The sequence below is a fragment of the Salvia splendens genome, chromosome 13 (assembly GCF_004379255.2).
Source record: "Salvia splendens isolate huo1 chromosome 13, SspV2, whole genome shotgun sequence".
Taxonomy (NCBI): domain Eukaryota; kingdom Viridiplantae; phylum Streptophyta; class Magnoliopsida; order Lamiales; family Lamiaceae; genus Salvia; species Salvia splendens.
In genome coordinates, this window is record NC_056044.1 from 18,838,786 (window position 1) to 18,908,347 (window position 69,562).

A 69,562-nucleotide genomic window follows, 5' to 3' on the forward strand; every position below is an offset into this window, starting at 1 on the left:
AATGGATCTCATTTTATAGAAATAAAAGTTATTGCATTCCACATGGATATTCTTTATCAATAAACAATAAGATTTCAATTTCCTAATACATCATCTACTACACTAATCTAAAACAAAATTTCAATTTTTTAAAATTTCATTGTTTTTATATTGAAAATAAAGAACTAAACATATTTTATTAATATAAGAATATTGAAATTTTAGTCCTTTTTATTTTTATAAAAACTGCTCATATGTCTATTTTATACTGTTGTAGTAATAAAAATTGTGAGCAATTACCATCTTTAAAAAAATTATTTAAAAAGTATTAATAATTAACTGAAATAATAATATTCGTTGAATAAAATGAATACTAATAAAATTGTTTATAAAGGCCATATGCACGATGACACAAGTTTTGTGTAAATTAATAGCACTAATATTTTGATGATTCATTTTAATAAAATTGATACAAGTTTTGCATAAATTAATAATACTAAATTACTAATATTTTGATGATTCGTTATAATAAAATTGATACTTATACAAGCTTAATTTATAAAATGCACATATTGTAATGAGTAGAAAATAACTTTAAATGTTAAATACTAGGCACATCCTATCTTATACGACTTGGCGATAATTTTATTATTATTATTTATTTTATTTCTATTATATTTTAATTTTAAAAATTAATGAAATTTGGGAAAGTTGAATTTTTTTTATTATTTTTGTATTAGTTTAGTAGAAGATATATTATGAAAGTTGGAATTGAAGTCCTTATTTTTTATTGTAAAGAAAATCCACATGGAATGCAATAACTTTTATTTTTATTTCTATAAAATGAGATCCATTTGTTCAAATTTTTAAGAAATGTCTAAGATATTTGATCCAATTCAAGTGAAAGGAAAAAATATAAGTAAAAATCAGAAAGAACCATTCACCTCTTTCCTCTCTCTTCGATTTCAATCTCCAATTTATCGCAACAATCTTCCCTGATCCTTGATTGCAATTCACTCAAAATGGTGAGCTATTCTTACTCAACGAGTTTCAATGCAACATTTATCTCTCGATTTAGATCTCGCGGCGTGACTTTCGAATTACTGTGATTCAATTTTGGTAGGAAAATGGAGGTTCCAGTTTGGAGGCGAAAATAGAGGCGTTGCTGAATGTGGAGAAACAGATAAGACAACTCGGTGACGTGGCGGGAACAAGTAAGGCTGTCACCGATATTGTTCAACTATGCCTCGATGCCGGCGCGTGGGCGACGCTAAACGAGCAGATTCTGCTTATCTCTAAGCGCCGGGGACAGTTGAAGCAGGTCAATTTTTAAATTTCTCGTGTTTTTGTTTATTGTTATTGCGTTCGTATTGATTTTTATGATGTACTAGTTAAGTTGAATGATTTGAAATAGCTGATTTTTAAGTGCTGATTTTAACTTTTAACAGTATAAACTGATAGAAATGCATGGGTTACATCCTAAAACCAATTGGTTATAGGAGGAGGGCTTAACTTGTTCAATACACCTCGAAAAGAAATTGAGTTCACTGCCTTTGTCAGGATGTCCGCCAATTGATCTTCGGACTTGACTTGAGGGGGAGTGTTGGAAGGAGAAGATCTTGGAGAATCAAGAGGCTGATTTTCCTACAATCACAATTAATAGGAAGATTAGTATTTTATATTTTCCATGTATATGAAATTAGGAAGATCTTACCTTATGTGTATTCTTGTTGGTAGCCTATAAGAAGACATGTATAGCTGCTCCAATGATGAACAGAATCGAATGAAATTATTCTCCAAAACCCATCTTTTAACCTATTTTATCATGGCTTCAGAGCAGGAGTCGAACTAGGGCTTAGATTTTACAAAACTCATCACTGCCCACCCCATACCAATCTCGGTTTCCAGCCACTGATTTGTGTGACTCATCTCCGGTGGTTACTCCAACCGCCATCCTTGCCTCCCCTAGATTTCCCTAAATTACAGAATATACCCCGTTTTTTGCATAATAGTTCCCAAACTTATGATGTGTTACACCCTGGACCCCAGACTGTTGAATTTCGTGAAAACCCCCCAGATTGTTTAGAAAATAGACAATTTAGCCCTATCCCACTTAGAAATCAATTTGAGCCCTTGAACCATATTTTCGCTGCATTTACAGTAAAACGGGATAACTGGGATGAAAAAAAGGGGTGGATATTTGATTGTGGGGCAACCGACACCATGACTCCAAATAAAAATGATTTCATTTATTTTAGTGATATCACTAAGACCTACATCCAAACTGCCAGTGGAGAATTAATTACTGTGGCTGGGGCGGGTACTATTGAGATATCCCCGACGTTAAGATTATCAAACTGCCTCTATGTTCCTACTTTGTCTCAGAGATTGATGTCCATAAGCCATGTAACAAAAGAATTGAACTGTACGTTGCTGATGCATCCGGATTTCTGTATTTTGCAGGATATTCGGACGAGGAAGATACTTGGGCGTGGCACTGAGAGCCAAAGACTCTACTACGTGGATGAGATAGCTCAACAAGGCAGTGCGATGCTGGCTCACGGGTCCACGAAAAGGGAGATTTGGCTTTGGCACCAACGACTGGGACACCCATCTCCTGGTTATTTTAGTTTGATTTTTCCTAAACTTTCTATTCCGAAAGATTTTAGTTGTGAGACTTGTGTTTTGGCCAAGAGCCATAGACAATCATTTAAACCTTCAATTACTCGTATGCATTCTTTTTTTCCCTTGTTCATGCTGATGTGTGGGGTCCTGCACCTGTTATTGGGGGGAATGGTTTGAGATACTTTGTGATTTTCATAGATGATTGCACTAGGATGACATGGATATATCTTCTAAAACACAAATCTGAGGTGGTTGATAAATTTATCCTTTTCTTTAATCTTATCCAAACCCAGTTCCAAACCACGATAAAAACCCTTCGATCTGACAATGGGAGGGAATTTGTGAACCAAAGAATGACAAATTTTTTCACCGAAAAAGGCCTGATCCACCAAATTTCTTGCCCTTACACACCAGAACAAAATGGGATAGCCGAAAGAAAAAATAGAACCATCCTCGAGATAACCCGAGCCTTGATGTTTGAGTCTAAGGTTCCCACACACTTCTGGCCCGAAGCAGTTGCTACCTCTATCTACCTTATAAACCGACTTCCCACTAAAATCTTAAACAAGAAAACACCCCTCGACACCCTTTCCAAAATAACCAAAATACCCAAACACCGTAACCTCCAACCAAGAGTTTTTGGATGCACTGTTTATGTCCATATCCCGAAACATGAGAGAACAAAATTATCACCTTGTGCTACCAAATGTGTGTTCGTGGGCTACGGGATTCACCAAAAGGGATATCGATGTTATGATCCAACCACAAAACGGGTAACCACCACCATGAATTGCAATTTCCTAGAAACAGAGTTCTTTTACCACACCCAACTTAGTAGCCAGGGGGAGAGTGAGTCGAATAACTCAATAGACTACCTAAGTTGGTTTGTGCCCGAGTCAAATCACTCCAATAGCAACCTAACAGAGTCAGTTAGCACCACCACCGAGCAGATCTCGACCACTCCAGAGTACTCTCAACCGCAACCAAGTGTCTCGCCTCAACCGATATCCGAAACACCCGAGGTAACTCCTAATCCACCTCACGAAGATAGTACTACTGCTGACCCTATTGATACAGAAACTGTCGATGAAAGCACGACCCTTGATGAGAGTACAGGACGATACATCCTTCCACCACGAAGTAATCGTGGAATTCCTCCAAAAAGATTCTCCCCAGAAAAGATAGGCAGGAAAAATCAGTATGCGGTGGCTAACTTTGTGAAAGAAAATTTGGCCAAAATGGCTAGGGCGTTTGAGGCTGCTCTTTACGAGGAAGAAGAAATCCCTTATACCACAGAAGAGGCATGTAAAATTAAACATTGGAGGGACGCTATGTTTGTAGAGATGGATGCATTACTAAAGAACAAAACTTGGGAAGTCAGCCCACTGCCTGAAGGAGCTACTACAGTGGGATGCAGATGGGTGTTTACAATAAAAAGGAGGCCTGACGGATCCATTGACCGATATAAGGCAAGGCTAGTTGCAAAGGGATACACCCAGACTTATGGTGTCGATTATGCAGAGACCTTCTCGCCAGTAGCGAAGATCAATACAGTGAGGGTACTATTTTCGATAGCCGCCAACCGGGACTGGCCGCTGCACCAGTTCGATGTGACAAATGCTTTTCTGCATGGAGAATTGACCAAGCCGGTCTATATGGTCCCTCCACCTGGATTTACTGGTGACTTCAAAACTAGGGACGTGTGCAAACTCAAGAAAACGTTATATGGCCTCAAGCAATCTCCCAGAGCTTGGTTTGGGAGGTTCACTGAAGTGATGAAGAAGTATGAGTATTGCCAGAGCAACTCGGATCACACCTTGTTCCTCAAGAAGAAGAATGGTAAGATCACATGTCTCATTATTTACGTTGATGATATGATTATCACTAGTGATGATGAGGAAGAAATAGAGCAGCTAAGGAAGAACTTGTCCAAGGAATTCGAGATGAAAGACCTTGGTCACTTGAAGTATTTTCTGGGAATAGAAGTGCTTAGATCAAAACAAGGGATCTTCATCAACCAGAGGAAATACGTACTCGACATCCTGGCAGAAACTGGAATGCTAGATTGCAGACCAGTAGACATTCCAATGGTTCAGAATCATGGACTACAGATTCGAGAAGGAGCCAAACTCGCTGATCGAGGGAAGTATCAACGGTTGGTTGGGAAACTCATTTACCTATCCCACACCAGACCAGATCTTGCATATGCCGTTGGAGTAGTAAGTCAATTTATGCATGCTCCACAGGAAGAACATTGGGAGGCAGTAATGAGAATAATACGGTACTTGAAGAGTACCCCGGGTCATGGAGTATTGTTCAAGAAACATGGGCATTTGGAAATACACGGCTATACTGATGCAGATTGGGCAGGAAATCCGAATGACAGGAAGTCGACAGCAGGATACTTCACCTTTGTAGGGGGAAACTTGGTGACATGGAGAAGCAAGAAACAAAAGGTAGTGGCATTGTCGAGTGCAGAGGCTGAATTTCGGGGAATTAAGAGTGGATTAACAGAAGTGCTATGGCTCAGGAGATTGATGACCGAACTCGAACTCAAATCCACACAACCATGTCGATTGTTGTGCGACAACAAGGCTGCCATTAGCATCTCAGAGAACCCAGTCCAACATGATCGGACGAAGCACGTGGAGGTGGATCGACACTTCATAAAAGATACCATTGATGCAAAGATAGTGGAATTACCCTATGTCAAGTCCGAAGATCAATTGGCGGACATCCTGACAAAGGCAGTGAACTCAATTTCTTTTCGAGGTGTATTGAAGAAGTTAAGCATTGGGGATCCCATCACTTGAGGGGGAGTGTTGGAAGGAGAAGATCTTGGAGAATCAAGAGGCTGATTTTCCTACAATCACAATTAATAGGAAGATTAGTATTTTATATTTTCCATATATATGAAATTAGGAAGATCTTACCTTATGTGTATTCTTGTTGGTAGCCTATAAGAAGGCATGTATAGCTGCTCCAATGATGAACAGAATCGAATGAAATTATTCTCCAAAACCCATCTTTTAACCTATTTTATCATGGCTTCAGAGCAGGAGTCGAACTAGGGCTCAGATTTTACAAAACTCATCACTGCCCACCCCATACCAATCTCGGCCAATTCACAAAATCAGAGAGCAAACAAACTCAAATCAATATCCCAACAATGTCAGACGAAAAGAAACCAACCGAATCAGACTCAGAATCATCAAGCAGCAAGATACGAGCGAGTAAAAACGTAACTGTTGCGTTTAAACTCAATGGAGGAAATTACCCTCTATGGTCGCGGCTAATGAAAGTTGCGATTGGGAGCAGGGGAGGCTACTCCCATATTACCGGAAAACCAACTTCGCCACTGCCAGGGAGCAATGAGTACGATGATTGGGAGGAAACGGATTTAATCGTTTTCTCCTGGATTGTTGATAATATCGAGAACGATATCTGTTGGGATTTACGCACACAAAGCTTTCACACACTCAAGAAGATCACACACACACTCACTGTTGTATGAGATCACACACTGCAGAAACACACACACTCAAAGTAAGATCACACACACACTCACTGTTGTATGAGATCACACACTGCAGAAACACACACACTCACACTTTGAGTATTGAAGATGATAATCTTGGAGAGAAACTGGAAAACTCTTTATTGATAAAACTACTCTAAACTACATACACGGTTATGAGCTATTTAAAGCTCTACAAACAAGTAGCAACTGCTACTAACTAACTACAACAAGGATCAAGAAAACAAGAAGAATAACCGCTACACCTCGGCTAACTAACTGCTTCTTCCTTCTCGGCTCAGACCGAACTGGTTGCTTCTTCCTTCTCGGCTCAATACCGAACTCCCTTCTCGGCTCAAGACCGAACTCTCTTCTCGGCTCATTCCAGCTCAAAGCCGAGCTTCCTTACCGAGCTTCCTTACCGAGCTTCCTTACCGAGCTCCCTTCTAGCCGAGCTTACCGAACTCCTTTCTAGCCGAGCTTACCGACTTCTGCCTTCTTCTTCCAACTGAAATGAGCACTCCATTATTACAATTCTCCACCTGAGGGCTCATCTCAGTTCTTGCACAAACATTGATCAACTTCTTGCAATGATCAAACTTGTCTCTATCCTTATCAGTGGTCTCAATCTTTCTTTTAAACAACCACTTACAGCTTACCAGCCTCCTTTCCTTACCATCTGTACTCAGCTTGGATTTCTCCACCAAAATCCATGTTTTGTTCTTGAGTAAAGACTCTATTTCCTCATTCATGGCTTCAATCCATCTTTCTCTATCTTTACTCTGCATAGCTTCTTTATATGTGAGTGGATCTGCGCCATCAATACTTTCAGCTGCACACAGAGCATAATACACAACATCAGAGAACTTTGTTGGTGGCCTTGTTTCTCTTCTAACTCTGTCCCTTGCAAGCTGATAGTCTCTGATAGAGTCTGATATAGACTCACCAGCCTGGTTGCCCTGAGTTGGAGCCTCTTCTTTATCTGAATCAGACTCACTCCCTGAGTCAATAACTCCACCTGCTCCTAGGCCAACCCCCACAGGCTCCACCTTGAAGAAATCACCCTCATCTTCACTGGAGTCCAGCTTATCTTTCAGGTATGGCATCTGATCCTCCAAGAACACCACATCCCTACTCACCAAGACCTTCTGCTTACCGGGCTCAATACACCAGAGCCTATACCCCTTAACACCCCTCTGATACCCCAACATAATACATTTCAGAGCCCTAGCTTCAAGCTTGCTTTGCCTAGCATGAGCATATGCCACACACCCAAACACCTTGTACTTTGAGTAGTCACTATGAGCTCCATTCCACATGTAATCAGGAGTTTCAGATTTCAGGGCAGTAGATGGGCATTTATTGATGAGATAGGCTGCTGTATACACAGCCTCACCCCAGAACCTGCTGCTCAAACCAGAACCAAGAAGTAGGCACCTCACCCTCTCTAGGATTGTCCTATTCATCCTCTCCACAACACCATTTTGCTGAGGATTACCAGGAACAGTCCTATGCCTCTTCATACCCTTCTCTTTACAAAACAGATCAAACTCCGCAGACAAGAACTCTAGGCCATTGTCTGTTCTTAAGCATTTAACACTTCTACCCTTCTCTAGCTCAACCTCCTTACACCATATCTTGAACTTTGTGAGTGTTTCAGATTTTTCTTTAAGAATATATACCCACAACTTCCTTGTATAGTCATCAATGATAGCTAGATAATACTTTCCTCCACCAATTGAACACACCGGTGAAGGCCCCCAAAGATCACTATGTATGTAGTCTAAAGGGGCTGTAGAAGAGTGAATACCTGTAGGATAGGGTGCCTTCTTAGCCTTTCCAAGTATACACTGCTCACAGGGGTTCATCTTGTTGAAATCTCCAGAGATCAGACCCTTCTTGATGAGTTCTTTCAAGCTTCCTTCAGCTGGGTGGCCCAATCTCTTGTGCCATAGCATTATGGAATCATCTGACACTGCATTGCTTTCTCCATCAACAGCCTTAGCCTTCAGATAATAGAGAATATGCTCTCTGTCAGCCTCCATCATCACTGCATCTCCAGATTTAACAAACAATTTTCCTTGACTCATCAATATGGTAAACCCTTTCTGCTCCAGCATTCCCAATGAGATGAGATTCCTCTTCACTTCTGGAATATACCTCACCCCAGTTAGGATCTTTATAGAGCCATCTTGTAGGCTTAGCTTTACCTTCCCTATTCCTCTGATCTGACAAATGTGATTATTACCCAGCACCACAGTGCCGGCTGCTTCTTGAAGGTCATGAAACCAGCTCCTATTTGGGCACATATGGAAGCTGCACCCTGAGTCCATAATCCACCTATGACTGACCCCACTGTCACTAATATTCATGAGTTGAGCCGGGGGATCAGCACTCTCCACACAATCAGATTGGTTGTGTCCCTCAGAGGCTATCTTTCTCTTCCATGCATGACAATCTTTCTTCAAATGTCCAGGTTTCTTGCACCAATAGCAAGCTCTGGTTTCCTTCTGAGCATCAGAACTTGAGGGTTTAGAGCCCTCAAACTTCTTCTTGAAGTTCTGCTTCTTGAACTTCTTCACATTCAAGGCCTCTGCAGCTTGAACATTGGAGCTTGCAGAGCCTCTGTTGGCTGTCTTCTGGAGTTCTTTGGCCATCAAGGCTGAATAGAGTTCTGCATAGGTGATAGGTTTATCTCTTCCATAGATAATCGCATCACTTAGCTGGTCATACGAGCTAGGCAAGGCATTCAATGTGAGAATGGCCTTATCCTCATCTGAAATCTTGACATCAACAGATCCCAGGTCATCAATGATCTTGTTGAACTCCTCTAGCTGCTCAATGATGGACCTATCTCCAGAAAAACTATAGGCATACAGCCTCTTCTTGAGATACAGCCGGTTAGCCAAGGATTTGGCCAAGTAAACTTCATCTAACTTGTCCAAGATCTCCACCGCAGTCTTGGCTTCTTGAACTTCCCTCAAGACCTTATCTCCAAGGCACAGAATCACTGCAGAATGTGCCTTGAGCTGCATCTCCTCCATCTTTGCCTGAGCTTTATCATCAAGCACTGGAGCCTTTCCTTTCTCCTCTGGTTTTGCAAGAACTGCGGCCAAGCCTTGTTGAATCAAAACCGCCTTCATCTTCATCTTCCACAGGCTATAATCATTCTTGCCTGTGAACTTTTCTGCATCAAGCCTTGCTGCCATCTCTGAAACCGTTTGATCCTCTGCAAATCAGCTTCAATATCCCTTTCCCACAGACGGCGCCACTTGTTGGGATTTACGCACACAAAGCTTTCACACACTCAAGAAGATCACACACACACTCACTGTTGTATGAGATCACACACTGCAGAAACACACACACTCACACTTTGAGTATTGAAGATGATAATCTTGGAGAGAAACTGGAAAACTCTTTATTGATAAAACTACTCTAAACTACATACACGGTTATGAGCTATTTAAAGCTCTACAAACAAGTAGCAACTGCTACTAACTAACTACAACAAGGATCAAGAAAACAAGAAGAATAACCGCTACACCTCGGCTAACTAACTACTTCTTCCTTCTCGGCTCAGACCGAACTGGTTGCTTCTTCCTTCTCGGCTCAATACCGAACTCCCTTCTCGGCTCAAGACCGAACTCTCTTCTCGGCTCATTCCAGCTCAAAGCCGAGCTTCCTTACCGAGCTTCCTTACCGAGCTTCCTTACCGAGCTCCCTTCTAGCCGAGCTTACCGAACTCCTTTCTAGCCGAGCTTACCGACTTCTGCCTTCTTCTTCCAACTGAAATGAGCACTCCATTATTACAATATCATTGCCGATTTCGCTCATCACCAATCGGCCAAGGCAATTTGGGACAGTCTTGCTACCACATACGAGAGTGAAGCCGATCTATACCTCGTATACGACCTGGAAGATAAAGCAAATACGATCAAACAAGGAACCATGGTATCAGAGCGGGTCGCCGACTGTGGGTCATATTTAACTGACCCAGCAGTATATCTGGGCTGAAACCGAAAAAAAAAATGACTGACCCAGCAGTATAACTGGGTTGAAAATTTGGGCCAAGTGGTCCCAACCGATCGAAAAAAATTGGACCGATTGTCCAATCGATTAGAAAAAAAAGTCCAACCCCTCCAAGGTGAACCTTGAAGGGTTTGAGGGAGGGTGTTGGCAATTGAAACTAAAAATATAATATATAACTGTCCCACATCGGTGTCAAGATAAAACTGAAACTAGTATATAAGTCTCATGGGCCCCTCCTCCTATCACCAATTGGTTTTAGGATGGAACCCACGGATTTCTATCATAAACAATAAATTGAGTGTTTGATGTTGTTAGGTTCAAGATAACAAACGAGTGTTTGGCTGTTTGCTGAATGATCTATTTTTGGTTTAGTGATCACATGTGTAGAGTTTGTAATTATTGCTTAAATGCATAACTAGCCATTTTAAACCAAGCAAAAAAGCTTAAAAATTCGAATAGAATTTTTGCAAAACATCACTCTTGTATGTGAATGACAATTTAGCCTCTGTTCTAATGTGTGCATTAAACAGTTTAGAAACCAGTACGAAATCTGCTGCTAAGTACTAAAATGGTTGGGCATTACGATAATAGAGTGTAAGTCGTATTCAGTTATAGAAAACTAACAGCTGGAAAAACACTTATATATACATTTCTTTACAAGTAGACCCTTAAAACTTGAAAACACTCATAACTTTTATAAACTAATTTAACTTAGTTTTCTGCTTTTTGAACTTTCTGGAGACACTCATCTAGTAGGAAAAGCCAGTTCAAAGGATAAAGCAGGTTTACGTTTTGTACTGCCTCTTTGCTGACTGGAATATTAAACAAATCTCAGCCTCTTGTTGCTCTCATCTGTTGCCAATTACAGCGCAGTGCCATTTTTCATTTTAAAATATGGATATACACATAGATTGAATAAAGAAGCGCACACGTAGATTTTATTGCACAAAGTTCTTCCAACCACCACAATCTCGAACACATCCAAAATGCTGAGTCATATCAAAGTTATCAAAAAGATATAGATTCTTGTATTTACAGTTGTGTTTTGACTCTTGAGTTTTGGAGAATAATTATTTGTTCTCTATTTTGATGCAGGCGCTGTACAAACAATGGTCCAACAAGCTATGCAATATATAGATAAGACACCGGATCTTGATTCTAAAATAGAGCTTATAAAGACACTTAATGACGTATCTGCTGGGAAGGTGATTTTTGAATTGTTCTAAATCTTCCTTGTCTCTCTAGTTCTAAGCTTTAGTTCTAAGTTGAAAGTTCTTATCTCACTATTCAGATATATCTTGAGATCGAGAGGGCTAGGTTGATCAAGAAGCTTGCAAAGATCAAGGAAGAACAAGGGAAGATAGCTGAAGCTGCAGATTTGATGCATGAAATTGTAGTAGGTGGATAATTTACATTATATCTCAAACAACACCTTAGCTGATTTCACCCGACATACTTGATTTTTGTCATTTCATATTGTTTTTGTCAATTTGAACTACAGGTGGAGACATTTGGCGCAATGGCAAAAACTGAAAAAATAGCTTTCATACTCTAGCAAGTAAGTGGTTTCTCTTATTTCTGTCTCTAGTTGAAACTTTTCTGGAATGGATGCATGTCTTGATTATATGTCTGATTTTTCCAATGATGCAGGTCCGTTTGTGCTTAGATTGCCAGGATCATGTACGTGCACAAATACTTGCGAGGAAGATAAGTCCTAGAGTTTTTGACGCTGATCCTTCAAAAGAAAAGAAGCTCAAAGAAGGCGATAGTATCGTTGAAGAGGCTCCTGCTGATATTCCATCATTGCTGGAGTTAAAGCGGATATATTACCAATTAATGATCCGGTATTGTTTTTTCCCTGGTCATTTTCCCTATATTTCAGAACTTTTGTGTAAGGGTCCTCCAATACAGAGTGTATAATTTTGAATGATTATCATTGTCATGAACAGCGTGTAACAATCATTGATCTCCTCATACATATGTTGATGAATACACTAGCATATGTACCTATTAATGTGAGTATACACTATTTTGGATGTATGCAATTCTAAGCTGTTGCATCTCTGGTGTTGCAATGTCAGTGTATGGTTTATAGTTATTGAATTAGATTATGCATCTGGCCATCCGCCAGTGATGCTGATCCTGCTTCCTATCCTTGTTTGTGTTGACCTGTGATGTCAAATACTCTTGGCTACAGATATCGAAAGTCTTGGTATGTGCTCTTAAATCTTACTTTTAAGTACGATTGTGTAGGTATTACTCTCACAACAGTGATTACCTTGAAATATGCTGGTGTTATAAATCAATATATGAGATTCCATCCGTGAAAGGGGACCCAGCCCAGTGGATACTGGTAAAACCTCTACTTTTTGGTTGTTCATTGCCAAGCACTCACATGTTATCCCATGTTATCACTTATCAGTTATCATAACATATGTACGGTTGATATTTGCTTCTGATTGATGTTTTCCTATGTGTGGTGTTAAATGATTTGGGTCTATTGCTTTTCATGAAGGTGCTGAGAAAAATATGCTGGTATCTGGTGCTCTCACCTCATGACCCCATGCAGTCTAGCCTCCTCAATTCAACCCTGGAGGATAAGAACCTTTCTGAAATTCCACATTTCAGGTTAGGATAACAGTGTATTGTTATTCCTTTCAGTTTCATTTTAATTTTACCACATGGAGTATGGACCAGTTTATTGTTTACTCACCCTGTTACTAGGTTGCTATTGAAACAATTAGTTACCATGGAGGTCATTATGTGGACAGCTCTATGGACCATGTTCAAAGATGAGTTTGAGAATGAGAAAAATATGCTTGGCGGTTCACTGGGTGAAAAGGCTGCTGAAGATCTTCGACTTAGAGTGATTGAACATGTAATACTCTTGAGAACCAATATATGGTGTTTGTGGAGTTCTTTTTCAGTTTTTCTGCTACCGACTCTTACGATAGTATTATTAGGCTGCCTGTACAGCTTCCGTATAATAATTTTTGTTGTTTTCTTGAAGAATATCCACGTTGTTTCAAGATATTACTCCCTGGTAACTTTGAAAAGACTTGCAGATTTATTGTGCCTCACTCTCCAGGTCTGTCTCATTCTCTATAACAAAATTTTACTTCCTAACCTGCAAATTTTATTATGTAACTTTAGTTTTACTTTGGTTTCTCTTAAATATTGAATATGTTTATCAATAATTTCCTTTGATAATAAAACTGATATACTGAGTCAGAGTAGACTTTTGAGCACATTATCTAAATAATTTATTTATTGTATCAGATTCTCTCTTTGTGAAAATCTTCATCTTTAGGGTCTAGATTAGTTATACGCCTGCATATGCTAATTTTGCCTCTTGTTATATTTTGGAGTCTAATTTTTCCATGGAAAGAAATGAATGTCACTTTTGATGTTTTAATCTTCAATTCTTGAGGTATCCTTTTATTTTTTTTAATTAAAGATGATCAATAATCGTCCACATTTACCTCCATGCCATGGAAGTATCTTGGACAGATATAATATACGTCTGCTACCTTAATTTTTATCTAATTATCGTTTCTACTTCTTACCAACAGTATGATATTGTTCTGGCATAATGGTTGCATTTTGTATGTGGTCACAATATGATCTTTCATAATGCAGGAAGCCGAGAAACATCTCTCTGACATGGTTGTCACCAAAGCGCTAGTAGCAAAGATCGACAGACCTATGGGCGTGGTATGTTTCCAGACAGCTAAGGACCGCAATGAGATCATGAATTCATGGGCAACAAACTTGGAGAAGCTGCTCGAGCTCGTAGAGAAGAGTTGTCATCAAATTCACAAGGAGACGATGGTTCACAAAGCTGCACTTAGAGCTTGAAAATTTGCTTCTGAAGTGGAGAGGTTCATTGTTATTGGCTGCTGCTTTTTGGCATTCCAGAAGCAGTTTATAGTGGAATTCTTTTCGTTCCCTTTATATAACGTCTGTGATCATAACCGTGGAGGACCTGCATCGCCCTGCTTTCTCCATCATTTGGTTTTGATATGGCAAGTCCTTCTCGACACATTGATATTGGGAGAGAGTTGCTCATTCGTCTAGTCGACTAAGATTTACAGTTAACACTCTCATTATAGTTGTAACTGTTATTTGCTCAAATAGTTCACATTTTTGTAAGCCAACTGTTCAAGGTCCTGACTCGTAATTTAATTGAAAAATTTGTTCGTGAATTGTGTGAAGAAACTTGATTTGGTTGTTCTTCGCTAGTGAAGGATTGTGGAAAACAATGTGACGTGAATTTTGTGTGATTTTTTCCCCTTGGTTTTATACACTCTTTTAAGTGTTTTATAGGCTCATTACATATGCTCTATAGGCAGTGGCGGAGCCACATTGGAACAAGGGGTACCACTGTACCCCCAAATGTCATGCTAATTATGTATTTATATGTGCTAATAATTAAACAGTGGTGGTGGTGCAGCGGTAAGTTGCTGTAATACTTAGGGGTGGGAAATTATACCGAAATACCGTAATATCGTACTGAAAAAATACCGTAAATACCGATTTTTCGGTATACCGCAGTTTCCGGTACGGTATGATACTGTACCGCAGTGTTTCGGTACGGTAACGGTATCAATTTTTCTATACCGGGTATACCGCGGTATACTGAATCCTCGGTATACCAGTATACCGTGGTATATCGGTATACCGATAGATTATTATATATATATTAATATTAAATGTGTTATAATATATATATTACAGTTATATATATTATATTAAAAAAAATTTAATACATCAATTAATACAATAAAATTAAACATTCAAATGATAATTTAATCAAACAAATTCAAAATTAACCTGAATTATTTTTTTATCAACTCATCCTATTAAATATAATAAACACAATAGCACATAACACCGAAAGAAGATTGGAAATACGATATCGGGAATATGTTTCAACAGAGCACATTTTAAAGAATTTGTATTAATTCACACCATTTAGTATATGATTCTCTGTGTAATGTCATATTCCAAATATACAAAGTAATTAAAATTTTTGTTTTATTCTTCGTCCCACTTCATAAAATGTCAATTAAAAATATGTGCAGCTGAAAATGAATCAAATCGTTTAATTAGTGTTTAATTCATTGTATGCTATCTTATTTTATATACTACTTAAATTGAAGGATGAATAAATAGGATACTGATCAGTCATTCTTAATTCTTAAAGAGAAATAAATGTCCAATTTAAATTACTAACTAGTGTCGCTCCCGTGTGATGCACGGGTCATTTTAATTTCTTCATATTTATTTCATTATGCGAAATAAAAGTTGTGAAATGATAAACAAAAGAATATTCGACATCCTCTTACTTTGGATTATACTTTTTCAATCACATTAACCCCACATAGCCACAAGAGTGCGTTTAAATGCCACCTTTTCTTAAAAATGTCAATACGATCACATTAAAATTTCAACACATATTTGTGTTGACATTTTAATAAATTGTCTTGACATTTAAATATCAGACTTAAAATTAAAAAGCATTTTAAATATGTGAAAATATGAATTAACCGTTGAGTTATAACTGCAGGAGCAAGTTTACGTTGCAATAATTAGGTGTTTTGATATATGGATGTTACACTCCATACATTTCTTTTGGTTTGGTTGTTTGTGTATTGTGATTATGCTCGACTATTAATAAAGGTTATCAAATGCAGGGTCATCTTCAACGATTTTTTGTGGAATTTTGAGAAATGAAGACAACGTGGTTGCAAGAAATGAAGATAATGTTGTTGATCATGACTTCATAAATTGTTTTAGATTTGAATGCTGAAGGTTTATTAATTTGAATGCTATGAACAAGATTTGATTGTGATGAAGTTTTATTATTTTGGGCTTTTTTAAATAGTTGAACACTTGAATTGTTATTTTAAATATTTTGTACACAATAGGTTTTTTTTCGGTATACCGTTACCGTTACCATACCATTATTACGGTGTACCGTACCGTGTTTCGGTATACCGTTTAACGGTATACCGAAACACGGTACGGTATACCGTAATAACGGTATGGTAACGGTATCAAAAAATATCATACCGAATTTCCGGTATACCGGAATTCTGGTATACCGAAAATTCGGTACGGTATCGGTATTGAATTTTGTCATACCGTACTTTCCGGTACGGTATGCGGTATGGCACGGTCGGTACGGTATACCGTACCGACCCACCCCTAGTAATACTTTACATGATCAGGATGCCTGAGTTCGATCCTTTTTGGCAGCGTTATTATTGTTTTAATTAATTTTTATACACTATTTAATTGGCAAATATACTCCAATAAATAAACATTACACTAGTCTAGTAGGAGTATTTTATATTTCTGTGTTAATTATTCTAAACCAGTGGTTCATATATAATTTTTTCTACAATAAACACTATCTTAGAGTAATAGTATTTCAAATAAATACTTTATTTTAAAAAATATATATAAAAATTAAAGTAAATTAACATAGTATATTTTTCTTCTATACAATAAACGTTACTTTAGTGTTATATATGAAGCATTAAGATAATATTATGTTAATCTTAATTTATGCTAAAGTCGGAGTTTGAAGTTCCGAGTAACTATACAAATTTATTGCACCCCCGAATCGAAAATCCTGGATCCGCCACTGTCTATAGGTAGTAATTAGTAATGCAAGGGCAAACGGAAATGAAGAAAGTTAGGAATATAAGTAGTAATTGACCTACAATCATAATTTTCAAACTCTCTTACAAGACAAGACGACTAATGTTTTTATATTCGATAGTGCTTTGTCTTGCGCGCCTCAATCAGAGTCGAGAAAATCATTGCTGCTTTATGAAATTTGTGCACCACTGCTCGAAACCAGCGAGCTTTTGTGAACTCGGCAACCTGCTGACATAGACCAGTTGGCAAGATGCACTTAATGACCGACCCAATGACCTGACCCCTTGAAGTATTTTTGCCTTTTTAAAACCCAATCTCTTCCCCACTTCGTATATACCTCATACATAATTCAAATCCGAACATCAATTTGGCTAATAATCTTTTATTTGATCTCTTATCTTTACTTCTATCTTGGAGTTTGATAAGGCCTATTTCATGCACCGGTTTAGAGGGTAAAATGTAGACTACTTGATCAATTTTACGCGGAAATCGAGTGTTAATTATGCAGGAATGCCGCTTGACCAAAGACAGCAAGACCAAACTGATCATGTTGGCGCAGAAGGCGAAAAAGGCCCAAAACAGTGTGAGTTGATCAAGGTGATGTGCAAGCAGTTAGCCGGGGACCACTACATTGCAGAAAAGGACACGTATAGCCGATGCGCTGGAAAACGATCCTCAATCGGTTATCAAGGACCACTGCGAAACAGAAAGGGGACACGTATAAGCTGACTCGATGGATAAGACGCTCAATTCCAGCAAGGACTAAGATTCTCTGTCAAAGTTGTTATCACAGCTGGAAGTTGTTATGAAGAGTCTATAAATAGAGGACGCATCGCCATAGAAGATCATCTTCGTTCCTTTTATCTTCTTTATAGTTCCGTTTTTTATTTTTCTTTCCTTTACATTTTAGGAGTTACGTTCCAGTTTCGTTTAGAGAGTTAGCAATGGTTAGCTAGAGAGTAAGAAGGAGTGCGACAAAAGGGAGCGCGATAGAGACACCTAGATCTGTTCGGCGCAGTTTCAGTTTCCGACCGAGGACTTTTTAGGTTTATCGCTTTCTTACATTTCAGATCTAGTCACTTAGTTAAATTCCGTGTTTGCTACGTAGTTGAAAAATCGTTCCTATTTTGTATTCTGCACTTTCCATGTTCTGTTCTGAATACTGTTTAGAATCAAAGATATTTGTTTTAGGAAATCTCGTCGACTGTTCTAGCTCGGTTTCAGTTTTAAATTCCCAGATCCAATGTTTGAACTTGCATAATGTTGAATGGCAAAGTAATTCGTAGATTCGTAGCATGCTTAAGTAGTTAAGTCATTTATTTCAGTTTGTCGCTTACCTGATCAGTTCACTATTTCCAGCATGATATGTCACTCGATCAAGTAGATAGTTTACATTCTGCCTAGCTTAATCCAATGGTTTTAAAAAAGAAAAAAACTCCTAACTTAAAGCGTGGCCGCAGCCAAAACCCTGTTCACTAAACACACACTCAACGCACCAGCTTCTCTGTGGGATCGACCCCGTACTTGCCGCTTACTGTTTAAAGTAGGTTGCATGTTAGGGAGTTATAAATAGTTTTGAAAGAGAGAGGGGCGTCTTGATCATGTTGCAACGACAATTGCAAACTGATCCACCCGATCGGTTATATTTTTATATTACTTGATTGACTACACGCAAATCTTTGCCTTTCCAAATGGCGCCGTTGCCGGGGATGCATGGTGCTATTACAAAGATGTGTTTAATGCATAGGTGTAATAGTTTTATTTCTTTTTTTAAATCTGTTTTTGTTTCCCTTTATGAGAAGGTACCACCGCGGAGGACACTGGAATCAACCTCTCATTTACAGAAATACAAACGCTTAGTGGCGAGTCCAGGAGGCCGGTGTAGTAACCACTTGCTACAGAGCCGCGTTAGCAGCAGCCGCATCATTATCTACTGCTGAGCAACTGACCAGTGAGGAGGAATGAGAGTTGTCCACGCCACCTAAACAGGACGAACCACTACTAGAGGAAGCAGAAACACACATAGGCGTCGTAGGCAACGATTGGGGAATTGGCTCCCTACACGCCCATGAAGAGAAGGAGCCCACTCACGCCATCGCAGTTACCCGAGGAATGCGGGCAATCACAATCAAATCGGGGGTGCTCGCAGTGTTGTCAAATTTCTATGGACTCTCGAAGGAATGCCCTTATGCCGTTTTGGAGGAATTTTACAGATATTGTGACATTTAACCAGTACCAGCTGGATCCACGTCAGAAAATTACAAGCTCAAGGTGACACCCTTCGTTTTGAAGGGTGATGCAGAAATCTGGTTATCAAGGCTGCCAGAAAGCTCGATTAGAACCTGGGCCGAGTTTTGCATGATCTTTGTGGACCGCTTCTTCCCAACATCAAAGACAAGTGCCCTGAAGAGAGAAATTACAGAGGCGAGGCAGGAATACGATGAGCCTCTTGGGCAGTATTGAGACAGATTCCAGGGACTGCTGCAAGCGTGTCCTAATCACAAAATGGGAGAGCGGGAGGTCTATTCAACCTTTTATGGTGGGTTGACAATGGACAGCAAGAATGATCTCAATCTAGCTGCCAAAGGGGATTTCTCCAAAACCCCATTCAGCCAAGCAAAGAGCATTCTGGAGAGATTGATCGAAGCAAAGAGATCATATGAGACCTCTCGAGGCCAGTAGAGAAGAGGAGTGGTGCACGCAGCAGAAGCACGAAGCAATGAGAAGTTGGAGGCTCAATTTGAGCAAATGGAGAAAAGGCTGCTAGAAGCAGTGGAAAAGACCAGAGCGCCTCCACCTCCATCTCCTAAAGAAAAGAAGTATGTGCCACCATCTCCAGAGGAACCACATTATTACTACTACGAGTTTCCTCCTGAAGCAGAAGCTCCGAATCAAGTAAACGCTGTCGGCCATTGGAACCCGGATGGCAACTGGGTCAAAGGGAAACAGATGGATGCTCCATGGAGAGATCATCCAAATTTCAAGTGGAATGATCAGAGCCCAAGACAACCACCTCAACCATCTACACAGCAGACACAACCCTCCGAAGGGCAGCCCAATTGGCCAGTTCGAATTCAAGAAAGACTGTACATTGGAGGAAACATAGTGCAGAGTGGTCAAGGGAACTGGTCAGACGGACCCCAGGGTAACTGTTCCAGCGGAAGTCAGTCCAACTGGTCGGGAAGACAACAAGAAGGGAACTGGGGATACAACTCCGGGAGACAACCAAACAACCAGGTGGTGAGCTATATTCCGCCACATCAAAGAGGAAACCAACAACACCAAGGGAACCAACCATACCATCAGCCCCAGTATCAATCCGAGCACTATGGGCAGTCAGACTATCCTCAGCCCAGCTACGGTGGAGGACCTTCAAATAAGAGATATAACAGGCACACCAATGAAGGTCCAATAGAGGTTATGGCTACGCACCATCCAAGTGATAATGCGTGAAATCCAGGAGGCACAGAAGGAACAGAGGGCAGCTCTGGACATGCTTACAAAGCAACTTTCTCAAGTTGCCATGTCACTAGGGGAACTGAGAGGGAATGAAGGAAAGATCCCTGCTACGGTGCAGCCTACTGGGTGAGATAACATCAACGAAGTCTCCCTGAGGTCAGGGAAGGTATATCAAAGCCTCCCTCCACCTGCAAGTTCCCCAGCATCTACATCTGGACAGAGCCGAGCAGAGTCCTGTTCCCTTGATCAAGCCTCCGGAGGAAGAGATAAGGGAAAAGCGAAAGTATGCGGTGAGACCTCAGGAGAAGGTCAAGGCGAAGGAACTGAGAAGGCCAAGCCCTACCCCTACCGCGACATGATTATAAGGATGAGAGATGCCACGATTGATGTGGCCAATTTATTCAAGGACGTGGAAGTCAAAGTGCCACTCCTAACGGCATTGAAGATGCCCCCTATCAGTAAATTTGTCAAAGACTACCTGGCAGGAAAGGTCACTGAAGAAGGAAGGATGGTTATAGAGGAGAATGTCTTTGCAGTGATCCAGCGGAGTGACCTTCCATCAAAGAAGACCGACCCAGGGATGTTCACACTCCCAATCTCAATTGGAGACATTCACGTGGAGCACGCAATGTGCGATCTAGGGGCTTCTATCAATGTACTGCCATATTCTATATACAAGAAGCTGGGAGAGGCTAAGCTAGCCGACACCGACATCATGATACAGCTAGCCGACAGGTCTTGCATTCACCCCGAGGGAATTCTTGAAGATGTGATAGTAAAGGTGAACTATTTCCTGTACCCAGCAGACTTCTTCGTCATCAAAATGACAGAGCCAGCAGCGAAGGAGTCTAGTGGAGTCCTATTGGGAAGACCGTTCCTGTCTACAGCCAGCACAATAATCGACGTCCGCAATGGGACGATCAGTCTGGACTTCAATAGAGAACAATTCACTTTCAACATCGACGAAGCAATGAAAAGGCCGAGAGACAGTGAGAACGTGCACTCGGTGGACATAACCGAGCCTCTGGTGCAAGAGTATCTAGAAGAGGAGTTCCTACAGAGACAATTCACAGACTTCGCAGCAGACGAAGAGATTGAGAAAGAAGTCGCTGACTGGTACGAGGCTATGAAAGTTGGCGAGATGGATTATCATGCCATCATGAAAGCAGTATTGGACTTCTGCGAGAGACCGCGGCCAGCTGGGTCAAGCGGGATCGCTCAACTGTCAAGCATCGAGAAACTGCCTGATCAAAGCACTCCACTGAGAAGAGAAGCAGACGAGAATCCTCTGCCGACTGAAGTACCCACGCCCGCGAATGAATTGAAGCCGCTTCCAGCGCATTTGAACTACGCCTACCTGGGAGAGAATGAAACGTTGCCAGTAATCATCAACAAACAGTTGACCCTGAGGCAAGAAGAGCAATTGCTGGAGGTGCTGAGGCGCAATCAGAAGGCAATCGGGTGGAAATTGACGCACTTGGTGGGAATTAGCCCAGATCTATGCATGCACCACTTCCGGTTAGAGGAAGGAGCAAAGCCCCACCGTGATCAGCAGCGCAAACTCAACCCCAATAGGGGGAGGAAGTGCTCAAGAAGATAGTGAAGCTGGTCTCCATCGGAATTATTTACTCCATTTCGGATAGCAACTGGGTCAGTCTAGTTCACATGGCGCCAAAGAAGGGTGGAATCCAAGTGGTAAAAAATGAGAAAAACTAGCTAGTTCAAACGAGGCCTGTCACTGGATGGAGAATGTGCATAGACTACAGAAAGCTGAATGCTGCCACTAAGAAGGATCATTTCCCGCTGCCGTTCATTGACCAAATGCTCGAGAGATTAGCCGGGAAGCAATACTTCAGCTTCCTTGACGTGTATAGCGGCCACTTCCAAATTGCTGTGAACCCAGATGATCAAAAGACCACATTCACATGCCTCTTCGGCACCTACGCTTATAGAACAATGTCGTTCGGACTCTGCAATGCCCCGGGTACCTTCCAGAGATGCATGATGAGCATCTTCTCTGACTTGTTAGAAGATTGCATCGAGATCTTCATGGATGACTTTACCGTCTATGGGGACACGTTTGAGCAAGGGCTCCATAGCCTGAACAGAGTGCTAAAGAGATGCCGACAGAAGGACCTGGTCTTGAATTTTGAGAAGTGCCATTTCATGGTGACTGAGGGCATCGTACTGGGCCATATTGTGTCAAGTAGGGGGATTGAAGTTGATCAAGCCAAGGTGGCTGTTATTGCGAAGCTTCCATACCACACCAATCAGAAAGAAATCAGGGCTTTCTTGGGCAATGTGGGCTTTTACAGACGCTTCATCAAAGACTTTGCGAAGATTGCCCAGCTCTTGACGAGTCTGCTCCAAAATGAAGTGGAGTTTGAGTTTTCCGCCGCCTTTCAGATCTTGAAGGACAAATTGATCAGTGCGGCGATTATCCGCGCCCCCAACTGGAGTCACCCCTTCGAGGTGATGTGCGACGCAAGCGACTACGCTGTAGGAGTGGTTCTGGGCCAAAAATTCAATGGAAAAAGCTACGTCATATTCTACGCTTCGAAGACTCTCAACCAAGCGCAGAAAAACTATGATACTACAGAGAAGGAAATGCTATCAGTGGTCTACGCCTTCGAAAAATTCAAACCCTACATGCTGGGTTCAAGGGTGATTGTTTACACTGATTACGCGGCTATCAAATACCTCCTAACCAAGAAAGAGTCGAAGCCGCGCTTGATTAGATAGGTGCTCCTGCTGCAAGAATTTGACTGGGAGGCAGTAGACAAGAAAGGCACGGAGAATAAGGTGGCCGATCACCTGAGCCGAATTATGCAAGAGGATAACAGGGAAGCCATCTCTGACGTATTCCCTAAAGATCATCTGTACCTGATCAAGTCCAGCTCTAAGTCTAGCCTTGAGTTGATCAACCAGGCTGATAGGATAAACCGAGCTGATCAAAGGAAGGAGATCCAGCAGAAGGGAGAGCCATGGTTTGCTGATATGGCCAACTATTTGGTAACAGGTGAACTTCCAACGAATGTTGAGCTCACAAGAGCACAGAAGCAGAAAATCAAGAGCGACTCCCACTACTTCTACTGGGACGATCCATACTTGTGGAAAATGGGAGCTGATCAAGTCATCCGCTAGCTTGTGGCGGATGACAAGAGGAAACAAGAGGACGTACTAGTCCACTGCCACACACTGCAACCAGGACTTGTGAGTCCAGGGAGGTGGCCAAATTCTTGAAGTCAAATATCTTTACCCGGTACGGAGTACCGCGGGCCGTCATCTCCGATCAAGGCACTCACTTCGTCAACCGGACCATCGAAGCGCTGATGAAAAATATGGAGTCCACCACCGACTGTCTACACCCTACCCCCCAGGCGAATGGTCAAGCAGAGGTGTCGAACTGAGAGATCAAGGCGATCATAGAGAAGAAAGTAAACCCGACAAGGAAGGACTGGAGCCGCCGACTGGAGGACGCGCTCTGGGCATACCTGACCGCTTTCAAAACTCCGAGTGGAATGTTCCCCTACCGACTGGTGTTTGGGAAGATTTTCCATCTACCAGTGGGGATTGAGCATCAAGCCTTATGGGCTATAAAGGAGATTTGCCATCTACCGACTGGTGTTTGGGAAGATTTGCCATCTACCGAGGCTTGCACTGGAGAGAGGAGATTACAGCTGCAGGAGTTTGAAGAGCTTCGGAGATTACAGCTGCACTGGAGAGAGGAGATTCGGCCATGTGGTACAAGGAGAGAACAAAGATGTGGCACGACAAGAATCTCTGGAGGAAAGAGCTCAAGGTGGGGCAGAAAAGGTTACTCTTCCAGTCCAGACTTAAACTAATGCTGGGAAAGCTGAGATCAAAGTGGGCAGACCCTTATACCATAGTTGCCATACACGCGAATGGAGCAATCGAACTCCAAGGAAGCGACTCTGATTCGTCTCCCTTCTTGGTAAATGGTCAACGGGTAAAGCCATACAGACACGGGAAGGAGGTGTGCGTGGTGGAAGAAATTCCACTACTCATACCTGAATCTTTCCACTGATCGACGGTAAAAGGAGTTAACTGGGTACCTTTGGGTAGTCTGCTTGATCGAGCTAAATGGTGATTTCAAAATGACCTCCTAAGGGAACTCAGTCGACTCCTTGGTAACTTAGTGTAAATATGTGTTTCTCTTTATTAAAGTTAAACAACTAAAAAGTATAAAAATTTAAAAAAAAAGGGGGATGAAAAGGCGCGCTTAATTGATGAAGCGTCGAGGGGAAGCCAACCGTTGCTCTTTCAAAAAAATGGATGAAAAGGCGCGCTTAATTGATGAAGCGTCGAGGGGAAGCCAACCGTTGCTCTTTCAAATAAAAGGGATTTCATCTAAAATATCACTCACTTTCTCCCTTATGCGTTAACCGTACCCAGATTTCGCTCTCATCTTTTCTCTCTCAAATCATAGGAACCCTAGCCAAAATCGCCACAACTTTCAACTAAGAATCCACCAAATACCGTCCAAATGAAGAAGAACGGAGCACGCGACCAAGCCACCTCCTCAAGGAACGTCGTTTCCGGTAGCAGCGGCAGTGGACGACGGACTTCCGTCCCAGCCTTAGTGGCGCCGCCTGCAAACCCTAGCACCGCCGCTCCACTTCCCCCACTTCCAATAGTAGATCCACGGTTGTCAGAGCAACTGGAGAGGCTCCTAGACAGCCTGCCCATATGGACGCACGCCGCAACGGCTTTTGCCCACCTTAGGATGTTGAACAGCCTATTGCTCACCCAACCGGAGGACACTGCTAGACCTACCTCAAGGCTGGAGGGGGCAGAAGTCGAGCTGCCAGTCGAAGGGACTGGTAGACCTAGCCCTAGGCAAGAAGAAGGCGCCCATGCCTTCAATATCCCATCACCACCGAGTGGCGGAGGCTCTAACTCCGACCACATCATGGAGGTCCGTCAACCCCTTCCCAGCGACATCTTGCTTCAGAGCAGGGGGCAGACTGGAACCTCCTGCAGACGTTCGATGATGAACCCATCCTCGAGAGGGAGGAGGAACAATTACACAGAAGGCCGCGCCGTGTGCGGACCCTTATAGACGAAGAAGATGCTGTGGATGACAGCCAATTAAGGATGGAGAAAAAGAGGAAGGGGAAGGAGCTAGCCCAGCCTTCCCCCAAGAGAACGCGCCCTGTCAACCAGGGGATATTCATTCTGGAAGCTGACCAAGCAGCTGCCCCACTGCCGCGCGATAATGACGAAGGCAGTGAGACTGGAGAGCCTGAACTACGCTGGACCAGGACCCCCAAGCGAAGCATGGATAGGAGGCCTGAGCCAGCCGCTGCTGTAAACTACTCCAAACAATCTATGGTTCTGACCGCGAATCTCCTCAAGCGAATGCTTGAATTCGACAACCCGAAATGGCAAGAGGAGGTTAATCAGAGGGTTACCAAGCAGAAACGGCTCAAGTCCGGGAAGAAGCTCCACCAGCCCACCTTGGAGAATATAGAGGTAGAGGAGAAATTTATCGAGTATATCACCGGGATAGGCTTTGAGTGGTTGCTGGATATCGATGCAACCCCTATTCCCGAGGCTCTAGCCAAGGAGTTCTTTACCTCCTTCCGGTTCACTGGAGAGACCAACCTCGATGCTAGGAGCATCACATTTAGGGTATTTGGGCGCGACATAGGCCTCCCAAGCAAGAAGGCTGACTTTGACCAGCAGGCACTCTGGCAAGCAATCAACCACGACCGTGCTCTAGCTTTCAAGGCATCTGAGTCCCGGGGGAACCACATTGCAGACCCTGCCCTCCGCCTTGCTCAAGTCTATCTTGGCTGTAATTTATTTGGCCAAGCCAACACCACCGCAATGATTACTTTGGCTGAACTTTACTTTATGTGGTGTGATAAGTCGTATTCTAGGCCTTGGTTACTGGTCAGTATAACGTGCATAACCAGAGGAGGTACAGTTCGGTCATTGAAGTTCGGACGGCGGAATTTGATTGCCCCAACAAATTAAAATCCAGGTAAAGCTGTACCAGACGCAAAATCGGGTTGTTGAAATGGACGGAGCGGGAAATCATGGACTGGAACTGCCCTGCGTCAGGGTGAGTAAGTTCCTCCCAGGCTTCCTGGGGCTCAAATTCGATGTGCCTCCGGGGAATTCCCCTCTCCCTACTTCTCCATTCTGGCCCTATGGCCTCTTCTAAACTACACATTCCCCATCTGACCGTCCACTCAATCAAGCTCATGCTCACCTCTCTTCTGAATACCCTAAAGGTTATGGACTCTTCATCCTGATCCGTAGTGACCTTGAATCTAAAGGTAGTGAAAAACTCATTTGCCAGCCTTATAGGTATACTCAGATCCCCATTCTCCAACAACCAATCAAAACCCAACGCACGCAAATGCCACAAGAGAGGCTCACGGGAATTCAATTCCCACTCTTAATCGGCTTGCTGGGAAAAAAAGTACCTTTCCACTCTTAATCCGCTTGCTGTCGTCGTCCTTGTCATCAAACGCATCCTGAAGCTTTTTAGTGCTAAAGTGCTTCATGTCTTCTATTAGCTCGTCAGTGAGCTCCACCTTCCAACGCCGGTACTTCAATCTTTCCACGGGAGGATGCATCAACTCTCGATGGTTGTGTGGGAGCTGCTTCTCGCCATACTCCTCGTCCTCTAGGGAGACGTCGCTTTCTGACCCCGATTCTTCACTTGTGGTATACTCACTGTCACTCGGCTCCTTTCGACGCGGTGGGGCTCTCTGATCTGACTCTGTGATGGCGATGCCGGTGTTGACCGTGCGTTGCTTCTTGCTGCTTGGTTTCTTCTTAACAGGGGCTTTCCCCTTCATTTTCCTCTCCTTGCGGTATCTGTCCTCATCTCCGTCTTCATTTTCCTCCGGTCTCTCCTCTGTTGGTGTTGAAGGCTCCTTCTGGGCAGTAGACTGGGTCTCCAAACGGATATGGGTATTGTCATCTCCTGGCTCTGGGTGACCTACTGACTCCGATGCGAGGTCCATCGTGTCAGTTTCTTCTCTCTGGTCACTCGGCGTGGGTGAGACCACCTCGGTTGCTGTCGAGGCATCTTTAAAGTTGGTAGCCGACAAGGATTCCTCCCCAGGTTTTGTAGGAGTAGCCCTGTCTTCTTCACTAGAGATTTCCAACGCACTTGCTGCCGTGTTTGCTCCTGCCTTGCTGGATGTCCATTTCCCGAGGCATCTTTGCGATACTCTCTTTGGCTTCAGCCGTTCTGCCTTTGGATCACCTTTCAACACCAATTTTCTTTTAACTGCTTTCGGTTTCAATACTGGTGGTACCACCTGCTCTGGTTCCGCTGGTTGTACCTCGGTATCCATCTCCTCGATTTGTGTATCACTCTCCTCTGCTTCTGGCTGGGGAGTCACCGACTTCGGCTCTTCCTCTTCGGTCTGTTTCTCTTCAACCTTGTCTATTGGCTGGTGGGCTAGGCCTTCTGGGTCGTTCCTTGTACCAGCTTCTTCACTCTCTCATACTGCCTCCGATACGAGGTCCAGACCCTTAGCCATCTTGGCAGTGCCATCTTCCATCCTGGTTACCTCGTTCAAAAGCTCCTCAAGCTCCTCATCAGTCATAAGGACTTTCTTTCTGGCCGTTTCGTTCAGATCTATCCTCTCCCTTTCTATTTCTTGGGGAACGAGTTCCGCTACCGGTGTTCTCTCCGATTCATCATCTTCCTCCCGGCTCTTCTGCTCCTCGCTTGCTTTCCATTCGCCTTCCCCTAGGTCAGAGTCATAATAGCCAGAAAGAGGGTCAACATCCATTGGTTCGATTTGTTGGCGAGTCGGGGAGGGTTTTGAGGATTCTGATGGTGCGGTCGTCAAGGGAGATTTCTTTTCTGGTGGGATTGTTGAGGAAGTTGGAATGGAAGTCGGTGGGTGCACTGTGGGTTGAACATTTGTTTCTAGGGTAAGTACTATCGGGGTTCCTCCGGTCATGCTTGATCCACCTCCGATTTGGCTAAAACTCGCCAACACAGCCGCCCAATCTTTATTTGGGTCCTGCTGCGTGAGGAACTCCGCCAGTTCGTTCAAGGGAATCATCGCCGGAGCCTGAGGAATCGACTCTTGTGGTTGTGGTTGTGGGTTTGGAGGCCACTCTTCAGTCGGCGGTTGTATTTCTGGGATTTCATCTCGGAGGTTTGAAGAGGGTCTCACCGAGGCTTGTTTGTTGGCCGCTTTCTTTAAATCAACTTGTTGGGGAAGTGTGTCTGCGGGTGGAAGGTTTTTTGCAGCATCCCCCTCTTTTTCTAATTCACCATCTGAGAATTCCTCTGTACTGGCTGGTAGTTGAGCCCATGCGGCTCCAATAAATTCTGATTTCTGACAAAAGTTCATAATTGCTTTTTCTAGCTCTTCATCAGTCAACCCTTGGCTGCTGATCAGATCGCACCGTGCAGCTGTTTCTACATCAGCTTGTCCATACACATCCAACGCTTGGAGTTTTTCCTACAATAATTTGGTCTCAAGAAAATCTTAGACTAGGGGGTCAATTACATCAACATAGCATAGATTTTCAGAATCGATAGGCTTCTTCATGGCCTCATTGATATCAAAAGTAAATTTCTCCCCATGGAAATCTATGCAAATCGTCCCCTCAGCCATGTCCACGATTGTCTTAGTTGTCCTAAAAAACGGTCTCCCTAACAATATACCGCTAGACTCCCTAGCTTCAGACTCACTCATCTTGATCACATAAAAGTCAGCAGGATAAGTAAAATCATGCACTCTCACCAACACGTTTTCTAACACACCCTCAGGATTTATGCATGACCTATCAGCCAGTTGGATTAATACCCTAGTGCTTGTCAACTTCACTCCTTTCAACCGGCTATAGATTGACAATGGCATGACATTTATAGACGCTCCCAGATCACACATTGCATGATCGACTTTTACATCTCCTACAGTTATGGGTAGAGTGAACATACCTGGGTCGGCTCTCTTAGGTGGTAGTTTTTCCTACACAATCGCCGACGCTATCCCTTCCACCATGATCTTTCCATTCTCCCGGGCCTTCCCATCTATGAACTCTTTGATGAACTTCCCAAGAGGGGGTAGCTTCACGGCTTGGAGGAATGGTATGGTGACATCCAGCTTCCCAAAAATTGACATGTAGTCCACTGGGTTTTCTTTCTTTCTCTTGGTAACAAAACGGAAAGGGAATGGCCTCCCCCCTTTAGTTCCTTCCGTCGGTCCCTTAACAGCCTTCCCGGAGTCTTTCTCGGGCTCATTCTGGGCTGGAGTTTCCTTCGTCAGTTCCTTCTCCTTAGATAAGTCCACCTTGGGCTGCATGCCTCCGGTTTCACTGTTCCTCGATGGTTCTTCATCCAAGAAAAACGGATCCTGCATCCGAGGCATGGGTTTCTTTAGCTCTTCCAACGAAATGGTATCGCCCATTTTTTTCATCCCACTCGGTTCTCCATTGGCTTTTTTCGGTTGGGGTCCATTATAAGTAGTTCCTGACCTCAATGTAACCTTACTCACATTCACTTTTCGGGTATTTGGACTGTAGACGAGAGTTTCCCTGCATTTCCTTTCAAATCACCCACCGAACTGGCCAGCTGGGCCAACTGTCTATTCATCATATCCATGTTCGCTTTATGTTCCTTCTGGGCATTTTGCATCCCCTGCACTACTTCGTTGTGGGATTGCAACTCGCCCTTGATACCTTGCTGCGACGCGAGCAATTCTCCCATCATGTCCTTCATGGATCGTCTGGTCCTGTTAGAATATTGTGACTGATTTGGGCCTTGGTGCTGGTTATACTGGGAACTTTGGTTGGGCTGGAAATTTTGGAAGTTTTGCTGGTTCTGGTTAGGTGGGTATTGGTTATACTGGCCAGGAGGATTATACTGGTCTTGGTGATATTGGTTCTGGTTCTAGTTTTGGAAATGATTTTGGTTCTGATGGTGTTGGGGTGCTTGATTCGGCTGATTTTGGTAATTTTGGAAGTTTCTCTGTGGGGTGGTATGTAGGCAGGGTTTGGGTTTTGGTATTGTGGGTTTTGGTTTTGGGATTGTTGGTTCCTTCCTGACCAGTTGAACTGGTGGTCCGGGTTTGCGGGCCCACGGTTGGGGTTTTGGTTCGAGTGGGGGTTATATTGGTTCTGACCTTGACCTTGGTTTTGATTTTGGTTCCCATCTCCCCATCGAAAATTTAGGTGATCCCTCCATGGTGCGTCCCGTTGTCTCCCCTGGATCCAATTCACATTTGAGTTAAAATACCCGGCAGCATTAGCCTGCTCCATACTGACCGAGTCGTTTGGCTAATCATAGCTCGGTTCTTGGTTTCCCTGTTCTGCACCCTCGTAGTTCCTAACTGGGGAAGTCGGCGGTGTATTCTTCTCGATTGCGCTCAGGAGTGACTTCTTCAGCTCATCCATCTTCAAATCCATCTTCTGTTCAAGCTTCTGCTCCTGGTCAGTAGACGAGGCACTTGCAACCCTTTCTCGGTTGTATCCATCCCTTGAATGGTCATACTCCTTCTTCGCACTCAGTAGTTTCCTTAGGACCCTCTTCGCTTCGCTGACCCGTAGCTGCGTGAAGTTTCCTCCCGACGTCGAATTGGCCAGGTCCTTGGTTGTTATGTTCATCCCCTCATAGAAGGTATGATGTATCTCAATGTCTGTCATGCGATGATTGGGACATGCATCTAAAAGGACCATATACCTCGCCCAATAATCGCTCAAAGGTTCATCGTACCCTTGCTTCACACTAGTTATTTCCCTTTTCTGCGCGCTTGTCTTGGATGACGGGAAAAACTCGCCTAGGAATACTGACTTGAAATCAGCCCAACTCTCAATGGAGTCGGGGGGCAGGCGCATGAACCACGTGTTTGCCTCCCCTTTCAAAACGAACGGCAAGGCCTTCAGTCTATAATCATCCTCAGTCGCTCCTGCTGGCCTTCTCTGTGCCCTACAAATTTTACAAAACTCATGAAGGAACTCATACGGCCCTTCGTAACTCTTCCCGCAGTATGTTGGCAGAATTGCGATCACATGAGGCTTCACATCACAGGCAGTTTGCTCTGGGGTCACAACTATGGCTTGAGGTGGTTTTCCCTCGGTGTATGCGTTCAGCATCCCGATCTCAGGATCTTCTTCTCCTTGAGCGGCCATCCTTCTCGAGTTTCTCTCTATCCTTGGCATCCCTTCCGGTATTGGTCCTTCTATGGTGTATTGCTCCTCGTCACTACTCGAACCTAAGTCAGACAAAGCCGTCGACAGGCCGGATCGAGTGGTTACGAGTATAGATCCTCGTTGAAGTATCTTCGGTCTCCACTGGTCAGGAGCCGAACTGCTTCTCATAAACTGAAATAAAGAAAGAGAAAAATTATCCACAATATATATGCCAAAGTATCACACACAATAACAATAAATAACGTCATTCATCCCCGGCAACGGCGCCATTTGAAAGAGCAGGTTTGTGCAGGTGTCGTTAAAGCAAGGATGTATCCTACTGATCAATATGGAAGTCCCTACTAATCCTGAACCTGGTATCAATAATCCTCAACCCGCTTGTACTGGCTAGTATAGTGGACGTAAGGGTCGAATCCCACAGAGATGAATGCGTTTTGGGAATTGTGGTGATATTCTGCAAAGCTTTGGTTAGCTACCACGCTTTGGGTTGAGACTTATCTAGGCTGGAATTTAAGGTGGTACTCTTCTGACTAGGCGGTGCGAAAGGTGTTGGACAGGCGGCTGTGTACGTGGAAAGTGGGGAACATGGTTTTCAGGAAGTATATGGAAAGTACTAGTTTACTAAAAAAGGCTAAACGGAATATCAGAGGAAAAAGAGGTAGTTAGGTGACTAGGCCTACACGTCTGAAAAGTAACAGCTGAAAAGTAAGGAAAAGTAAAGGACAAAAGCAAAAAGTAACAAAAAAGTAAATGTGGTCCCAAATTTGGATGTGGACATTGTCTTCTCCAACAAGTCTGAACACAAATCAAACAACTCAGGTTCCATGAACGAGAAATGCAGATTAACAACTTCACAAAAAACAGATCTACAATCTAAACTCCAAATCAAAAGATTAAACTAACGAAACTGAAATTACGCTTATTGGGTAACATGCAAGGTGGCAGAATAACGTAAACTCGGATTTCACACTAAGACACTTCTTGAAAATAAATCTAAACAGCCACTGAACTAACAAATCACAGATCGAACAACTCCAAATGAAATCATGCTTCCACTACTTAGAAATTACTGCAACAACTAGATCTAAGCTACCTAGGCAGAATGAAACAGATTTGAACAGAAAGAGATGCATAAAAACAACTTCATTGCATAAAACGTTTGGATCTCAACAAAACACTTCAAAGGATGATAAGTACTGAAAATGCAGCAGATCCAACGAAAGAAAACAAGTAAAGGTTAACTAAGAAAGCGAATAAAGATTGTTTTGCCACTCCGGGCGATGAAACTGCTACGACTACGGAATAAACTGGCTGGAACGGTGGAAGGCGAATCTCCGGCGGACTTCTGGAACTTCAGGTGACCATGGTTGTGGCGAGGAACGAGAATATGAAAGACTAGGCTGAAGGACTGATCTACCGAGAGAGAACTACTCTAACTAAGAGTGTTTTTCCTAAAGTTCCATCTCCTTTCTCTCTCTAAGTGGCTTCCTTTTATAGGGAGGCTTGCCCTTGATTTTTAGGGTAGACTCTCTTCGCGAAATGACCCTTTTGCCCTTACTTGTGGTTGATCTTCCCAGCAATCCTTCTTCTCCATCTCGAGCCTTTTTGGCATGCATACTGGTCAGGATAACAACATCCCGACGCCCTTTTCACCTGAATTCTCCGAACATTCCCCGTACTGGCTAGAACACTTCCCTGCACACTTTAGCAACTGTTTTGCAGAATATATTCCAATTATGTACATTATACTGACCAGTAACCAATGCCTAGAATACGACTTATCAAACTACTCACACTTACCACATGCTTGTCCTCAAGCGTGAAGAACAAACAAAAAGAAGTAAGTCGAACTCTAGCCTAGTTACTCCCCTGACCGACTCTATCCTACCCTAGACTCTAACTATGACGCAAAGAAAACACATAACAAAGAAAAACACATAAAAGAAAACTAAAAACACTTAGACACATTAGCATAGTAATTGGGCTATATTTTCAACCATCCCTCCCCTCGGGATTAGGTGCAATCCGGCCTTAGACGGCCTTGAACTTCCGCCGCCCCCTTTTCTCTCCCATTCAGTATATCCGCTCGTCAAGATTGCCCAAACTTTTGGCCAAACACTAGGTTCACTCAGTCACTCATACCTCTCCGGGAATGTTAGGACTGTTCTCTCTAAACGCTAGACCACAGATGCTTCGGACTTAGATCTCACGTGCAGCCACTGAAGGGCTTTAAGGTTTGTAACGGGGCTATTGGTTGTAGTGTTTGGGGTGGATGTTCCTAAGGCTCTAAGGTTCAAAAATTTCCACTTTATTTGGTGCGTGGGAACTGTGTGTACTCGGGCTCTTGGCTGTCACCTCGGCTTGGCTGGACTTTTTCTGAAGTTGCTTCCCAACTGGTCAGTATGGAAGTCCCTCCCCTTGGCTGTCACCTCGCTTGGCTGTCACCCAGCGAGAAACCTCTCCCTCTGCCATATATTGGAAGTTTTTGTCAGGAACAACATAGCTATCTCGGAGGGAGAGGACTTATCCCCCTTGACGATGGTCGACCCTCCTGGCCTCTTTGATACACCATTGCTCGTCCGAACGAACACCATTTACATGAGGCAGGGCATACCACGTTTCTACGCGATGGGGGATGAAGTTATACCAGCCGGGAGAGCGACGGCAGCCCAGGGAACACCAGCGTAGGAGCAGAGGTAGGAGAGGTTGGAAAAAGCAGTGGCGGAGTTAGCCGATGAAAATAGGAAAGCAAGGGCGGAGTTGAACCGTTTGGCAACTGTGATGGAAGGAATCTTAAACGAGTTGGGAACCGGGAAGTTGGTCCGTGAATCTGGACCGAGTGGCCACGGAGGCCGAACTAATGAACCACAAGTATCAGAGGAAGTAATACTCGAGACGAAAGAAGCAGAGCAGAAAGAAGAAGCGGAACAAGATGAAGGAGATGCCGAAGAGTCGGCAGAATCTGGGAACAAGCAGTCTGAGAATGAGGAGGAACAACCGGAAGAACCACCTGCACCACAATCTGCCCCGCGAAGGAGCAGGAGGAACAAGTGACCACCACCCCACCTGACCAGTTAGTTTTCTTTTTATTTTCAGTTTTTAGTTTTTCGTATTTTAATTGTGTTTTGCTGTTTGTTTAGGTAGTATAATTTTTGTATGTGCGCAAACCCCATTCACAACACTTAGCCTATTCTATAGTCTAAGTGTGAGAAGTAAAGGGCTTGCTACTGTGACGCATGTTCTGTTGTTTTTATGTTTTCATAAGCATGTTAACTCACACTTAGCCCACGACGTGGTCTAAGTGTGAGAAGTTTATGTATATATGTGTTTTGTAATTGTTGGATTCTGCTTAGGTTTTAAACTCTCCCACTTAGCCTATTTAATAGTCTAAGTGTGAGAAGTTTTAGTTTTTAGCATGTCGTTTTGTTTGTCATGTTTGTGTGTCCACCGTACTGGGCATTACCTTTTCCACTTCACAGCCTTATCTGAGGGCAGACACTTGTGAAGTGGGAGGGGGATGCAATGGCCAGTACGACGTATGTGTACATGCGTGGGTTGTGTTTGTGTTAGTGTTTTGTTATGTCTAGTTTTTTTTCTTTGATGTGTTGATTGGGCTTAAAACTCAATTGTCTTGAGCTGACGGTAAGGGGAATTGAGGGAGATACGACATGCTGGAAAACAGAAACCACCCCCTTTAGTAACTCCTAGTCAGGATAGACGATGCAAGTATGAGAGAAAAGCCCATCCTTAGAGCCAAACACGAAAGACCTCTTAAAATGTGAGTTATAAGCTTAAAGTGGAACCACTCTCCACAATATCCAGAAAAGAAAAAGAGTGGCTGCCACAGAATGATTAGGGCGAAGTGACCGCGTGTGGCAACACTGAAGGCAGTAGGAAACTCCCCCCCCTTAAAAAGAAAGAAAAAAACTACCCCTTTTCCTAACCATATATACCCAGATATACACCTCTAGCCACTGGGACTGTATGTATGCAAGGCATGGAAAGCAACTAGCCAGAAAGGTGTGCAAGAAAGAAGAATTCAACTGGAGGGAAGATTGGGAAGCTCGAGAAGAAAAAAATGGTCAGAAATACTTGACCACAAAAAAAGAGGAAATAAGGGTGGCGAAGCCACAAAAGAAAAAAAAAAGAGAGAAGAAGAAAGAATATGAAGAAAAATGGTCAGAAATACTTGACCACAAAAAAGAGGGAATAAGGGTGGCGAAGCCACAAGGAGCTACTGACCAGTTGGAGGTTAATGTCAGAAACACAGGCCGAAAGAAGCAACAACCAAGAGCCCAAGTACACACAGTTCCCACGCACCAAATAAAGTGGAAATTTTTGAACCTTAGAGCCTTAGGAACATCCACCCCAAACACTACAACCAATAGCCCCGTTACAAACCTTAAAGCCCTTCAGTAGCTGCACGTGAGATCTAAGTCCGAAGCATCTGTGGTCTAGCATTTAGAGAGAACAGTCCTAACATTCCCGGAAAGGTATGAGTGACTGAGTGAACCTAGTGTTTGGCCGAAAGTTTGGGTGATCTTGACGAGCGGATATACTGACTGGGAGAGAAAAGGGGGGCGGCGGAAGTTCAAGGTTGTCTAAGGCCGGATTGCACCTGATCCCGAGGGGAGGGATGGTTGAAAATATAGCCCAATTACTGTGTTAATGTATCTAAGTGTTTTTAGTTTTCTTTTATGTGTTTGTCTTTGTTATGTGTTTTTCTTTGCGTCATAGTTAGAGTCTAGGTTAGAATAGAGTCGATCAGGGGTGTAACCAGGCTAGAATTCGACTTATTTCTGTATGTTTGTTATTCACGCTTGAGGACAAGCATGTGGTAAGTGTGAGTAGTTTGATAAGTCGTATTCTAGGCATTGGTTACTGGTCAGTATAATGTGCATAATTGGAATATATTCTGCAAAACAGTTGCTAAAGTGTGCAGGGAAGTGTTCTAGCCAGTACGGGGAATGTTCGGAGAATTCAGGTGAAAAGGGCGTCGGGATGTTGTTATCCTGACCAGTATGCATGCCAAAAAGGCTCGAGATGGAGAAGAAGGATTGCTGGGAAGATCAGCCACAAGTAAGGGCAAAAGGGTCATTTCACGAAGAGAGTCTACCCTAAAAATCAAGGGCAAGCCTCCCTATAAAAGGAAGCCACTTAGAGAGAGAAAGGAGATGGAACTTTAGGAAAAACACTCTTAGTTAGTGTAGTTCTCTCTCGGCAGATCAGTCCTTCAGCCTAGTCTTTCATATTCTCGTTCCTCGCCACAACCATGGTCACCTGAAGTTCCAGAAGTCCGCCGGAGATTCGCCTTCCACCGTTCCAGCCAGTTTATTCCGTAGTCGTAGCAGTTTCATCACCCGGAGTGGCAAAACAATCTTTATTCGTTTTCTTAGTTAACCTTTACTTGTTTTCTTTCGTTGGATCTACTGCATTTTCAGTACTTAACATCCTTTGAAGTGTTTTGTTGAGATCCAAACGTTTTATGCAATGAAGTTGTTTTTATGCATCTCTTTCTGTTCAAATCTGTTTCATTCTGCCTAGGTAGCTTAGATCTAATTGTTGCAGTAATTTCTAAGTGTTGGAAGCATGATTTCATTTGGAGTTGTTCGATCTGTGATTTGTTTGTTCAGTGGCTGTTTAGATTTATTTTCAAGAAGTGTCTTAGTGTGAAATCCGAGTTTACGTTATTCTGCCACCTTGCATGTTACCCAGTAAGCGTAATTTCAGTTTCGTTAGTTTAATCTTTTGATTTGGAGTTTAGATTGTAGATCTGTTTTTTGTGAAGTTGTTAATCTGCATTTCTCGTTCATGGAACCTGAGTTGTTGGAGAAGACAATGTCCACATCCAAATTTGGGACCACATTTACTTTTTAGTTACTTTTTGCTTTTGTCCTTTACTTTTCCTTACTTTTCAGCTGTTACTTTTCAGACCTGTAGGCCTAGTCACCTAACTACCTCTTTTTCCTCTGATATTCCGTTTAGCCTTTTATAGTAAACTAGTACTTTCCATATACTTCCTGAAAACCATGTTCCCCACTTTCCACGTACACAGCCGCCTGTCCAACACCTTTCCCACCTCCTAGTCAGTAGAGTACCACCTTAAATTCCAGCCTAGATAAGTCTCAACCCAAAGCGTGGTAGCTAACCAAACATTTCCAGAATATCACCACAATTCCCAAAACGCATTCATCTCTGTGGGATTCGACCCTTACGTCCACTATACTAACCAGTAGAAGTGGGTTGAGGATTATTGATACCAGGTTCAGGATTAGCAGGGACTTCCATACTGATCAGTAGGATACATCCTTGCTTTAACGACACCTGCACAAACCTGCTCTTTCATGGTGTATGACGGAGCAGCGGAATGTCCATCTAGGGTTCTGGCTAGCCTACTCGATAAATCAGATCGCTACACGCCCGGCACGCCACCTGAATGTGTGCCATCTCCTTGGCGCCTACCTACGGAGGAACTGGAACTTGGAAAACCAAAAGAGTGTCAGGCGCCCCCTTCGTTGCCCTCCTCCTGAACTTTTTGACATCGACTATTTTTTCAGAATACAGGTGTTAGAGAAGGGAAGACAGGGGAGATTCTATTTCTTCACTCTCGGCCAGCGTGAGCAATCAAGAGGCCAGCTGGAAACAAAGCAGAGGCTTACTGAACGCCCAACCAGCCCAAGCAAGCATCAAGGGCCCCAACTGGCGATAGTGGCCACCCCAAGGGTCGAGCAAACAGAGGAGGCCACTCAGAAAGACGCCGACTGAAAGCTGCGCATTGAGCAGATGATGGCGCAGTTGGTGGAAAACTCCCAAGCCCACCTGGTTCAGATGACCAGGATTGGCACTGTCATGGAAAGGCTGCTGGAGTAAGTGCGTGATCCAGCCAGTTCCTTAGTGCGACAACCCAGCGCAAGGCACCCACCACCTCCCTCTACTGGCTCCCCTCAAGCAAGGCATGCCACTACTCCAACCAAGCCCACCTCTACTCAAGCTGCCCAGCCACCAAGGAAAATGTAGCAGTAACATCTTACCTCGGCTCAATTCAATTTTTAAAACAATCTTTGTTTTTATTTTTATTTTTTTGGTCTGTAATTACCATGTTTTTATCCATTTCACACTTAGCTCAGTGTCTGGTTTAAGTGTGAGAAGTTTATGGATTTCTTGTTCTTTTTCTTGACTGAGTGTTTTTATTTTACTATTGTTTTTCTTCTTTTCGGCATGATTTTGATTTGGGCACTATCTCCCACTTAGCCCAGTGTCTGGTCTAAATGTGATAAGTTTTACTTGGTTTTTGATATACCTGTGTCATTGCCTAACCCTTTTTCCTCTTCATCAAGCTGCTCGAGGACGAGCTATAATGCAGTGGGAGAGGGGAGAATTAGCCTAATTGAAATCACACATGTCAGATTTAAAAACCAAACAAACAGATAGGCTTAATTAGGGTAGTATGCATGAGATTGAGTAAATGAAAGATATGAATGCCTGAGGAAGAGTTAGAAAAAGGATACAGCATGTTTACATGTGAAAACTTAATTGTTCTCAACTTGATCAGTTTGGATGACGTAAGTATGATGAAAATGCTCAATTTAAATCCTTCTGTAAAGCCTCTCTAAAATGTGAGTTATAAGCCAAAGTAGAACACTTTCTACTACTTTTTACTAAAATAAAGAGGATACCTTTTGATATTTAGATGAAAATTGCACAAGTAGTAAGGACAAAAGGCATTAGGACTTAACCATTTGAGCCACTTTTTCCTTCGTTTCTCAAACCCGCCTCATCAAACAAGGCACCCCCTAGTAAACCAAGTTGAGCCTGTATATACTTTTACCCGTCTTTTGAAACCTAAAACCCACATTTTTACATTTCATAACCACATGAGAAAAAGGGGTCGAGAGATAGACTATTTCAAAAGGAAAGGGAATAGCGATAGAGGGGTCGAAATAAATGGGTAGCCAGGTTGATCAAGTTAATCAGTTAGGTTGATCAAGTAAAAAAAAGTTGAAAGAAGTTCGTAACCTGACCCAGTAAGTCGATAGTTAAGAAATAAGCCAGGAAGTTAAAGGCTAAGGTCGTAGCTAGACCAAGTGAGCTGCCAAGTGGCAAAGAAGTGAACCCAGCTTGATCCTGTAAAGTTGTTCAGATCTTGGTCTCTTGACTCATGTGCTTTTCATTTTTCTTTTTCCAGTTTATATTTTTAAATTTTAACCTAGAACCCCTAGGACTTTACCTAAACACTTTACTACCCTAAGCCCCATTACAACCAAAACAAAGACCTTAAAGAACTATCTTTGCAGTCAGACTCGAGGTATTAAATGCGCAACAATTATTGAGTAAACAGTCCTAACATCTCTGGTGAGAAATGAGTGACTGAGTGAATCCAACATTTGGTTTAAATTTGAGCTATCTTGACGAACTGACACCTTGATCAAGTGAACGTGAAAGGGTGGAAACAAAAGCTGCTGGCAAATGGATTGACCTCAACCTCGGGTATGATTGTTGGAAGTTTATTCGGTTTTATGCATCTATCTGAATATGTGTCTATGTTTTGAGTCTTTTGTTTTGATTCTTCTTCTTTTACTTTCTTGAAACGAGAAACCATGCCTGAAATTTGCCTTATTCTCTTTTTCTTTTCTTTTTCTTTATACTTGAGGACAAGTATGTTTTAAGTGTGCGCAGTTTGATAAGGCCTATTTCATGCATCGGTTTAGAGGGTAAAATGTAGGCTACTTGATCAGTTTTACGTGGAAATTGAGTGTTAATTGTGCAGGAATGACGCTTGACCAAAGACAGCAAGACCAAACTGATCATGTTGGCGCAGAAGGCGAAAAAGGCCCAAAACAGTGTGAGTTGATCAAGGTGATGTGCAAGCAGTTAGCCGGGGACCACTACATTGCAGAAAAGGACACGTATAGCTGATGCGCTGGAAAGCGATCCTCAATCGATTATCAAGGACCACTGCGAAACAAAAAGGGGACACGTATAAGCTGACTCGACGGATAAGACGCGCAATTCCAGCAAGGACTAAGATTCTTTGCCAAAGTTGTTATCACAGCTGGAAGTTGTTATGAAGAGTCTATAAATAGAGGACGCATCGCCATAGAAGATCATCTTCGTTCCTTTTATCTTCTTTTTAGTTCTGTTTTTTTATTTTTTTTCCTTTACATTTTAGGAGTTACGTTCCAGTTTCGTTTAGAGAGTTAGCAATGGTTAGCTAGAGAGTAAGAAGGAGTGCGACAAAAGGGAGCGCGATAGAGACACCTAGATCTGTTCGGCGCAGTTTCAGTTTCCGACCGAGGACTTTTTAGGTTTATCGCTTTCTTACATTTCAGATCTAGTCACTTAGTTAAATTTCGTGTTTGCTACGTAGTTGAAAAATCGTTCCTATTTTGTATTCTACACTTTCCAAGTTCTGTTCTGAATACTGTTTAGAATCAAAGATATTTGTTTTAGGAAATCTCGTCGACTGTTCTAGCTCAGTTTCAGTTTTAAATTCCCAGATCCAATGTTTGAACTTGCATAATGTTGAATGGCAAAGTAATTCATAGATTCGTAGCATGCTTAAGTAGTTAAGTCATTTATTTCAGTTTGTCGCTTACCTGATCAGTTCACTGTTTCCAGCATGATATGTAACTTGATCAAGTAGATAGTTTACATTCTGTCTAGCTTAATCCAGTGGTTTTAAAAAAGAAAAAAAAACTCCCAACTTAAAGTGTGGCCGCAGCCAAAACCCTGTTCACTAAACACACACTCAACGCACCAACTTCTCTGAGAATCGACCTAGTACTTGCTGCTTATTGTTTAAAGTAGGTTGCATGTTAGGGAGTTATAAATAGTTTTGAAAGAGAGAGGGGCGCCTTGATCAAGTTGCAACGACAATTGCAAACTGATCCACCCGATCGGTTATATTTTTATATTACTTGATCGACTATACGCAAATCTCTGCCTTTCCAGTGTCCGTTACATAGAAAACCTTAGGGATCTACACAACAGAGGATTTTCCAGATTATTATTATCTTATAATTGTTTTGAACTTTATTTTTTCGACAATGGATTTTCAATTTCTAGAAATTTAATTTTTATTTGTGGTGCTTGTTTTTATGTGTTATATTTTGCATGAAACTTTATAAAATAGTTTTTGCCTTATCTCTGTCTCTTTTTACTATTAAATAAAAACAAACATAAATCATAAATTCTAGGTCTAATGCTCTCTCCATCCTTGAAAAGTATGAACATTTGGTTCGACACGAGTTTTAATGCATAATTGATAAAGTAAGAGAGATAGAAAGAAAAAAATTTTAAAGTATTATTAGTGGAGAATGAGTCACACCTCATTATAGAGAAAGGAGCTTCCAAAAGTAGAAAATTCATACTTTTGAGGGACAGATTAAAAAGGAAAGAGTTCATACTTTTGAAGGACGGCGAGAGTAGAAATTAATCCACAACCTACAATTCATCCTGTAGTGGTTATTTGTTAATAGGTAGAACCTAGGCGACATGATCAACTCATTCAAGGGGTACCATTCCTCATTCCGCAATCAATCGAGGAATATAAAGTTGCGATATATGCAAAATTCAAGCTAATCCATTATTTCACCCATTGGAAAGCGGTAGATCAATTCTATATTATTCAATTTGACAAAATGAAAATTTTCTTTCACTTGTACTACCTGATCAAACTGCATCGATCAAGCTTAAACTCCAAGAACAGCAACTCTACTATATCTACATTCACATGCCTGAATGGAAAGTTAGTAGGGATTAAGTTGTTGGGAGTGTATGTCTCAACTGCAGTCTTCATCTATTTTCTCTCAACGGGGAGACCTATCTAATCATTCCTTCACCCTCTATTCACCGCTTAATTTCTTTCATAATTCGTTTTCATATGTCCTCCACAAATATACATGTTTTTCTTTGACATACTTGAAATTGTTGGTGCTATTCTAGTTTCTCATCATTTCAGTACATTATATATATGCCAAATTAACAAATTATCAAAACTCAATCCATACATTTTAATATCCGCGTAATATGAGAAATAAAGTTGTGTAATGACTCTAAAAAGAATTTGGAACATTTAAGATTAATAGAGTGATGAATCTGCATTTGCTAAATCAATATCCTCAAGGTCAAAATTCACATTCAGATATATTCAATGTAGAGTAGAAATGACACATTTACCCCAAACAGTCTGGAATATTCCAATATAGACCCAAACGCAGAATAGAGACGACCAAGCGCCATACGCCTCCGGTAGCGGCGCCGCCCCTTCCTCAGACCTCTTTCCGGAGGCGGAGTCGCATCCCAGCCAAAATAAGATTCCACCGTAGTGTTGAAAGAGATAACAAAGTTGATCAAGGCGCTGCATGTCAAGTTGATCAAGCTATTGGTCAAGCCGCTGCATGCCAAGTTGATCAAGTTGAAAGAGATAACAAAGTTGGCCAAGCCGCTGCTAGCCAAGTTGATCAAGTTGCAGTGCGTTGTGCGCAAGCCAAAACAACCACGAACTCCATGAGAGCTGAAGCTGAGAATGAGACAAAGAAGAGTAAGGAGTGTGCGGCACAAAAGGAGCCAATGATCAACCTCGCACGTGTTGAAACCGCGGACAAGCCAGCTAAGATGGAGGACCACATGTGTACTTGGCGCGACGTGGTGTTGCGCGGTTTAAATAGGAAACATGTCTTGCAGAGTTTGTTAAAGTAGATTAGTACAATGTTTTAGGTCGTTTGAATGTAGTATATATGTATTGCATCTGGTCACATTTAAAGTAATGAAAAATGCCGATTTGAGAGAACTCTCCAAATATATCTCCAGTGTGTGTGTGTTCATGGCTTCCGCAACTTTCTTTCATGGTATCAGAGCAGGATCTCACTGATCCTGGCTCTTGATCCTGTTTTTGTTCCTTTTTCTTTACTACTCAAAAATGGCAGAAGCCAATGAAACTATTCCGGTGGCAACACTGCCACCAATCTTCTCTCAGTTGCCCCTATCTCGGTTAAACTAACTGATGGAAATTTTCTTATGTGGCAGCAACAAGTTGATGTTGCGGTGTATTGCTACGGCCTTGAAGGATTTATAACAGGGGACACTGATCCCCCTCCACAATTGATTCCAGACCGAGATGGAGAGTCTATGGTTTCAAATCCAGCTTACATAAGTTGGCAAAGACAAGATAGGAGAGTGGCTCGATGGCTCTCGTCTTCCTTATCCAAAAATGCTCTAACCTTGGTGGTAGGGCTCAGATCTGCTAGAGAAATATGGTGTGCTCTAGAGACAAACTTTGCAAGCCGCTCCACGGCTAAGGTGATGCAATATCGACAACAAATGCAGAATTTGAATAAAGATGGAATGTCAATGACTGACTATCTAGGCAAGATGAGAACATATTTTGATTTGCTTGGTTCAGTGGGGTGTAGAATCTCAGAAGCTGAACAAGTGCTCCACATACTTGGAGGACTTGGGCAGGATTATGATCATGCTGTATGTGCAGTGACTTCCATATCAGATCCTTGGAGTCTTGGAGACGTTAGTGCATTTCTGCTCAGCTTTGAGTAAAGAATGGAGTCAACTAGAGCGAATTCCGTTAGCTCAGATGGATCACAACCATCATTGAATCTTGCCCAGCAACAGTCTGGGCAGAAGAGGGAGTCTCTAAATTTCAACAACAACAGATTTGAAGCAACGAATGGAACATGTTTTGGAGGAAGATTTCAGAGAGGGGGAAGAGGTGGCAGAGGTTTTGGCCGAGGAAACAACAAGATTTTCTGTCAGCTATGTGAGAAACCTGACCATTCAGCAGCAAAATGTTGGCATAGGTTCGAGTAAAACTTCACACCACCTCAAATCCAGTTCAGAGGAAGTTCTCCACAACAACACAATCAAGGATTCTTCAATCCTTCAGCTTATCTTGTGCAGTCAGTGCCTAGGTCTCCTTCAGCATCATTCTCTGTTGGGACTCCATCAGAGTTCAGCTATGGATCAAATGCGTCATCCAGCTGGTATCCAGACTCAAGAGCAACGCACCATGTATCCAATGACTTGAGCAATCTCAACATACGCACTGAATACACAGGAGGTAAGGATCTCTTGCTTGGTAATGGATCTTTTGTTAATATTGCAAATATTGGAGAAAGTGCATTTAAATCTCACTCAATTAAATTCTCTAGAAAGCTTCATCTCAAAAATCTTTTGCATGTACCTAATATCACCAAGAATCTACTGAGTGTTTCCAAATTTGCTCAAGACAATTCTATCTTTTTTTTAATTTCATCCAAGTTTCTGTTTTGTCAAGGACCTGAGCACCACGGAGGTAGTGCTCAAAGGAACTCTTGAAAGGGGCCTATATCATTTCCTAATAGAACATACTTCAATCAAGCGTGGCCATGTCCCCTTTTCTTCCTCCACTCCAGAGAGTCCAGTTGTGCATTCCTTGAGCTTGAGCAAACAATCCAGCAGTAGTTCCAGTCAAGTTTCTAGTTCAGTCTTTTCTTTATGGCATAGTAGACTAGGACATCCTACTCTAGATGTTGTTAAACATGCTCTCAACAGCTGTAATATTCCTTATAATTCAATGGAAACTACTTCACTTTGCTATCCTTGTTGTGTGTCTAAAGCTCATAGATTACCATATCCACACTCTGCCTTACAACACAATGCACCTCTGGAACTTGTCCATAGTGATCTTTGGGGGCCTTCTCCAGTTAAATCTAGAAATGGATATTCTTACTATGTCTCATTTGTTGACCATTTTTCTAGATTCACCTGGATTTACTTACTCAAAAATAAAAGTGATCTCACTGCTGTTTTCAAACAGTTCAAGCTTATGAGTGAAAACCTCCTAGGATCAAGAATTAAGATTCTTCAATCAGACTGGGGAGGTGAGTATCAGGGATTAGTTCCTTTTCTGAAAGAGAGTGGGGTAGTTCATAGAGTATCCTGTCCATACACACCACATCAAAACGGTTTGGCTGAGAGAAAGCACAGACACATTGTGGAAACTGGTCTAGCCTTGTTAGCTCAATCTTATCTTCCACAGAGATTCTGGGATGATTCCTTTGTCACAGCTGTTTATCTCATTAATCTTATGCCATCCAAAATCATCAATAACATTTCCCCATATGGGGCTCTTTTTCACTCCAAACCTGACTACTCAGCACTCAAAGTCTTTGGTTGTTTGTATTTTCCTTATATTAGACCGTATAACAATCACAAACTTCAATTTAGGTCTGTTAAAGGGATTTTCCTAGGATATAGCTCCTCTCATAAAGAATACAAAGTTCTTCTGCCTGAAGGGAATGTCATGGTGACTAGAGATGTCATCTTTGATGAAACTGTTTTTCCATTTCAAAATTCTCCATCCCCTACTGCCACTGTTGCTCCACCACCATCATCATGTGATCATTCTTCTTCCTTGTCTCCAATCCTTGCACCTATTGTTTCCCCTCATAGAGAAAATACTGCACCACATCACTCATCTGGTACGGATTTTGTCAGTAGTCCCTCACCACTGTTATCACCTGATGTTCAGTCACCTGATTCCTCACCTCATGATGTCCCTCCAATCATTCCAGTAGTCACTCAGGCAACTCACTCAATGACAACCAGATCAAAATCTGGAATCTTTAAGCCCAGAGTCTTCACTCTTTCTGTGTCATCTCATCTTCCTAAATCAGCTCTAGAAGTCTTACTCATTCCCTGCTGGAAATCTGCTATGTTGAGTGAATTTAATGCACTTCTTAACAATAAAACTTGGATATTAACAACACTTCCTCCAGGCAAGAATATTATAGGCTGCACTTGGGTTTTCAAGATTAAGCTTCACTTGTCTGGTGTTATTGCTAGATATAAAGCGAGATTAGTGGCTCAATGCTTCTCTCAACAGCCTGGTTTTGATTTTAATGAGACTTTCAGCCCTGTGGTGAAGCCTACTACAATCGGAATTATCCTTAGTCTTGCTGTGTCTCTCGGCTGGACAGTTACTCACCTTGATATGAATAATGTCTTTCTTAATGGTGAGCTTAAGGAGGACATCTACATGAAGCAACCAGTTGGTTTTGAACAAGGGGGTCCTCACTTGGTATGCTAACTCAACAAAGCAATCTATGGACTAAAACAAGCTTCCAGAGCATGGTTCTTCACAGTTCATTCTGTCCTGATCAATCTTGGCTTCTCCCAGAGTAAATCCGATGCTTCCATGTTCATTAGACAGAGATGTGGGGAGGTTATCTACTTGCTTATATATGTAGATGATATGCTCATCACATGGACTTCTCAAGACTCCATTTAGAAGGTGATATTTCAGCTTAACTCTTGTTTTTCATTAAAAGATCTTGGGGAGGTGAGCCTGTTCTTGGGAGTTGAAGTTGTCAAGACTACCGATGGAGGTCTACATCTTTGCCAATCCAACTACATCAAAGATCTTTTAAAGAAAGCTAACATGACAGGAGCTAAAGGCTGTCCAACTCCAATGATTTCCACCTCAGAATCGAGCAAAAACTCTGGAGAACCAGTTTCTGATGCAAAACTCTACCGAAGCATTGTAGGAGCTCTGCAATATGCTTCCATAGACCAGACATCAATTTTGCTGTCAACAAGGTGAGTCAGTACATGGTTGAACCATTAGACACACATTGGAGGGCTGTGAAGAAGAGGATCTTAAGATATCTTTCAGGGACTTTAGATTATGGAATTCAAATTAGAAAGTCTACTGGTGAGGTTTGTGCGTTCTCTGACTCAGATTGGGCAGCAGACCAAGATGATAGGAGATTCACCACAGGAGTGTGTGCCTATCATGGAAGGAACCTTGTCTCATGGTGTGTTAAAAAGCAAACTGTGGTTGCTAGATCCAGCACAGAAGCTGAGTATAGGAGCCTAGCTCAAGCAGCTGCTGAAGTGAGTTGGTTGTTTTCTATGCTTAGTGAATTGAAGATTAAGAAGAAAGGGAGTCCAGTGATTTGGGTGGACAACTTGAGTGCAATTGCACTGGCTTTTAACCCTGTCTTACATGCAAGAATTAAGCACATTGGGATAGATATCCACTTTGTTCGAGATAAGATTCTGAGCAGGGAGATTGAGCTGAGGCATGTCCCAACGGGGGATCAAATAGCAGATATATTCACTAAACCCTTGAGTCATCAACCCTTCGTGAAGCTAAGAGAAGGGTTGGGAATAATATCTCTAGCCTCACTCGGATTGAGGGGGCGTGTTGAAAGAGATAACAAAGTTGGTCAAGCCGCTGCATGCCAAGTTGATCAAGCTATTGGTCAAGCCGCTGCATGCCAAGTTGATCAAGTTGAAAGAGATAACAAAGTTGGTCAAGCCGCTGCTAGCCAAGTTGATCAAGCCGCTGCTAATCAAGCTGATCAAGTTGCAGTGCGTTGTGCGCAAGCCAGAACAACCACGAACTCCATGAGAGCTGAAGCTGAGAATGAGACAAAGAAGAGTAAGGAGTGTGCGGCACAAAAGGAGCCAATGATCAACCTCCCACGTGTTGAAACCGCGGATAAGCCAGCTAAGATGGAGAACCACTTGTGTACTTGGCGCGACGTGGTGTTGCGCGGTTTAAATAGGAAACATGTCTTGCAGAGTCTGTTAAAGTAGATTAGTACAATGCTTTAGGTCGTTTGAATGTAGTATATATGTATTGCCTCTGGTCACATTTGAAGTAATGAAAAATGTTGATTTGAGAGAACTCTCCAAATATATCTCCAGTGTGTGTGTGTTCATGGCTTCCGCAGCTTTCTTTCACGTAGCACCAGGAACATCATTCCCATCCAAAGCAGCCGTCGGAGCTCCTGGAGGCGGCGGCAGAATTTAATCAGCGCCGAGATAGCGGCTGAGATTGAGGCCGGTGAGCAGAATTCCGTGAACCGCCATTCTAGATCCGACGAATAGATCAGGGTAGGTGACTCGGATGCCGTCGACAATCAGGCCGATTGAGGCCCGATCGGTGGAGACGTGGACGTCGCGGAATTTTCTGATGAGGACGGCGTAGTCGAAGAGGAGGGTGTCGAGGAAGGGGCAGAGAGGTTTTTGAGGTCGACGAAGGTGTGTCGAGGAAGAGGCGGATGAAAAATGATATGGAATTTTCCATATGGAAACTCTCAGTCCAAACACAAATCTGACCTGCTACATTCATGCCCGAACTTGACCCGTACACAACACGAATACGTTAATAACATGAAATAATATGGGTTGGTACAACACGATAACGACCCGAAATTTTATAACTCAGAAACTAGTTTAAAATGTGTTAGAAATTGATAATTAAATTAAATTAGAAGTCTGAAAATTAGTGTATCATGTTACTACGAAATTAAAATGATTGGAATCGTGTATATGTTAATTCAAAATTTTAGGAGTAGGATTTTAGAAATAAAAGTAATTTGAAATAAAATGGAAATAAGACAAGGAATAAAAAGAATAGATTAAAGAAAAAGAAAAAAAAAATTAAGGATTTTATGCTAATTAGGGATTCGTAATAAAATGTGACATCACTTATTTGATTATTAAATTAATTGGATAAGGGGTGTTACAACCCAAATCTGATTTACATGATTAAAATTTGATATTGCACGATAAAAACTTAATTTACATGATTAAAACTTGATATTACACGATCAAAACCTTATTTTTCAACTTGATTTACACAAACCTAGAGAATAAACCTAAAATATATACTTCATTCATCCCATAAAAATATGTACTTCTGAAATGGTAAAATTTTAATGCCAATTGATAAATTAAAACAAAGATAGAAAGAAAAAGTGATTAGAGCATTATTAATGGAGAATGATGCACATCTTATTAGAGAGAATATAAGTAAGAGGAGTAAATGTGTTTTTTTTCTTTTCTAAAAGGCGATATAATTTGTGGCAAGTCCTATAAAAATACTTCATCCACACACGAAAAATAGCCTCATTTTATCATTTTAGGATGTCCACAAAAAATAGTCTTATTTTTTAAATGAAAAGTTTGTCTCTCATACTTTATCCATTTTTTCTCCCCTCTCTCTTAGTTTACCAATTTCTCACTAAAATCTATGTTATCGCAAATGAGATTATTTTTTGTGGATGGGGAAATACGATTAATTTATGATAAGACGGACGGAGTACATTAAAAATGATGAGCATCACATTAAAAATAAGATGATGAGCATCACATTAAAAATAAGATGAAATGGATGTTGTAGTTTCCGCCTAAATTGATGACTCTGCATTTCATCAACACTCCAATTTATGTCGAGCTTCACTACTGCAATATCATACGACGTGACACAATAACGCAACATAGGAACGACATATGATGGATTTCATAGCATTGGTACAGGAACAAATCTCAGACTCAAAGCATTGTTTAAGTTCATGAACATGATTATTGTCGAAACTGTTTTGATAGTTCAGAAACGTTAGAACTGTTTTTAGTCAGACACACACCAGGGCTCAGAGTTTGGCGAGGGAGTTTCCAACGTCAATCACAAAACGGTACCTAACATCAGATTTGGCAAGTCGTTCCATAGCAGCGTTTATTTCGTCCGCGCGAATCAGCTCAATGTCCGCTGCTATGCCATGCTTTCCACAGAAGTCCAACATTTCCTGCGTCTCTTTTATACCACCGAAATCACTTCCACCAATCATCTTTCGACCTGAAAATACAAACCCAAATCGAAAGCTCAGCTTACACATATTAATGTGATGTAGCCTATAATCTGAGCACAAGAAAGGACTACAACGTCATATGTTACCGGCAACTAGAGGGAAAATAGGAAGGTCAAGGGGTTTATCCGGCAATCCCACTGTTACAAGTCTCCCGTTCATCTTCAACAGGCTTAGCAATGGAGCCAACTGATGCACTGCAGCGATGGTGTCAATGATGAAATCCATTGTGCCCGTTGCAGCCTGCAACAATAGAGCTCCATGTCAAAAAATACGTAAATACCAACAAATATGGACCTCATTTACTAATAAGTACTCCACTAATTCTCTCATAAACCGTTACTCGAGTATTCAATGATGAATTATACAATACCAATTTCAATGTATTTAATACTAGTGCCATATACCTCCAACGCAGCAGCATCAGTACTAACAACGAAAGCATCAGCACCGAGCTTGTTTAAGGCTTCAGCTTTCTTTTTCGGGGAGGTACTGATAACAGTGACTTTGAGCCCAAAAGCCTTCCCAAACTTGACTGCAACATGGCCAAGCCCTCCAAGACCAGCAACACCCAAATGCTTTCCAGCCTCAGTCATTCCGTAGTATTTCATTGGGCTGTAGACAGTGATTCCAGCACACAGCAGCGGAGCACCAGCATCAGATGGCACGTTATCGGGGAAACGAAGCACAAAATGCTGGTCGACAACAACCGTGTCTGAATAACCACCGTACGTCCTCGTGCCATCTTTGTCGGTGGAATTGTAGGTGAATATCATTTTGGCACAGTAGCTCTCTAGATCTTGTTGGCAGACATCACATGTCCTACATGAGTTTACTATCACCCCAACCCCGACTCTGTCACCGGCCTTGAATTTCTCGACATTGTTCCCAACTTTGGTCACGACACCCGCAATTTCATGCCTGCAGAACAATTTTCACCATTCAATCTAGAGCTCATCATAAAATTAAACTCAAAAGTAACTTCATAAGTAGTTTAAATCCATCAAAGTTATTGCTAAAGTTGGTGTGAAGCTAGAACTGTTTAAGAGATTTATCTGTATTTAGATGCCAATAAACTAGATGACAAACAAGGTTTCCCCAAAATACTGAATTCACAAAGTTGGGCAAAATATAAGAATACCCGGGCACAACAGGATACTGTGTGAATCCCCATTCATTCTTCACAGTGTGCAAATCAGAATGGCAAACACCACAGTAGAGTATCTTGATTGTTACATCGTCATCTCCATTTTCCCTGTCAACCATAACATGAAAATATCTCACTTCACATTCCACATAGTGCTAACTTTTTAAAAGATCATGAGTGGAGCACATCACATAGCACTACCCCAGAGATATCCACAAGTGAGCCTTTCATTAACAAATAACACAAGAACACCAACAATTGTCCACAAGCTACTTACTGAGTAGATTTTTCAATTAGCGATTCATGATCTATCTAGATGCTGATACTCATTCCGAATTTTGAATCAATAAATGATTACAAAAAATCGACAATAAACGGATAAAAAAACACAACAAATCGAGAGGGGAAAACAAAACTCAAGCAAATTGAAGCATCATGCATAAAAGTGGCTTTGTATATGTACGGATAAAAATGGTGTATCTAAATCTGTAGCAACAGAAGCGGCGATTGGTTTGCAAATGTGAATAAACACACAGAGGGATATATAATTGTGCGTACCTGCGAGAGAAATGAAAGGGTGAGAGGACGCCGGAGGTATCGGTCGCGGCCAAACCAAAAGCTTTGTGTTGGAATTCCGCCATTGGTGTCCTTCTCTGCTCTCTCTCTGTGCTCAGAATCTTTTCTCTCGCATCAGTCTTATAGTGAAGACAAGGACTAAGGCGGGTTGCCGAGAAAGACAACTGAACAACTCTATTTTGTACAATAATAATATTAATAATAATAATAATAATAATAATAATAATTAAATATACTCCGTAGTACTACTATCATTAGAGCACCAACAACGCTGTGCCGTTGCGGGGCCTCTGCCGTTCCGGAGGAACGGTTCCGCGGCGGCACGCGTTGCAGCCTTCGTGTCGTCGCGGTTCCGTGCCTATGCCGTTCCGGGTGTCGTTGCGTCGGCACGCGGCACGACACGTTCCGCCACGCGCCGAGGCGACGTGGCGGGTTCTCAGCGCACGCGTGACGCCCACTCGCTGCCCCGCGAGTGGGCTTCGTCACGGTGACGCAATAATTCATTTTTTTTAAAAAAAAAAATCGAATTTAATAAAAAAAAATTGCAACGATAATATGACCGTTTATTTTTATCCGTTTTGTAATTTTTTTATTTTTTTAAAATTTATTTACTCTATAAATACTCCTATTTCATATTCATTTCACTCACAAACACACATCTATTCCTCTCAAATCTTCTCTATTTCCACCCCAATTTTCATCTCAAATCAACTTTGTTTTTCTTCTCTCAAATTTAATCAAACTAATAGATCCTTTTGAACAAATGCGTCAAATATTGGAACAATCACTTGAAGAAGATCGACGACGGGAGGCGGAAGAAGCCGCGCCGCCCCAACGACGCTCCCCGTACGTACATCCATCGTAACCGGGAGGAAGCCGCCGCAAGGTTAGTACGCGACTACTTCTGCGATAACCCGGTTTGGGGAGATACGTACTTCCGTCGCCGTTTCCACATGGGGAAACCGTTATTTCTCCACATCGCGAATACTTTGGCAGCCCAGGAAGAGTTCTTCTAGGAAGGGTTCGACGCGGTCGGCCGTCCCAGCCACACGACGCTGCAGAAATGTACTGCAGCAATCCGTCAGCTTGCGACTGGACAAACGGCCGACATGTTCGACGAATACCTCCACATCGGAGACAGCACTGGGCGAATGTGCTTGCTCAAATTCTGTAAAGGCGTCCGGGCAGCCTTCACCGACGAATTTCTCCGGCGGCCAAGCACGACCTATTGTCAGTTCCTGCTCGACCTTCACGAAACAGTGCACGGATTCCCCGGGATGCTCGGCAGCGTCGATTGCATGCACTGGCAATGGAAGAATTGCCCGGTGGCGTGGAAGGGGTCCTACACGAGCGGCCACAAAGGCACCCACCCAACCGTTATACTCGAGGCCGTTGCCGACTACCGCCTTTGGATCTGGCACGCGTACTTCGGGGTCCCCGGGTCGAACAACGACGTAAACGTGCTCCACCAGTCCAACCTCTTGACCGAAGTTTTGGATGGTAAAGCGTCGGCCATCAACTTCGTCGCCAACAACCGGCTTTTTAAAATGGGGTACTATCTTGCATCTACCCGAAGTGGCCTACCATCGTGAAGACGTGCAATGGGTCTGCGAACCCAAAGCAGGCTCTTTTTGCACAGAAGCAGGAGGCTGCTCGCAAGGATGTGGAGAGGGCGTTCGGGGTTCTCCAAGCGCGCTTCAACATCATCAAAACCCGGCTCGTACGTGGTTCATGGAGAACATGGTCGACATCATGTATACGTGCATAATCTTGCACAATATGATTGTCCAAGACGAAGGACCTGAGGCGGGAAATTGGTTCGACCTCGAATCCCCCGGAAGCTCAACCGCAAGTACTCTGCCTCGAAGTGGAGCGCATCCGTCTATACAAGAACGGTTATCTATTCGTGCAAGGACATGCGACTCTAGCGCCCACACCCAACTCCAACAGGATCTAATTGAGCACATTTGGGCAAACTTTGGCGGATGAAATTATTAAAATTGTGTACTTTAATTTTTTTAGGATTTTAAGTGTGTGCTTTTTATTTTTTTAAGTTTAAGTTGTAACTTTGTTTTAATGTTGTGTGTTTTTTAATAAAGTGTGTTTGTTTTTTATTAAAGTGTGTTTTTTAATTGAATTGAGTTGGAAATAAAAAAAATGAAATTGAATGAATAGTAATTTAAGGAACGGTTAAGTAACGGAGGGTTGCAGGTTCCGTTCCTTAGTTAAGGAATGGAGTAAAAAAGTACAATGGGGCCACAAATAGTAGTTTAAGGAACGGTTTAGGAACGTTATAGAAACAGCGTTGTGGATGGCCTTAATAACTCTTGAACCCTACCCTGGATTCAGACCTCAAGTTCTCATCATTCCTTTAAATTTGAGTCCCAGACCATAATTGTTCTAAGCCTACCTGCCCCAACCCGGGCCATAACTAATAAATTGTACTATTCACAACTTCAACCTATTTTACTCGTAAATGCAATACGTTGAACAATTCAAACCGGAAAAATACATTCATCAGTGCTAACTGGCGATGTTATTTCCATGTTGGTAGGCAACTCGGACTAGGCGTTGCATTAGGGTCGGGCGACGGCGGCACGTACCAGTTGTTGGCGTTGATAAAATCATCCATCTGTCGTTGATCGTTGTTAAACCAATGCATAGAGCCGAAAATATTGTAATACAAGAGGATTGAAATTGAGAAAGTGTGGAAAAAATGGTGCACAAATGGAGTACATATAGGCAACAAAACGAAAAAAAAATCAAATGTTGGGGATTTGCGGCCCGGCCCAGAAGACATCCAACGTCGGGCCGGGACTCATCTCGTGCGGCACGACACGGTTTAACGCATGCAGGCCGGACCCCAGGCGCATCCCTGGGCCGCGACTGAGTCCCCGGTACCGGCCTGGGCCGCAAATTCATCACCTCCATCGCGCGGGGCCGCGGGCCGGGACCCATGTGCGGTCCGGCCCGCGGCGTTAAGGATGCTCTGAGTACCACCAAAACAGAATAAGGTGTAGAAAATAAAATAAAATGGAGAGATAAAAAAAATTAAGCTATGTGAAAATATTTTTTCTTTCCTATTCAGGTGGAACTCATTCTAATTTTATAGCCTATAAATTCTAATTTTGGAAACTCTACTGAAATAGAGATTCATGCTTTAATTATTTTTTATCTCTCTCTTGGTTTATCAATTGTGCATTAAAACTCATGTTCAACCAAAAATGACACTTGTGGGATGGAGGGAATAGTATTTTTTTTTTATAAAAATAAAAATGAATGGGATAGACAATTGGCTCCAATGGTACTCCAAAACAAATCTCATTTTTTGTTTTAGAGTAAAAAAGAGTACATATTTTTAGGTTTACACTCAAACAAAACCAATAACTTTTTCAAATTTTGTGAGTAAAAATGAATATATAGAGAATTTTCTTTTAAGTTTGATTTTAGTGTAAATGATTAGGGTAAAATCATATCTTGATAGAACATTTACACTAAAATATATTTGAGTTTAGTGTAAATGGTTAGATATGCTCTTGTATCATTGTGGTCCACTATTACAACTCATCAAACACTAATAATAATGTGAGTCTCACTATACACTCATAATATTAGTACTTTAAGTATCTTTCTACTCATCTATCTTACTTTATTAGTTATGATTTGTTAATTAATTCTCGTACCATTAACCTGTACAAATTTTTTGGGGGTGGAGAGAGTATTCATTTGGTTGTAAAAAAATTGAAGTAATGAGGGCGCTCCAATTCGCTATAACTGTTTGAACTCAAAATTCGAATTCACCACTACTTATGCAGTGACATAGATAGGTTGAGTGTCATGTCCACTATTTAGTCCAAACTCCTACAGATGAGAAAATTTGTTCTTGATTTTATATTTTCAAAGAAACTTGAAAATGGGAAATGTTGTCCACGTTGTGATTGGAAACATGATAACATTATGGAATTGATTTCATTTCACTTTGCGTTTATTTTGTCCAAGTTAAACTTAAAATGCAATTAATAAAAATTATAGTAGTTGTATAAGAAATTCGTAAAATAAAAAATAGTACAAAATAAAAGGTTTGATGGAAGTCAATAAAAATGATGTTTTCGAATAACATTACTTAAGTATGATGAAGAAGGTTTTAAATGTTGGCTCATAAATATTACTCGAGATTTTAAACGTGGGAGTATTAGAGTGTCCACTATAGTATAGGCGGGGCGGTCTATAGTGGGCGGGACGTCCGCCCCGAAGTGGACAAAAAAAAGGGCCGAAAGGCTTTCCGCCGAGAAATGTGCGAGGACACGCCGGTCGCCGTGCGGCTGAGCGGCCGGTGCGCCGGCCTATAGTGGGGGCGGTTTGCGGCGAGGCGGACGATTTTTTATTGTTTATTTTTTATTTTTTTTAATTCAATTTAATTTACCTATAAATACACCTCATTTCACTCATTATTTTTACACCATTCCTATTCTTCACTCATACTTTCTCTCACTAAAATTTGTGGATTCCATTGGTATTTAAAATGGACGATTTGTGGAACGAGGCGTGGAATTCTCTGATTCAAGAGGTGCAGAACGACGCCGACGTGGAGGATGCGGCGCGCGCGGCGGAGATCGCGGAGTCCACGATCCCTCGTGCGATTACTCGTCGTCGGACCATCCAACGAGACTACTCTGTGGATAACCCCCGTAATCCACCCGAGATTTTCCGTCGGCGATTCAGAATGTCGCAACGGCTCTTCAACCATATAGCGACGAATTTGGCGGAGCGGTACCGGTGCTTCACCCTCCGAAGTGATTGCACTGGCCGGATCGGGCTGTCTACTCTTCAGAAGTGCACCACTGCAATCCGGCAGCTTGCCTACGCCGGACCGGCTGATATGTTCGACGAATACCTACAGATGGGTGAGACGACTAGCCTAACGGTGCTCAGGCAGTTTTGTAAGGGGATCCGGGAAATATTTGGTGGGGATTTCCTACGAAAGCCCACCCCTGATGAGTGCCAGAGACTGCTAGATATGCACGGTGCGGTTCACGGTTTCCCAGGAATGTTAGGAAGCATCGATTGCATGCATTGGGAGTGGAGAAACTGCCCGGTGGCGTGGAAAGGCCTGTTCACTACTGGTTTCAAAGGCAGACATCCCTCGATGATCCTGGAAGCCGTTGCTGACTACCGTTTGCGGATCTGGCATGCATATTTCGATGTTGCAGGTTCAAACAACGACATCAATGTTCTTCAGTCATCGCCTCTATTCAATGATGAGTACCGGGGGGAGGGTTCCGAAATCAGCTTCGTAGCCAACGGCACGCAGTACAGTAGGGGATACTATTTGGCAGATGGGATATATCCTCGGTGGCTCGTATTCATCAAGACAGTTCGCCAACCGGTTGGACCGAAGAAACAATATTTTGCGCGAAAACAAGAGACTGCTAGGAAGGATGTTGAGCGAGCTTTTGGTGTCCTCTAAGCACGATGAGCCATTATACGGTGCCCGACACGAGTTTGGCACGAAGATGATGTTGCGAATATTATGTTAGCATTTATCATATTGCATAATATGATTATAGAAGATGAAGGATTTGCTGCAGAGCGTTGGACACCGGAAGATGGAGCAAGTACAAGTAACGGTGTTGCCTCCGTGCCGATCCAGATGGGCGACCACGGAGCAATGAATATTTGATCCAACGTTTCACTGATATGTGCAAGAGCACAACACATACCGCACTTCAGGCCGATTTGATTGAAGAAGTTTGGGCACGTAGGGGAGGTGGCGGCGCAGTGTGAACACCATCGTGATGTTCAATAGATTAATATTTCGTTGTATAATTTTTCCAGTACTTTAATACGACAAAAATGTAGTGTTTAATTTTAATTTCTTCACTTATAGCCGTTTTTTTCTAATTACGTATAGTCCGATAATTTTAATTATAATTAAATTAAAATAAACGAAAAAAATGGGGCTGTTGGAAGTGTCCGCCTATAGTGACGGAAACCTTTTTTTGGGCGCGGACAAAAAAACTGAGACTGTGGACAAAAAAGGGGTGGGACTAGGGGTGGGCAAAAAAACCGGAAACCGAATATCCGAACCGAACCAAACCGAAATTTTGAAATTCGGTTCGGTTATTTCAGTTTTTCGGTTCGGTTCGGTTTTGAAAATACAAAAATTTCGGTTTTTCGGTTCGGTTCGGTTCGAGCGAAGAAAAAAATCGGAAAACCGAATAACCGAATTTATTTAAAACCGGGCCCAAATTAATTATTTTCAGTGTCTCAATTCAATTTTTTAAAAATGGCCCAATCTTCTACTATACTCCCATCCGTCGGCCTACTCCCTCCCTACCACTCCAAAAATCCCCAAATCATCTCAAACCCTAGATCTCCTACATCTCTCTCATCCTTCTCGTCGACGCCGCAGGGCAGCCGCCCTTCCCGCGCCTCGCGGCGGCGCCCCGCAACCTCTGACACCGCCTTCTCCCCACCTCCCTCCGTCTACTTCACCCCTCCTTCATTTCTCCCTCACAAATCAAAGTCTCGGTTGAAACGAATAACCCTAACTTCTCTCTCTTCCTCTAAACGAGTCGATCCACTGGCCGCCGTTCACCTCGTCCCCAGTCGGCGCCGAGGCTGTGTAGCCGCCTCCCTCGCCGTCCCACTGCCATCGGAGCAGCGGAAGGGCTTCGCCGTTTCGGAGGTACCGTCGTCGAGCTTGGAAATTAGGAATTGTATGTTTCTGTATTTGATGAAATTGAATGTTCATTGTAATGCAAAATTGTATGATTGTTGTTTGATAGGAAATTAGGAATTGTATGTTCACTGTAATATAAAATGCTATGATTTCATTATTCAGTTAGTAAAATTGATGATTTCTTTGATAAATGTTGTGTCAAATTGTATGATTGCAGTTTGGTTATCGGTTTTTCATGGTTTTAGTTCGATTTTTAGTTCGGATTTCGATTTTTCGGTTTTCGGTTTCGGTTCGGTTTTTATTTTAGCCTAAATTCAGTTTTTCGGTTCCGGTTCGGTTTGGGCAAAAAACCGAACCGAAACCCCAATGCACACCCCTAGGCAGGACTATTGGAGTTGTCCGCCTTATAGTGGACACTCTTAACAGTCAGAAACATAAACCATCTCCATTCATCATAACTCCATATTAAAACAGATGTTACACCAAATTAAATACTCCACCTTACAAGTTTATGCGTCACCTACACTACACACACAAACCTACTGGAATGATACACAACTAGATCTTGATCATTCGCAGGTTTTTTTAAAAGTTTGTATTAAAATTTATCCCATACGCAGCAAGAATAATCACCTCCGAAGTAAACAATCAAGTTAGAGAGGCATCATTGGTAGTACAAAATTTTAAAGCACAGATCAAGAAAACTTCTATACTAATACTTCAATTTGTACCCCAACTCAAAATGTGATAAAGGTTGTCACACCAACTTCTTTCTTTACACAGAAACAAAGTTGTGCAATGAAACCTATGAAAGATTAATTTAGGCAGAATCACCGATTATGCCTCCCCGCAAGGCTGCCTTTGTTCTTGGCAATGAAGCCATTCTTTGGTTTGGGAATATCATGAATATCCATTACTTGAATCGTTCTCTGCTTCTTGGCTTCATAGACGCAATATACACCAACATATATGAGTAATCAGTTTTCAGACAAGAAAAAGGTTATAGAAACATATCCCAAAGATTGAAAGCAGACCATTCTTAGCTTCTTGGTAGTTCTCCTGAAGACGCTTTCTTGCTGAGTTTAGCTTCTCGTCATCCATGACTGGTTCCCTTTGCGCTCTCTACAAGATCATGTTACAAAGAAATGTCATTATATTACTTGACATTACAACAAAATCGGAGGTAACAATGTTGTTAAATTCAGAAGGTTTGACAATACTCATCAATCATATATACGTGATAGGTAAGTAAAATAGGATAGTTTATCAATGAAGGCACAATTTCCTATTAAGAAACATAATCAACTTTGGAACGCCCGCATCAAACTCATTCAAGTAGATAGAGCAAGACATGTATGAATGTTAAAAACTTTTAGCAGAGCAGTCAAGTACAATAGGAGGAGCTGAAGTAGACTTAGGAACTGATTGAGGCGGCCTTAACGGAGCTTCTCTTCGAGCTCCGGACTGTGGTGGTTTAGGCTTTGGTTCATCTAAAGATTCACAATGTCAATCTACTAATGCAAAGAACTAAATCAAGAAATCCAACTGAAAATATAGGACATAATTTAAAGCTCACTTCGTGGATTCGGGGAGTACCCAAAATCTGGAACCTGTGGAAACTGAAACTTCAGATTTGCAACAATACTTCTTAAACGAAAAGCGAGTATTTATTAAGCTTTTTCTTCAGTTCTTTCATCTTTTAGCATAAACATAGCTGACTAAATAAATCAACATTCGAATCACCTGGTGATGGCCATTTTGTTGATTTCTGGGTATGCTTTGCTGAGGTGAATCCCCATCAGCTGCCACCACCATCACCACCCAGTATTAACACATTCATTTTTCACAGAAACTACTCTTTATCATGTCTATCAAGCTATTGCAAAAACAGCACTCTTTTAATTCCGAAACAACTTACTACCTATAAGGTTTGAAGTTGCTTGTGGTTGGTTCACCTTTACCCATTCATCAACAGTTTCCTTCCATTTTCTACATACCCAAAAACAATAACAGAAATCAATTACTAACTACTCAATCATACAAATCAAGAGAAGAATAGTAAATCCACAATTAGCAAAGAGAAGAATCTGAAAACCTGACAAGCTGCTTCACCAATCTGCGCACTTCATTTGATGAATGCTTCCTCAATCGATTCACATGCCTTCCTATATCAGTATCCTACACAATAACCTCCACAATTTCATTCAGAAAAAAATAAAATAAATAAGTTTATTTTTTCCATTAATATACAAGTTTTACCTTGAGAGCGTGAAATGTGATATCCATATCTGCAAGGTTTTGCAGCAAATCCACCACAGTATCTTCACTCTGAAAAAAAATCAAATTACGCAAAAACAATTAAACAAATACACTCAACCAGCACAAGCCTCGTAATCGAAACAAATCAAAAACCTGGTTTAGATCTTCAAGCTGCTCTTTAATACTGAAGATTTTAGTCTGTTCGTCATCAAACAAGCCACCATACGCATCCCCATCCTCCTCTTCTCCGCCGCTGAGATTCGACTCCGGAGTCAATGGACTCTTAGCAAAATCATCATTTGAGTCCCTAACGATTTTGCTGAATTTCTTATGTTCATCATCTACATCGAACTTAATACTACTATTATCTACGTTATCACTGCTATTAAAATTATTAATACAAATATTCTCTGGAAAATAAGGCTCGTGATCAACTACACGGCGGCGGATATCGCCGCTACAGTTGCGGCACATCTGCGCCTCCGGCGCGTAAAGCAACTCAACGAGTTCATCCCGGCGGCGGCGCAGCTCATCGCCGTAATCCGAGCCAGCCACGCAAATCGCCGCCCTAATCAACGCCCAGATTTCGGTCCCCGATCTCGACAAAATCGCCCGAAATTCCTCCGGATTCATGCCGTATAATTCCGTTTGGTGAAAAAAGTAATAAAAAAAGGTGGAAAAGGAATTGGGAATATGAGCGAAGAATAGGAGACAGCGAAAGGTTAATCACATCAGTGGATCTATTGTGCGTTCAAACAACGCAGTATCAGATTTCGGTGAGCGGATTCAGTGAATGCGAGGAGGAGAATTCCGAATCCAGGAAGGTTACAAAATTATGATTTTAGTTTTATTTGTTTTTTCTCTTTGTGCTTCGTTGGGATTAATTGTATTCAAAAGGGCATTAACTGTGAAAATCTTGATCTCGTGCTTTTCATTTTCCCGTTTAAATTTGGAGCGAATATTTATTAAGTGGGAAATGTGTGTAGCTGAGCTGTGATGCAACTAATTTGTGGCTCCACTATTTCTTAGAGCATCTCCAATGCCGGCGTCAAAATCGCGACGCCGATTTTTCGCCGAAGCCGATTCTGACGCCTAACCATTGGAACCGGCGTCGGCGAAATCGGCGTCAAAATCGGCGTGGCCATGCCGATTCGCGGGATGACGCCGGTTCCGACGCCGATCCTCACGGCGCCATTGTGGTTCCTGGATTGGCGTCAAACCGGCGTCAGATTTTTTTTTTCTTTTGAAACACTATATATACGCGCTTTAAACGTCATTTTCATTCGCACCACTTGTTTTAACGAGTACTCTCTCTCTACCTTACTTTCTGTACAAGATCAATTTAAGAAATGAGTAATGTCGGTGGTAGTGGTGGGGATGCGGATGAGTACGAGCGTATGATGAACGAAGAGCTAGATGCCTATACGAGCCGTGAGGTTGATCGATGGATGCAGAGTTATATGCAGCCGGCGGCACCTCGCCCACGACCAGTTGTCCACCGTCGACAAGTGGTTGATCGTGATCATGAAGCTGCACATCAGCGCCTGTTTACAGATTACTTCGCAGAGGAGCCGCGTTATAACGCCAACCATTTCAGGAGGCGTTTTAGGATGAGGCGGGACTTGTTTATGCGTATTGTTATTAGTGATGTTGATAGGTAGTGTGAAGGCTATGTGAGGGCTATTTGATGTCCAGTTGATGTGGCAAGCTGATGTGGCAGGAGAATTGTAGTGCTGATGATGTGGCAGTGTGAAGGCTATGTGAGGGCTATTTGACGTCCAGTCTTACTGGAGATCCTCTTACCGTAGGCTCTCTCCATCACATTACCATTCTAACTATTTATCATTACTCTACTTATACTCCATTCGTCTCAACTAAATTAAGATAAAATATTTACACACAAAGATTAAGAAATTATGTTGAAAAGTAGAAGAGAAGAATAAAGTAAGAAAGATAAAGAACGAGTAAATAGATGATGGAATTAAGTAAGACTGATTGGATATTTTGTTTTTAAAAAAAAAAGAAATGACTCAACTTAGTTAATACATCCCAAAGAGAAATACGACTCAACTTAGTTGGGACGTAGATAGTACATTTTTAATTAATTTATATTATTATATTGTATTTTAATTTCAACTCATTATAAAATTAAAATACAAATTAATAATATATACATATAGTAAAATTGTTTCATTTAAAACTATTTAAAATTACTTCATTCTAAAATCATTAAAAATTCTAAAAAATTATCGTTTTAAAAAATAGAAAACTAATTATTGCAAAAAAAAGTGATTTTGTCGCCTAGGCGGCACCCACACTCCGGCCCGACATCATGTGAGGGGGTTCAATCAGGGTACGCAGTAGCCCGTTAAGGGGAGGCCTTAACCCACTAGCTGTCAGAAGCTCCTCTCCCAAGGCCCCACACTTGTGCCTGAGAGATAGAAGCAAATACACGACAGCAGTAGGATTTGAATCCAGACTCATTGCAACAAGATCTTCCCCTTCGTTGCCAACTGCGCTTGCAACAAGATCTGCCCCTTCGTTGCCAACTGCGCTGCCCATGCGGGCAAATAGAAAACTAATTATTCAACCTTTCTTTTTTTAAAATTAACTCCTATGTAGAGGATGATATTACAAATGATGTACTCCGGCCCGACATCATGTGAGAGGGTTCAATCAGGGTACACAGTAGCCCGTTAAGGGGAGGTCTTAACCTACTAGCTGCCAGAAGCTCCTCTCCCAAGGCCTCACACTTGTGCTTGAGAGAGATAGAAATAGAAAACTAATTATTCAACCTTTCTTTTTTTCTTTTTTTAAAATTAACTCCTATATATAAAAGATGAAATTACCAATGATGTACTCCGGCCCAGCATCATGCGAGGGGGTTCAATCAGGATACGCATCAGCCCGTTAAGGGTGAGGCCTTAACCTACTAGCTGCCAGAAGTTCCTCTCTCAAGGCCTCACACTTGTGCTTGAGAGATAGAAGCAAATACACGACAGTAGTGGGATTTGAACCCATGCTCAACGCCTCATAAATTAATGTCTAAGCTCCTTGCCGTTAGGACAATAGCTCCGGACAACTAATTATTCAACCTTAAGTTAGTGTAGAGTGCAGTGATCATGTCGTTGCCATTATGCATTTCATGTTGCATCTCCAACACCAACGACGTATCCTCCATCATTAATTCCATCAACTAGTTGACCTTCTTCATCGTTGGGCCCTGTCAATGAAATAACATGATACTCCAATCCAATAACTTCGTGCATGTTTGTGCGGATTATATGTCTAAACCCTAAAAAAATTGTCAGACCTACCGTTAATGTTAGTAACTTATACTACTATAAAATTTTGCTTGATACAACACGATAACAACCTGAACATGATATTACACAATCAAGATATGATATTATATGATATAATACGATATCACATAATAAAAATTTGTTATAATATGATTAAAATTTTATAACGACTTAAATTTTAATAATAACCTAAACTCAATAAGATTTGACCCACAATCATTAATTTCGTATATGTTCGTGTCGGATTATCATGATACTCCCTCCGTTCCAAAAGAATATGCACTTTGGGTTCGGCGCAGATTTTAATGGAAAATTGATAATGTAAGAGAGAGGTAGATATAAAAAGTAATTAGAGTATTGTTAATGTAGAATAAGTCCTACCTCATTAGAGAAAAGAGTTTTCCAAAATTAGAAAATGCATATTTTTGTGGGACGAATGAAATATTATTACAAGTTATTGGATCCGGATCCTCTGCCGTGGTTACAAACTGCGCCGTTTTGTTTTGTATCCATCTCCTTTTTTTAATTCTTTTCTTTCCATTCCTTCAACCGTCTTGTTTAATATCCATCTCCTTTTCTTTAATTCTTTTCTTTCTATTCCTTCAACTACTGGAGCACATTCCAATATGCAAAATAGGGAGTAGATTATTAAAAAACTCTTTCTTACAAATCTTTCGATACATAACATAATTAATTCGATCTTTGAGGAAACATTAATTAACTAGTACTCCTACCTATTAGATTATTTAAACATGAAAAACTTTTTCTGAAATATGAAAAAATGAGGAGACAAACAGCTAAGAACACTCCACACATGTCATATTTCTCATCACTCTTCTCATTTCTTCTATTTACTATACACTCTTTCCCATTAAAAATGAACTATTTTCTGATACGATCATTTTTAAATTGTCTCATTAAAAATAAAATGTTTCTAAAAATAGAAACAACACTCTTTCTACTTTTCATCTCTCTTACTTTATTCTCTTTTTATTAACTTACAAAACAACTTTACATAAAATTCCATGTTGAAATCCAAATATTTCATATTTAATGGGACAGAGGGAGCACATAGTACGTCAATTATTTTTAAATACTAAAATAAAATAAATTAATTAAATTTATTCATTGACATATTTATACATTTTAATAATGATAAATTAAGACCAGAAACTTATAAATTTAATTAGTTTTATGTTTATTTTAGTATTTAAATAAAAAAATTGCAAAAGTTTAAAAAAAATTGGCATGCTATATTAATAAAAGAAATGGGAAGAGCGAATTAAAAATAAGACGTGTGTGTAGTGTTCCTAGCTTTTTTTCTCTTTCTTTTCACATTCCTGTTTATTTATAATGAGTATATTCTGAATTTCTGATAATAGTTAATTAACGTTTCCCCTAAGTTTGAATTAATTATAATATTTACATTAGCATATATCAAAAGATTTGTAAGAAAGAGTTTTTAAGAAATTTATTTGCATATTGGAATGTGCTCCAGCAGTTGAAGGAATGGAATGGAAAGGAAAGAATTAAAAATAGGAGATGGATACCAAACAAAACGGCACCGTTTTGTAACCACAGCAGGTTGTGCTTTGGCCGAGGATCCTGATACTAAGATATTGAATCAAGAAATCTAACAAAATTTGGTAGCAGTATCTAAATCCTAGTAATTTTTTTATTTTAAGTTATTGAATCAAGAAATCTATCAAAATTTGATGGTCGTATCTAAATCCTAGTAATTTTTTTGTTAGAGTATTATTCTACACATCATTTAACAAATATACATATCGATCCTAATAAATAATTCCATATTAGCATATGTCCAATTAACACGAGAATCCATATATCCAATCCGATTCAAAAGTGATTTTATGCGGCTTTTCAACTTTCAAGTTGAATAGAATTTTTCGCACTTTATCTACTGCATTGTTTGCCTTCACACACGACTGAAACAAGTCGATTAATTGACCTTGTGATTTGATTGTTTTTGTATCTCTTGCAACAACTGAAAATTATTGCTTGTTTTGGAGATGATTTATCGCAACAAATTCGTATGCAACGAACAAGTGAATACTCATCAGTCATCATTGAATATAGAATACAGTGAATGAAGCATGGCGCCACGATCTTGTTAATTTCACAAGTGTATTTTATCTCTCTCTAAATTCAACTGTGATTGTGGTTTTGATTTCTTTGAGAGCAACGGAGATGTGTTTGGGTGAGGAGCATAAACCATCGTCTCCGTCGTATTTGGTCTTTCATGCAAGATTATATCTGTTGGTCCTTGGGTGAGGGGACGATCAGCTTCTGGAATGACGCCTGGTTTGGGGTTTGCCCCAACCAGAGTCCGTGCGTCCCAGGATATGATCCTCCTCAACCCCAGGCCGTTGCATCATATTGACATGAGCATGCATGGGGTGAGGATATGTTGCATAGTTTGTTTTTCAGGTTTGGCTTACCTCTCGACACGATCGACCAGATCAGAGCCATGCCAATCGAGTTGGGGGCGAAGGATGTGAATTCTAGGAGTCTGACTGGCCATGGCGGGTTCTCTGTGACCTCAGCTTGGGAGAGCATCCGGACGAGACCGCCGAAGCGCCAGATTTTTGGATTGATTTGAAATGGAGGAGTGACCCCACCATCTCTGTGTTCCTTTGGAGACTGTTGTTTGGTAGATTGCCGGTGGATGAGAAGCTGCAGGCACGGGGTATTTCCTTAGCTTCTAGGTGTCAGTGTTGTCGGTCCCCGTCTGTCGAGTCCTTTGGTCATGTGTTTATTTTGTGTCAGTCAACGATTTCTATGTGGGAGTATTTCGATGCCTGGTCCCCTTGCTCACACACACCGATTCAAACGAGCATTGATATTGCACTTAGACTAGGTCACTAGCGGAGGTCCTTCACTAAGGCTCCCGTCATGCATATTAGGTTTATACTTCTCTGTTTGATTGTTTTGTTTATTTGGACGGAGAGGAACGACCGCAAGCATGGCGGTCGTCCTTTCCATCACTCTCATGTTATTTGACAGGTTACTCATCATCTGCACACCTATGTGCTGGCCGGTAAGCTTTCCCCGATTCACTAGAGAGGATGCTCGCCGTCGGTGGATTTCATGCTTCCATCTCCCAAACAACGTGTTCTGCGTTCCCTCATGGTCCTTTGGCATCCCCCTAATACCCCCTATGTGAAGCTAAACACTAATGGAGCCTTCTCTACATCGACACTGGAGGCGGGAGGTGGAGGCTTGGTTCGTGGTTCTAATGGATGTCTTCTTCGGGCCATTTGTTCTCTTGTTGCTGCGTCGTCGAGCTTTGAGGCAGAGCTTATGGCTCTCCTTCGAGGTTTATCTATGGCTATGGAGTTCTCTACGCATATCTGGATAGAGCTGGACTCATCGGCTTTGGTTACTTTACTGTCATCTGGAGCTTGACTCTGCGGATCTTAGACATCATATGGCTTTGATTCGGAGTATGATCTCAGTGACAGGTTCGATTCTCACACATCTACAGAGAGGGAAACCGTGCTGCAGACTTCCTTGCAGGGAGGGGGGCCGTACCCTTGCCCTGTCCTTCTATGATTTAGTCTCTGCGTCTCGGTACCTGAAGGCGCTTGTTAGGATGGACCACCTGGGATATCCTAACTTTCGCTTCCGACGTCGAGATGTGGATTGGGTTCACTTTTATGTTAGTTTTTGTTATTTTGCTCTTTGTTCTTCCACTTGTCCCGCATAGTTCTAGTTTAGTTTTGATAGCATGGAGGTACCTGCTTAGTTGCTCTTGTTCTATATTTGGATCCTAGTCACTTTTGGGTTTTGATCGTGTTTTGGAATGATGCATTTTTTATATTATTTACAGGTCGGGGTCCGCCTAACCCCAGCCCACAATGGGTGTTTTTTTATTAAAAAAACGCTTGAGCTTAAGAGCATGCACAACGGTGGACGCCGGCCCCGCATCCGTCCGTGCCAACGGCAAGGACGAGGCTCGCCGCCGCTGGCACGGCGCTGCTCGATGCATCGAGCAGCGCCGTGCCAGCGAGCAGGCGACGTGACGGCACGCGATTGGGCAACGGCATAACCGTTGCCTTTGAATATTTTTTTATTTAAAATTCGTTATTTAATTTTAAATAATGATAAAAAATAAAAAAAATATTTTCCAAATCCCAAAAATATGCCCGTTTTTTTGCCCGTTTTTCTGAATTTTTTTGAATTCATTTTTATTTTTTTTCCCCAAAATCATTTATAAATACACACATTCATCATCCATTTATCACATCAAATCATCTCTCATTCATCTCTCATTCATAATTCTCATACAAACTATCAACACATTCATCCCTCACTCAAAACCTCAAATGGATTTCACCCATCTTATGGCGGAAGCGGAGCGCGAAGAACAAGAATACTACGAACAACATCGTGCCCCTTACGAAGCATATGTCGCGGCGAATACCCCCGCTCCTCCTCCTCCTCAACGAACTAGATCAACTCGCCGCTACATCCATCGTGACCGGGAGGGAGCCCACGAAAGGCTCGTTACCGACTACTTTAATTTTTAGGATTTTAATTATGTCGTTTTTATTTTATTTGTCATTTGTAATATTATTTAGGTTTTTTAATGAATTTTAGTATTATGGAAATGTTTTTGTTTAATTGAATTTTATATTAATTGTGCTCGTTCTTGCGGAAGAGCACAGCTGTGGGTGTTGTGCTCTTGCCAGAGAGCAGGCAGAAAAAGTGGGTCCGGGTCCACAACCGTGCCGCTGGCAAGAACACGGTTGTGGATGCTAAGAAGCGAAGGCAAAGTAATTGAGGAATGCCACAATACCTATCTAGAATCAGCAACGGCTTTTGAATTAGTTAAATCATGTTTTGAGACTCCAAGTTCTATGTGTGTAACGTAGATATACATTTTGATTTTTTTGATATTATTTTTCTTCATTCCATTGTCTATTTCCTGCTCCATGCAGACAAGGTTAAGCATACAAAATATATGTAAATTTGTGATGTTTCTCTCTTTCCTGGTCCGAAATCAAAATCAAAATTTTCGGATCAAAATTTTAAGCAGCAGATAATTGGGTTTTTCACATTAGTTTAAGTAGCAGGACTGTTAAAATCAAAATTTTCGGATCTACTAGCATGTGAAAAAAATATAAGACCATATGCAAATAATGCAATGGTACTCCAAAATCTCAAATAGAGTAAGAAAATAACTTCAATGGTACCTCAAAACCCATCCCATTTTGGATTTTGAAAATATATATTAGTTAGATTTACACTACTCCCTTCGTCCTCCATTAATTGTCCACTTTTGCCATTTTCATCCGTCACCCATTAATTGTCCACTTTCACTCCGTCCCCCATTAACTATCCATTTTTGCCATTTTCGTTCATCCTCCATTAATTGTCCACTTTCACTTTTACCATCAATGGTAAGTAGGCCTCACATTTCACTAACTTATTTCACTCGCATTTTATTATAAAATCAATAAATAAAAGTGGAACATATAT

The 69,562-nt window shown here is 41.8% G+C and overlaps 5 protein-coding genes and 1 pseudogene across 10 annotated transcripts; 4 read left to right on the top strand and 2 right to left on the bottom strand.

The window, feature by feature from the left end:
* The first annotated feature begins 863 nt into the window (after positions 1-863).
* Positions 864-1,781, top strand: LOC121761355 (26S proteasome non-ATPase regulatory subunit 12 homolog A-like). Of its 4 annotated transcripts, none has more exons than XR_006041968.1 (3): positions 864-1,004; positions 1,103-1,300; positions 1,441-1,781. XR_006041968.1 is itself a non-coding variant. In XM_042157012.1 (3 exons), exons 1-3 carry the CDS (start codon positions 1,002-1,004, stop codon positions 1,476-1,478), a joined length of 252 nt encoding a protein of 83 aa, XP_042012946.1. In that variant the 5' UTR covers positions 864-1,001; the 3' UTR covers positions 1,479-1,781. The 4 variants fall into 4 exon arrangements, 2 of the variants coding, with proteins under 2 accessions (XP_042012946.1, XP_042012945.1); XR_006041967.1 differs by having other exon boundaries at positions 1,540-1,781; XM_042157012.1 differs by having other exon boundaries at positions 1,428-1,781.
* Positions 1,782-10,918: 9,137 nt separating this feature from the next.
* Positions 10,919-14,367, top strand: LOC121761354 (annotated as a pseudogene).
* A 5,203-nt stretch (positions 14,368-19,570) lies between these two features.
* Positions 19,571-20,640, top strand: LOC121760641 (calcium homeostasis endoplasmic reticulum protein-like). Its single transcript, XM_042156281.1, has 3 exons — positions 19,571-20,239; positions 20,283-20,393; positions 20,443-20,640. Exons 1-3 carry the CDS (start codon positions 19,571-19,573, stop codon positions 20,638-20,640), a joined length of 978 nt encoding a protein of 325 aa, XP_042012215.1.
* Positions 20,641-20,648: 8 nt separating this feature from the next.
* Positions 20,649-21,881, top strand: LOC121760642. Its single transcript, XM_042156282.1, has one exon. It carries the CDS (start codon positions 20,649-20,651, stop codon positions 21,879-21,881), a length of 1,233 nt encoding a protein of 410 aa, XP_042012216.1.
* Positions 21,882-49,726: 27,845 nt separating this feature from the next.
* On the bottom strand, positions 49,727-51,973 carry LOC121762340 (probable mannitol dehydrogenase 1). The gene is made up of 5 exons (XM_042158188.1): positions 51,797-51,973; positions 51,233-51,346; positions 50,499-51,012; positions 50,181-50,334; positions 49,727-50,081 (listed from the first exon to the last, which is right to left on the bottom strand). Exons 1-5 carry the CDS (start codon positions 51,877-51,879, stop codon positions 49,879-49,881), a joined length of 1,068 nt encoding a protein of 355 aa, XP_042014122.1. The 5' UTR covers positions 51,880-51,973; the 3' UTR covers positions 49,727-49,878.
* Positions 51,974-59,122: 7,149 nt separating this feature from the next.
* Positions 59,123-61,693, bottom strand: LOC121762355 (probable mediator of RNA polymerase II transcription subunit 26c). 3 transcript variants are annotated; one of them, XM_042158211.1, is made up of 9 exons: positions 60,909-61,693; positions 60,756-60,824; positions 60,592-60,674; positions 60,418-60,485; positions 60,240-60,298; positions 60,073-60,106; positions 59,889-59,986; positions 59,531-59,618; positions 59,123-59,436 (listed from the first exon to the last, which is right to left on the bottom strand). In XM_042158211.1, the coding sequence occupies exons 1-9, from the start codon at positions 61,386-61,388 to the stop codon at positions 59,327-59,329; spliced, it is 1,089 nt and encodes a 362-aa protein (XP_042014145.1). In that variant the 5' UTR covers positions 61,389-61,693; the 3' UTR covers positions 59,123-59,326. The 3 variants fall into 3 exon arrangements, with proteins under 3 accessions (XP_042014145.1, XP_042014144.1, XP_042014146.1); XM_042158210.1 differs by having other exon boundaries at positions 60,073-60,115; XM_042158212.1 differs by lacking the exons at positions 59,889-59,986; positions 60,073-60,106.
* Positions 61,694-69,562: the final 7,869 nt, after the last annotated feature.

Bases quoted from the DNA above. Each gene is read 5' to 3' on its own strand.
- LOC121761355 (XM_042157011.1), top strand. The intron at 1,301-1,478 runs GTCAATTTTTAA...AATTGGTTATAG, and splicing joins GCCGGGGACAGTTGAAGCAG to GAGGAGGGCTTAACTTGTTC.
- LOC121760641 (XM_042156281.1), top strand. From the start codon at position 19,571: ATGGAGAAAAGGCTGCTAGAAGCAGTGGAAAAGACCAGAGCGCCTCCA. The intron at 20,240-20,282 runs GTTATGGCTACG...CGTGAAATCCAG, and splicing joins CCAATGAAGGTCCAATAGAG to GAGGCACAGAAGGAACAGAG. The intron at 20,394-20,442 runs GTGCAGCCTACT...CCCTGAGGTCAG, and splicing joins AAGGAAAGATCCCTGCTACG to GGAAGGTATATCAAAGCCTC.
- LOC121760642 (XM_042156282.1), top strand. From the start codon at position 20,649: ATGAGAGATGCCACGATTGATGTGGCCAATTTATTCAAGGACGTGGAA.
- LOC121762340 (XM_042158188.1), bottom strand. From the start codon at position 51,879: ATGGCGGAATTCCAACACAAAGCTTTTGGTTTGGCCGCGACCGATACC. The intron at 50,335-50,498 runs GTATATGGCACT...CTATTGTTGCAG, and splicing joins CTGATGCTGCTGCGTTGGAG to GCTGCAACGGGCACAATGGA. The intron at 50,082-50,180 runs GTAACATATGAC...TTGTATTTTCAG, and splicing joins TATTTTCCCTCTAGTTGCCG to GTCGAAAGATGATTGGTGGA.
- LOC121762355 (XM_042158210.1), bottom strand. From the start codon at position 61,388: ATGAATCCGGAGGAATTTCGGGCGATTTTGTCGAGATCGGGGACCGAA. The intron at 60,299-60,417 runs GTAGTAAGTTGT...TGGTGGTGGCAG, and splicing joins AGCAACTTCAAACCTTATAG to CTGATGGGGATTCACCTCAG. The intron at 59,987-60,072 runs GTGAGCTTTAAA...GTGAATCTTTAG, and splicing joins GTACTCCCCGAATCCACGAA to ATGAACCAAAGCCTAAACCA.